General features: G+C 46.4%; 1 protein-coding gene across 1 annotated transcript; it reads right to left on the bottom strand.

The window, feature by feature from the left end:
• Window positions 1-20,400: 20,400 nt before the first annotated feature.
• Window positions 20,401-29,052, bottom strand: STMND1 (stathmin domain containing 1). Its single transcript, XM_065398487.1, has 3 exons — window positions 28,903-29,052; window positions 21,126-21,251; window positions 20,401-20,676 (listed from the first exon to the last, which is right to left on the bottom strand). Exons 1-3 carry the CDS (start codon window positions 29,050-29,052, stop codon window positions 20,401-20,403), a joined length of 552 nt encoding a protein of 183 aa, XP_065254559.1.
• Window positions 29,053-72,089: the final 43,037 nt, after the last annotated feature.

Below are 72,089 nucleotides of genomic sequence, written 5' to 3'. Positions count from 1 at the left end.
AATCAGGATCTTCATCCCTTTCTTAGGATGCACTGATCACTTTGTATACAAGTTTTTTTCCTTAATTGCTTGTCCAGCAAATGTTCCCTCCTCCCCCCCATGTGATGTGTTTATATTACCTGTTTTGCTTTTTTCCCCCTGCTGATACATGGGAGGTTTGTGCTCCAGTTTTGTTATTACATGATACCTGTCTAATAGTTTCTGACTATGAGACAGAATGTAAACCTTTTCTACGTGTATTATTAGAACTATTTATTTATTCCCATCAACAAGTCATACCCGATTACATTATCAATCTCCTGGGCTTCCGAGAACCTTCCATGTAATAGCTTATACTGTATCTGAGCTTGATGAAGTGCTAGCTAGAGCTATTCCTACTGCTACACCAATTACTCAAATAAGAGGAATATATGGATTACTATGACAGCTCTACCCTGTAGGATTTAGATTGCTTATTATCTGTTCTCACATGTACTAATCAATCAAGTGAAATAATGCATTGCTAAATTAGTGCGTAGCTTTGTCACCCAAGAATCATTAGCGCATTGTTCTCAATGTAAAAAAAAGAGTGAGTGGGAAAAAAAGTCTTTTCACGAATCGGAGCAATCACCATTTAAAATAGCTGCACACTAAAACAATATTTATCATGTTAGGCAGATGCAGAATTTGGTGTGTGTGGTCAGTGCACTGGCTTAGGTCTATTTTTAACTGGCTCTGTAAAACTGTAGAGAAAGCGGATCAAAGTATGCAGCATTTGTCTTCTAAATAGCCAGTTGGAGAAAGTGCTAGGTAAAGTGTTTCTTTTAAAATGGGATGGGATAGACAGCATTGTGAAGTGAGTGTAATACTTGTGTATGTGCCATGAAGATTATTTAATTTATGTCTGTAGAGGAATTTAAGACTTTTGAGCTACTGCTGAACATAAATCTTCTTCTTACAGCCTTAGTCCCGTCTGCATGGGGCCGGCACTTTGAGTCCTTCTCTATTCCAGTCTGTCTTGAGGCAGTTTCTCGCAAACTTCACTGCCAATCAAATCCTTTGTATAGCACTCATCCATGTAGTTCTGGGTCTTCCAACCCTTCTCTTACCCTCCACTTCTAAATTTAATAGTCTGTTTCCTATATATTTGTCTGATCTTCTTTTCGTATGCCCAAACTACCTAAGCATGGATTTCCTCAGCCTTTCTATAATTGGTACCAACTTCACACTTGACGTAATTCATTCATTCCAAGTATGGTCCATCCTTGTAACGCCAACCATCCATCTTAACATTTTCATTTCCACTGCATTCAAGATCTGCTCCTGTCTCTTCCTCAGTGCTTAGCATTTGGATTCAGACAAAAGTGCAGGCCTAATTTCTGTCTTGTAGATCTTACTTTTCAGTTTGATAGGCATTCTCCTAACACGGGTCACTCCACTCGCTTCTCTCCATTTAGTCCATGCCTTTCCTGTTCTGCTAAGTACGTTGCTGAGTTCACCAATTTCCTGTACTATCAAACCTATGTACTTGATCTTCTCTACCTTTGGTAATGGCTGGCCTACTGGATTTGTTGTCCCCAGTCTCACTGTCTTCCTGCAAGGTGGTATCAAATCTACAGACCGTATACTCTGTGTTACTTCTGCTGATTTTCATGCCATTTCTTTCAAGTACACACCTCTATCTCTCTAAACCTTCATCCGCTTCCTCTTTGCTCTCCCGCAGAAACACTGCATCATCTGCAAAAAGCGTGCACCATGGTGCCACTCTCTGGATATTTTCTGTAAGCGCATTGAGCACTAACGTGAACGACTGGATATAAAGGTAAGGTCTGATTCTCCACAAATTACTTTTGGGCCCATGGTGCTGTGCATCACTCGGTGGCTACTGATGTGTTGGTCAAGTACACAACTTGGATTTTGTTAACTTTATTCCTTTATCTCTGTGTTTATACACCGCATTTGTTTTTTTAACACAAAGTGCAATTGAGGGCTCATGGACCTCAGACCCAGGTCCGCAAGTCTCCAGGCAGTCCTCAGTCTGCAGCCACCAACTGGCAGCTTACTGGTATCAGTGAGGAGTGTGGGCTGGGGGACCCCAGCTTGTCATAGGCACCACCCATGAAATGCCTGATTGGTGGAGATATCTGGCTTCTCCAATGAGCTCAGACTAGCTATTTAAGCCAGAAGGAAGCACGGGAAGTTGTCTGAGCAACCTGGTGAATCTCTGCCTGCCTGTTGTATTGGATCCTGCCTTCTCATCTGACTCCTGGGTTCTGGCTTCCTCCCTTGTTCCTGGTCCCTGCCTTCCTGTCATGTTCCTGCTTTCTTCCAGATCCCTGCTTCTACCCACACTACCAGCTCTGACTCCAGTTCCGACTCTTGGCTTCATTCCTGACTTTGACACCAGCTCTGACGTTTGCCTTGACTATGGCTCTGAACCCTGGCTCTTGACTCCTGCTCCAACCACTAGGCCTGACCCCCGCTGCCCTCACCACTAGGTCTGACTGCCTACATCATGGGCCCCAACTGCTGGTGTGCTAGGAGCTCATATTAGAGTTGCTCTTTTGAGCCTTGTCTAGACTAGGATTTAAAGTGTGGTGTTAGCATGTAAGAGACCAAGAGACCCCTGAGCTTTGAGAAAGGACTTAGCTGGAACTCAGTTTTGTGTCTCAGGTCCCAGCCATACTATCTAAAAACTGCAATGGTCCATTATGAATAATGAAAAAATAAAGACATTTGCCCACTGCTCCACCTAGTGTTATGTTAAGTAAACTACATGATCATTTACTATTATTTTTCCTTTTTAGTATATTAATATCCCAAGGTAGTCATGGGCATGTAGAGTGGCAGACAACACCTCTGATCGGCAGGTTTCCTTGCTAGTGAGAGCGATCTGTTAGTAAACACCCTCTCTCACTGGCTTCCTTTCACCTGTCACACTGCTTTAGTGAGCCAGCATTTCCAGAAAGGTTAAATAGCCCATGAAGGGAGCTAGTGCTTCCATGAATGGCTAGGGGAGGAGGGAAAAAAGGCAAGAGACATGGGTAAGTAGCTGGTCATGGAGCAATCATGTTTTTGGCTAGCTCTCCTGTGTCAAGAGACAGACGTCTCTGGGGCTAGAAGGGGGTACAGTCAGGGCCTGCGCTTCCCCTAGGCGACCCTAGGCAGTCGCCTAGGGCGGCAGGATTTGGGGGGCAGCATTTTGCCGCCCTCGGCGGAAATTCAGCGGCGGAGGGTCCTTCTGCTCCGGGTCTTCAGCGGAAATTCGGCAGCGGGTCCTTCACTCGCTCCGGGATCCGCCGCCGAAGTGCCCCGCCGCCGAATGCTCAGAGGAGGAGTGCTGCCGCCTAGGGCGGCAAAAACCCTGGCGCTGCTCCTGGGTACAGTACCAATGTGGGGAGGAGAAAATTGTTTTCAGCCAGTGTAACCCACGGTTACCTATTTCCCTCTGTGCCAATCCATAGAGGAGGTGAGTTGGTTACCACTCAGCTGGAGAGCACTGGCTCTTTAGCTCAAGCTCTAGCTGCCCATGCTTTTAGTCTGAAGGGCCCTGGTGCCTCAGCCAAGATGGTGGCTGTCGCACCAGGATGAAAGAGGCTTTAATGTCTAAAATGACTTCTGATAAAAAAAAATACTGTAGTCAAGCACAGCCAAGATTTTAATCAGAAGCCCTAGAGAATAGACTAAGGCCTTGTCTACACTAGAAAGGGTTTGCCTTTATAACTATACCGGCAAACCCTCCTAGTGCAGACACAAGCCAGCAAAAGAGGGCTTTGGCAGGTGTGCCTTTATTCCAGTTCCCTGAGTGAAATAAGCTGGTGTAACTGCATCTACGCTATGACTTTTGCCAGTACATAAATATTGTAAAAAACTCAGACCCCTCACTGACATTACTATATTGGCAAAGGTTTCTGGTGTAGACCTGGCATAAAGCTATTGTTTTGCAGTCCTACAGACTGATCCAGAACTGGAGGGCAGGGCCGGCTCCAGGCACCAGCGTAGGAAGCTGGTGCTTAGGGCGGCCAGTTCAAAGGGGCGGCACTCCGTCCGGTGTTGGAACAGCACGACTGGGTCTTCGGTGGGAATTCGGCTGCGGGTCCCTCATTCCCTGTCTTCCCCTTTGAGCTGCCGCCGAAGAAGCGGTGAGATTGAGCTGCCGCCGAAGTGCCGCCGCTCGTCTATTTTTTTTTTTTTTTTTGCCGCTTGGGACGGCTGAAAAGCTGGAGCCAGCCCTGCTGGAGGGTCAACCTCAGCCTAGTTCAAGTATGACTTAGGCTAACCTTGCTAAAGCATCTCCAGGAGATGATACAAGTGATCTCTCTTCCTGAACCTCCATAGTTCTAGGTACTTCCAAGGTACAAACAGAACCCCAGATAAGGGAAGCAGTCACTTCAGCACAGCTGAATCACAGGACAGGAAAAGTTTGTTACGCTGTAAAGATTTTGACTTGGAGCAGAGTCTAACTGTTCCACCTGACTATTTTTATAAGAAAATATTTAATTGGGTTTTGCTACGTTTACTGATTCGTATTTATCTCTTATCCCTGCCACACTTTAGTGTAGCACCAATTTATCCAAAGCTTCTGGAGAAGAAGAATGGAACTAAAAGCTACAACGGGTGTTCAGGCATTAAAAAGTTTTAAAATCACTCATTAAAAAGTAAATAGAATCCAGAAGGAATAAGAGAAAATAAAATATCTTCATCATTGGCTAGGTCTACACTACAGCGGGGGGTCGACCTAAGATACGCAACTTCAGCTACGTGAATAGCGTAGCTGAAGTGGCGTATTTTAGGTCGACTTACCTGGCTGTGAGGACGGCGGCAAGTCGACCGCTGCCGCGCCGCCGTCGACTCCGCTACCGCCTCTTGCCGCGGTGGATTTCCGGAGTTGTCGGCAGAGCCATCGGGGATCGATTTTATCGCGTCTTCACTAGACGCGATAAGTCGATCCCCGATAGACCGATTGCTACCCGCCGATCCGGCGGGTAGTGAAGACGTGCCCATTGTGTGGGGATGTAGGGGATAATGAGTAAACTGTTTCACTATTTATATATCAGTAGGATCTTTATTTCAGAGTAATTCCACAAGGGCAAAATTCCCTTTATATAATGAAACTCTAGGTAAGAGTGCTAGTGTTAACTGGATAAAAAACTAATTGTGGTTAAGTGGATTTGCAGGTACACTAGGGTAAGTTATGCTGACCTCCTCTGTTCTCTAGGATAAATTGTTCATAAAACCCCCCTACAATACATAAATAACCATCCCAGAATTCGCACAACAGCTCTGTTGGCTTGTGTATGGAATAACGCTCCAAGAGTTAACTAAAGGTTGGTCACAACATGGAGAGTAGTAAGGAAAGGTTGAGATTGAACCCAGATATAGTATCTTCAAAAGAACTACACTGATGTCCGGAGCAAGACTTCCTTTTGCTGGTGCCTTTCTAATCAAAAGGAAAAAGAGAGGGAAATCAGTGAGCCAAAGTCAGTCCTAGCACAACTGGTTACTACTGTTGATTTTAGTAAAACTTTACCTTTTTTTATATGCAATAGGTTTTAAAACAAAGGAAAAGGAGAGAAATGTTTTCTTTTAATTCTTATTTTTGGGGTGCAATAGGGATTTTTCTGTGCTAAAACATTACTGTGTTTAACCCTCCCTTACCAATCTTATCCTTCCCCCAATCTTTTCCAACCTAAAGGTTGGCCTTTTAAGTTAAAACCTGAGTCTTAAATCAATTTGGATTTCCTGAGTAGCTATACTTAAGTGTCCAAGCCCCTTCTCACCTTGTGCTAGGAGGAGAAGTGCTGGTTTCTCTTTGAAGTATACCCAGAGGAGAGACAACATCAGCTCTTCAGAAGGAAAACCACCAGTTCCCAGCAGAAGCATCCAAGTTGTATTAAAAAATAAAATTAATGTAGAAACCCAGATTGGTTTAAGGTTCTCAATTCAGATTTTTAATGTTGGGTCTGTCTGTACCAGTAGTGTCATGTCAAGGCACATTATTCTATTACACAATATTGCCCTGGTCATGTTATAAGTTTGGTCTTGCATGCATAGACAGAACCACACACAGAATAAAAACTATTACAGGTGTGCTCTATAAATGATATGCCTATATAAATGTAAATAGTTAACAAGTAAGGTGCCAGTAGATGGCACTGAAGAATAAGTAGCATAGTTCCTGCTTTCTGTAGATCAATAAAGCTTGTCATTGTGTACTGCAAATTACTTCTATGCAGCTCTTGACATGGAATTCTTAACAAAAACCATGTTATGAAACCACTTCATCCCTGGGACCAGATTCAGTAGTGCTTCATTCCTGGGTTAGCTTTGTTCTTTAATTCTAGACAGTGTTAGGGGTCTGCTCAGTTCTTGGCATAATTCAGAGCAGCCGCAGGGCTGCTGTAATGTGCCCTTGCTTTTAGCAGTCCTTGATAGGCTATTACATCAACCCAGAATAGCCAGAGTGCATTGACTTCAGTGGGACTACTCATGTGAGTAAGGTTATATACTTGCTTAAATTGGGAATAATTCATATTTTCAATACCATATGTTTCCAATAGGAAATGTTAGTTGAAAAATGGGCTGTTAGGCCACAAAGCACTACTGAAAAGGCAGCCAGGCTCATGGAGATATAGAAAGAGGGGGAAGAGGTCCCACTAATCCAGAGAAACTAAAAGGAGAAAAATTAATTCTATCAATTTTACAATTAATATAATGAGAATTGTAGTGAGAGGGTTGTTATATCCTTTCTCTTGCTATTTTATCTCATACTTCTATATGAACTACACTTCATAGTGGAAGGATACATGGTCTGAAATTGTTTTTAAACTCTTACATTTAAAACCAAAGAGCTCTGCGCTAGTAGCAATAAGCTACACAGGTGCTTATTATTGGTGCATGTCTTGGGTGGCTGAAGGCATGAGAGGTAATGCACCAACAGCTATTAATGCACACCCTCTTGTTGCTTATTGATGTAGCCCAGATTCTGCCACTCTTCCATACCCACAAGTAGTCACATTTTCTCCCATGGGACTACACACAGAAAAAGGCATGGCTCAGCCCAAGCAAGGCTGGCAGAATCTGGTCCCCAGTGTTGCAATGATATGCTCATTCTGTTCTGAATGGGAGCAGGTAAATCTGAGAGGAAGTCTCTGTGATCACTGATGGGTTCAAATACAAATGAAGCTAAAGAAGTTTATTTTCACTCCCCATTAATGAAAGTTTAGAAGGATGGCATTTATATTTCACCATACAAAATAAGATTACATATAGTTCGCTTGGAGTAGGTTAGAGGATGGTGCAGCATTGCAGGTGGAAAGTGAATCACAATGGACGTAATCACTCTAGAAAGTAATATGACTGATTTGGGGACTGTGATGGGGTATATAATCTATCCCACACTGGACAACAAGGGGTTAAGAAGCTGCTCTGGGCTCAGCCACCTGCAAGCATTCAAAGGCTGGAGGAGGAGCTTAAAAGTGGAGCAGGACAGGTGGCTTGTTGGCAGACCAGGGAAGAGAACAGACCTGCAACCCTCAGCTCCTGAGGAAAGGGCTAACTGATGGCAGGAGCTTCCCCGACAACCACTGCCTGAGGGCCGCTCCCTCTCTTTCCTCAGGATCAGACTAGGGTGACCAGATGACAAGAATAAAATATTGGGACACATGGGGGGGGGGGTCAGTCACAGGCTCACAGCCCCCACCCCACTGGAGCCATGGGGGAAGGAGGATACACAGCCTGAGGAAGCTGCGGACTGGGGGCACATGGCCCCGGTTCCGGGAGCAGCCCCACCACAGGTTGGAAGTGCATGGCCCTGGCTCTGGCCACAGCCCTGCTGCGGATCGGGGGTGCACAGCCCCTGCTCCCGCCGCAGGTCGGGGGCTCATGGCCCCTGCTCCAGCCCTGCTGAAAGCCACGGGTTGGGGGTGCATGGCCCCGGCCCCCACCACAAGCACACGGCCCCTGCTCCCGCGTGCAGCCCCGCCGCGGGCGCAGGGCCCCAGCCGCAGCCCTGCCGCTTACCTGGAGGACGGTTCCCACCAACTGGGAAGCACCTGGCAGGTTCCTCTGGCTCCTAGGGTCAGCAGCAGCCAGCGGGGTCTCCATTCCACGTGGTGCGCCTGCCACAAGCACTGGCTCCAGCTGCCATTGGCTGGAAGCTGTGGGAGTGGGACTTACTTGGGGGCGTGAGTAGCACGCAGCGCCCCAAGGTCAGGGGCAGCCCGGGAGGGTGTGTGTGTCTGCACCCTGTCCACGCCTGCCACTTCCATTGGCCACGATGGAGCCAGTGCTTGTGATAGGTGCAGCACGCAGCGGCCGCCCCTGTGCCTAGGGGCCGCAGGGTCCTGCTGCCCGCTGTTTCCTGGGAGCCGCCCCAAATAAGCACCGCCGGGACCCCAGGTGAGCGCTCACCAGTGTACTCCTCCAGTCCCAAGCCAAAATATCGGGACAAATGGCCAGAGCCGGCTCTAGCGTTTTTGCCGCCCCAAGCAGCAAAAAAAAAAAAAAAGCCATGATCGCAAGCGGCGGCAGCTCTACTGCCGCTTCATTCTATGGCGGCAATTTGGCGGCAGGTCCTTTGCTCTGAGAGGGAGTGACGGCCCCGCCGCCGAATTGCCGCCGAACGGCCGGACGTGCCGCCACCCCCTTCATTGGCCGCCCCAGGCACCTGCTTGCTACCCTGGTGCCTGGAGCCGGTCCTGAAAATTGCGTCCCGAACGTACATCTGTCGGGACACGGGGCAAACAACTAAATATTGGGACAGTGCCGATTTTATTGGGATGTCTGGTCACCCTAGACCAGACCCTGATACCCCCTGAGAGGGAGGCATTTCCCTCTCTCTCTTACTAACTCAGTTTGTTCTAATTTCCCTTGTTTTGTTGTTAACAGACTACTCTGGAAGAGTAGAGACCTGGAAATGATCTGGCCAGAGGGCCAACTCACAAGTAAGAAGTAGGCCTCCGCAGAGGTGGAGCAGCCCCCAGCAGGAGACCCCAGTGGAAGGAGAGCTGCTATGCCAGGGGTGGGCAAACCTTTTGTCCTGAGGGCCGTTTCGTAAATTGTATAGAGGGCCGGTTAGGGGAGGGGGTTGTGTCCCGGCCCCCACCTCCTATCTGCCCCCCCGCCCCGGGACTCCTGCCCCATCCACCCCCCCGTTCCCTAACGGCCCTGCCGGGACCCCTGCCCCATCCACACACCCCTGTCCCCTGACCGCCCCCGGATCCCCGCTGCCCTATCCAACCCCTCCTCTCATTCCTGACGGCCCCCCCCGGGACCCTTGCCCCATCCAACCACCATTTCTCCCTGTCCCCTGACTGCCCCCCACCACCCTCATTCCTGACTGCCCCCCCGGGACCCTTGCCCCCATTCAATCCCATTCCCCCCCCCGACCGCCCCGACCCCTATCCACACCCCTGAACTCCCCTGCTCTATCCAACCCCCCGCTCCGTGCCTCCTTACCATGCTGCCTGGAGCACCAGTGGCTGGCAGCACTACATCCGTGCCGCCCGGCTGGAGCCAGCCACGCCGCCGCCGCCACCACGCAGCACAGAGCACCGGGTCAAGCCGAGCTCTGCAGCTACGCTGCCCCAGGAGCTCACAGCTCCGCCGCCCAGAACATTGCGCCAGCAGCGGAGCGAGCGAGCTGAGGCTGCGGGGGAGGGGAAACAGCAGGGGAGGGGCCGGGACTAGCCTCTCAGGCCAGGAGCTCGGGGGCCGGGCAGGACGGTCCTGTGGGCCGGATGTGGCCCGCAGGCCATAGTTTGCCCACCTCTGTGCTATGCCATGCCCAACCACGAGGAGGCACCAGATGTGAGTTGACCCCTTCACAGGGACTCAGCCGCTTGGCCCTTAAATCTGCTTATAAAGGAGAGATGGGCTCAAGTTTCAGAATTTTGGATCTAGATTTTGGACACCCCAAAGTCTGAGGGAGTTCAGGTCCTAGTGGGTTTGTTCTTGCCATTATGAAGTTGGAGGTTGCCAAATTCACATCCTGATCTAGGTACATATTTTAACCCACCCCCAAGGTGCTTGGATCTGGTTCTTTGGTGCAGCATTATGCAAGTGCTCTGCAAATTCATTTACACGTCCACAAGTGAAATAGAAGTTTCAGATTGGAACAGCCAAAAAGGAATGGAGTTTAAAACAAGACATGTTTTCCCTCAGCGTGGTCGTAATTGAGACATGCAAGGATAAGATAAAGAATAATAAATCACTCACATTCTGAAGAGAAAAAGAACTAGGTCAGACAGAAGTACAACACGAGATGAGTAACTGAACAAAGTGAGGAACGTGGGAGAAAAATCCCAAAACAGGCATGCATATACTTTGCAGAAGAGGAAGAATATTAGTGTAAAGGGAACAACTCTGGCCAAGTCCAGAAAAGAGCTACCATTGTCATCTGCCTAGAAATGAACTTGCCAGTCAACCAAAGCTGTTGGCCTGAAAATTTCAAACAATGGGGGCCAGATTCTGCTCTGTTACACCGGTGTAAATCTCAGAAAATCCCCACTGAGAGCAATGTGTACATTAGATTTACACTGATGTAACTGAGGGCAGAACCTAGCCCAGGAACTTTGTTTTCTTCCCCCATCCTGAACTAAAACAACAAGGAGTCTGGTGGCACCTTAAAGACTAACAGATGCCACCAGACTCCTTGTTGTTTTTGTAGATACAGACTAACACGGCTACCCCCTGATACTTGACATCCTGAACTAGTCACCTTAACAGCACATACAATACTGCCTTTTAATAGATGTGCTTGTTGTAGGCAAAATATAGCCAAATGGTAGGAAATTGCCTATTGGAGGGCTAAGGCTAGAAATAGTAATTCAATAACTTAAGTGCAATTTTCATTTAATTTTCATTCTTCTTTCTATATTCCTGGGACTCTGTTGCCTTTGTCTGGTGGCAAGTAGCAAAAATAATGTTCATGAATTTCTTTAGCTAAGTATCCTTGAAGAATGTGATTTGTGCTGGAGGACAAATTTTGTGTGTGTGTGTATTTGGTTTTCTCCAATTAAAGTTTTGAGCAATACCCTCCCTTCCTGTGCAAAAACACATGAAAATGATACATTTAATGCCAAATATCCATGCTGGTGATGGTATAGCAACTATGCTGCATTCTTTCCTTGAGAGAGAGGGGTTAGCGGTGGTATAGCCAGGGTCAGAAAACCTCAAACCTGTGCAAATCCCAAGGATCTAAAGAATCCTGACCCTCGCCCAGCAGAATTTGGGTCACCTGTGCTGAATGCTTACCCACTCTATGTGCTGTCTTCTGCATCCCCTCCCATGGCAGTCACTGAGCTGCCATTGGTCTCTGGTCTGCAACTACACACTACTCTCAATAAGGGAGGTAGAAACAATGGATCAGAAGCTAATGCTGCAGGAGTCTCTGTGAAATTCCAGAAGGAAAGTTGTCAGGGGAGATTATTCCTATTCTGGATAGGAATAATTTGTCAAAAGGAGACAGGGGATGCTTTGCAATGGGCTGTTGCTGGCCAGAATAAAGGCCAAAACCAAACTTTTGCAGCGCTAGTACATGTCCAAATGGTGCTGTCCCATGATTTGGTCCTAAATTTTTATTACTATTCAAAAAAGGAGGAAACTCACGATATAAAACGATCCCAGTGCTTTCTAAGTGTGTTTGCTAAAATACTTACAAACTAGTCAGTATAATTTCTCTGGAACAGAGTGACACCTGCTGGGGAGTGAGAGAGCTAATTGATTCCAATCAGCTTTAGAACTGCAAACCAGTGCAGAGCTTGCTGCTCATTGGATGGAAGCAGCTACAGTCCTGGTGGCAATCTCTGTGATATTTAGTGTCTGTCTTTTAGTGAGAAAAAGAGGAAATAATATAGATTTCCTGAAGTATTATTCATGTCACATACTGTGTGATTTACAGTGTACCTCACAATGAATCATACCAGAGATGCCGTGTTGAGGAGGTGGTTAGCTGAGAGAATTAGCTCAGAGCGTGATAGGAAGTAGCTATAGCCACTCAGTGCTGCTAATCCAATCTCTCTGTGTATTTTGAGTGTTGGTTTGCAGTATGGCTGCTCTTGCTCGAGCTAGGCTAACAAGAGGAGTTAACTTGAGCTAATGGTTGCTTGCAGTGAAGACAAGCCTGTAATCTTGCTATGTATTTGTGGGGAGGTGAGTAAGTGCTGGGCTGAGGAGAACACTCTTTCTCCACAGTTGTTCTGGGGTAAGAGGACAAGGGCATCTATGCTCCAGTGGACTCTGTCTGTCTCCCAGCTGACAGCTAGCACTAACAGACAAGAACGCTGGGTAAGGGGAGACCCATGCCCTGATTGCAAAGCTGGTACGGTACTGCACATGCGCACTTGCTCACCTGATGTCATTCCCAAGGCTTCAGGAGGCAAGGTTTAGCAGAAGCATAGAGGCAACATAAACTCTGCCCTTTGACCTGAACTACTGGGTCTGGTTCATGGTTATTGCTGAATTGTGCAGTGCATTGTTATCTTTGGCAATGGGCACTCCAATTACTTAAACAGATGAATAATTTTAAAAGCTTAGACCTATGGCAATGAGACAGTGTTAATATGCTCTGTGGTGACACCTACTGGTAGATTTCTCCTACATAGATAAGGGGGCGGGGGGAAAGAGTTGCTGTTATTGTTCCCCCTTTGGCCTGAGCAGTTAGCCAATATTCAGGGCCTTGCAAGGTTGTTTTCATTAGGATGAGAAATTTATGATATGAATCAGGTATATTCTTGGTGTAAACTTGTTAATTTTCAAAATACGTATACAGCATCCTGTTTCCCTGAACATGGTAGAAACAAATAACAGCAGGCAGTTTCCTTGCTCAGAAATACCCATGTCTGCCACTCCAGCGAGCATTGTGCCCAAGAAGCCCTGGGCTTGGTCTTCCTCTCAGGGTCGCACTCACAGCTCCTTCTCCTCCCTTTCTGTCTCCAATCCATGCAGGCTGCAACCAATATCCTAGTCCCTGTGTCTAGAAGCGGCAGAAGTCGCCCCGCCCCGCCCCTTCCCCCCGAGGCCCCGCCCCTGCGCTGCCCCTTCCCCCCGAGGCCTTACCCCTCCACTACCCCTTACCCCCAAAGGGTAGGGACCCCTCCACCAGCCCTTGCCCCTGAGGCCCCATCCCTCCTCTGCCCCTTCCCTCTGAGGCCCCGCCCCTCCACTGCCCCTTCTCCCGAGGCCCCGTTCTCGTACTGCCCCTGCCCTGCCCCTTCTCCCCGTGCCCTGTCTTCATGCCTCCTCTTCCTCCCAAGACCCTGCACCCCGCTCACTCCTCTCTGCTCCTTCCCCCCATTGCTCACCCTTATGGATGGTAAAAAAAAAAAGGGAGGGCATATTAACAGAATACACTTTAACACTAAACAGGGAATAAAATGAGTTTGAAGCAGACTCAAGGAATATGTATAGAGTGACCAGATAGCAAGTGTAAAAAATCAGGATGGGGGTGGGGGGTAATAGGTACCTATATAAGAAAAAGCCCCCAAAATCGGGACTGTTCCTATAAAATCGGGATATCTGGTCACCCTAAATATGTATATGTTCCTGTCTAAGTTAAATCTTCCTATTTCAAAGGGACACTATCAAGGGCCCAAAAGCAAGCTATTCCGCTGGTTAGGAAAGATAGAAAATGTGGCAAAAGACCACCTTGGCTTAACCACGAGATCTTGCATGATCTAAAAAATAAAAAGGAGTCATATAAAAAATGGAAACTAGGACAGATTACAAAGGATGAATATAGGCAAACAACACAGGAATGCAGGGGCAAGATTAGAAAGGCAAAGGCACAAAATGAGCTCAAACTAGCTACAGGAATAAAGGGAAACAAGAAGACTTTTTATCAATACATTAGAAGCAAGAGGAAGACCAAAGACAGGGTAGGCCCACTGCTTAGTGAAGAGGGAGAAACAGTAACAGGAAACTTGGAAATGGCAGAGATGCTTAATGACTTCTTTGTTTCGGTCTTCACCGAGAAGTCTGAAGGAATGCCTAACATAGTGAACGCTAATGGGAAGGGGGTAGGTTTAGCAGATAAAATAAAAAAAGAACAAGTTAAAAATCACTTAGAAAAGTTAGATGCCTGCAAGTCACCAGGGCCTGATGAAATGCATCCTAGAATACTCAAGGAACTAATAGAGGAGGTATCTGAGCCTCTAGCTATTATCTTTGGAAAATCATGGGAGATGGGAGAGATTCCAGAAGACTGGAAAAGGGCAAATATAGTGCCCATCTATAAAAAGGGAAATAAAAACAACCCAGGAAACTGCAGACCAGTTAGTTTAACTTCTGTGCCAGGGAAGATAATGGAGCAAGTAATTAAGGAAATCATCTGCAAACACTTGGAAGGTGGTAAGGTGATAGGGAACAGCCAGCATGGATTTGTAAAGAACAAATCATGTCAAACCAATCTGATAGCTTTCTTTGATAGGATAATGAGCCTTGTGGATAAGGGTGAAGCTGTGGATGTGGTATACCTAGACTTTAGTAAGGCATTTGATACGGTCTCGCATGATATTCTTATCGATAAACTAGGCAAATACAATTTAGATGGGGCTACTATAAGGTGGGTGCATAACTGGCTGGATAACCGTACTCAGAGAGTTGTTATTAATGGTTCCCAATCCTGCTGGAAAGGCATAACGAGTGGGGTACCGCAGGGGTCTGTTTTGGGACCGGCTCTGTTCAATATCTTCATCAACGACTTAGATATTGGCATAGAAAGTACGCTTATTAAGTTTGCGGATGATACCAAACTGGGAGGGATTGCAACTGCTTTGGAGGACAGGGTCATAATTCAAAATGATCTGGACAAATTGGAGAAATGGTCTGAGTTAAACAGGATGAAGTTTAACAAAGACAAATGCAAAGTGCTCCACTTAGGAAGAAAAAATCAGTTTCACACATACAGAATGGGAAGAGACTGTCTAGGAAGGAGTACGGCAGAAAGGGATCTAGGGGTTATAGTGGACCACAAGCTAAATATGAGTCAACAGTGTGATGCTGTTGCAAAAAAAGCAAACATGATTCTGGGATGTATTAACAGGTGTGTTGTGAGCAAGACATGAGAAGTCATTCTTCTGCTCTACTCTGCTCTGGTTAGGCCTCAGCTGGAGTATTGTGTCCAGTTCTGGGCACCGCATTTCAAAAAAGATGTGGAGAAATTGGAAAGGGTCCAGAGAAGAGCAACAAGAATGATTAAAGGTCTTGAGAACATGACCTATGAAGGAAGGCTGAAAGAATTGGGTTTGTTTAGTTTGGAAAAGAGAAGACTGAGAGGGGACATGATAGCAGTTTTCAGGTATTTAAAAGGGTGTCATAAGGAGGAGGAAGAAAACTTGTTCACCTTAGCCTCTAAGGATAGAACAAGAAGCAATGGGTTTAAACTGCAGCAAGGGAGGTCTAGGTTGGACATTAGGAAAAAGTTCCTAACTGTCAGGGTGGTTAAACACTGGAATAAATTGCCTAGGGAGGTTGTGGAATCTCCATCTCTGGAGATATTTAAGAGTAGGTTAGATAAATGTCTATCAGGGATGGTCTAGACAGTATTTGGTCCTGCCATGCGGGCAGGGGACTGGACTCGATGACCTCTCGAGGTCCCTTCCAGTCCTAGAATCTATGAATCTATGAATTAAGCAGATGACCCCTACAACTGTCAACTGTGGTCACTGAAGAGGAGGTAAACATCTTGCCTATAGAGACACTGATTTGCTTGCAGTCCATTCTAGAGCAGGTTATCTTTCCTTTGGGGTTTGTATTTGTGTTTGAACATAGTGAAAAATGAACCTTTCAAGATGTAAGGCCAATTTTCTGCCTAGCCTTACTTGGTTTTCATTCCTGTGATCTCAATATTGCACCCACAAATCAGGGACCAAGATAGGAAATTGCAGACACACATAAGTGTGGATACAAATTTGCTCAAAAATACTGAGGCTAAATTCTGAAGATCTGGCCTTTAATGTGCAATTTTGACAACACTGAATGTTGGCGTCTAATTTATAGCAGTTGTTTAAGAACTCTTCTGAATTCCAAAGAAACATCTATGATGTAAATAAATATTTACAGAGCGAGTTGATGAATGATTTCTTCAAAAGTTATGTTCCATTCTCTACACTTACCAGGGCAGAAGTAAGAAGGAAAGAGGTGGCAGTATTACATAACCATTTACTGTTAAGCCCCAAAGCAAACTAGCTTCATCCTCTTTGTAACCATTCTTTTGTGTATCAAGGGCCCAATCCACCTTCCACTGAAGTAAATGGAAAGATTCAGGTTGACTTCAGTGGGAATTAGATCAGGTTTCAAATAATCATTTACATAATTCAATAAATAAATAAATGCATAGCATTTTAAATCTTTATATATAAATATATGCACACACACATACACACATATTTTTCCAAGAGAGATATTTACACTTTATTTTGAAATGATTTCTAAGTTCAAATAAGTTTTAAAATGTGTTTCATACCTATGAATTTACTTGTGTTTTATTCACACCTGGTATATTTAAAGCATCTTCCATTTATAAGAAGGGTATAAAAAGCTCAGCAGTTTCTTATAAAAAAAAAAAAGAAACATTTTCCAAAACATGCATTATTAAATTGTGGCGTTGGATAGAACCTCCTGAGATGGATACCAGAAACAGGTGTCATAAATATTTATAAAGAAAATCTACGCATTGTTCTGAGTCTTCATTCTGATCATTTCATGAAGTGTTTGTATTCTGCTAGTAGGCTTTCTTGAAAGACTTTTTAGCATTGCATATGCTGCATTGTTACAATCGTTACAACTTTTCACTTTTACTGCCTTGTACTCAAATAGACTACTACTATAAGAACACACAAACATAACACCTGCCATACTGAGTCAGACCATGGTCTATGTTGCCCAGTATCATGTCTCCAACAGTTGCCCATACCACAGACTCAGAGGGGAATGTACAGAACAAGGCAATTATGGAGTGTCTCCAGAATCTCCTGGATTCTGATAGTCAGAGGTTAGGGTTGCCTCGAACATGATATTGCATCCCTGACCATCTTGGCTAAGACCATTGATGACCCATCCATGAACATATCCAGTTCTTTTTTTGAGCCCAGTTATACTTTTGGCCATCACAACATTGCATGGCAATGAGCTCTCTGGGTTAGATGTGTGTTTGTGTGAAAACTTACTTCCTCTCATTAGTATTAAACCTGCTGTCTGTTCATTCCATCGGGTGACCCCTGGGCTTTGTATTGTGTGAAAGGGTCAATAACACGTCTCTGTTCACTTTCTCCATTCATGATTTTATAGACCTCTATCACATTCCCCTTTAGTCATCTCTTTTCTAGGTTGACCAGCCCTAATCTTTTTAGTTTCTCCTCAATGGAAGTAGTTCCATCCTCTTGATCATATTTGTTGCTCTTTTCTGAACCTTTTCCATTATATCCTTTTTGAAATGGGGCGACCAGAATTGGACAGAGTATTCAAGGTGTGGACACACCATGGATTTATATAGTGGTATGATATTTTCTGTCCCTTTCCTAGTAGTTCCTAACATTCGGTTAGCCTTTTTGGCTGCTGGTTTTGTTTTGTTTTGTTTTGTGTTTTAAATGTGTGGGTGAAGCAATTTGGTTAATTAAAACTAGTGTTCTAAGTGAGGATTGAATTCACTACCTCAGCCGGTCTCTAGTCAGCACTGCTCTATAAGTACCATGCGCTAACCCATTGTGTGACAGGAGCACCCACTGAGCAGAAGTTTTCAGAGAACTATTTATGGTGACTCCAAGATCTCTTTCTTGGATCCCAACAGCTAATTTAGACCCCTTTGTTTTGTATGTATAGCTTGAATTATTTTTTCCAATGTGCATTACTTTGCACTTGTCAGCACTGAATTTAATTTGCCATTTTGTTGCCCAGTGACCCCGTTTTGTGGGATCCCTTTGTAATGCCTTGCAGTCTGCTTTGGACTTAACTATCTTGAATAATTTTGTATTGTCTGGAAACTTTGCCACTTCACTGTTCACCCCCTTTTTCCAGATCATTAATGTATATGTTGAACAGCACAGGTCCCAGTACAGATTAATACTATTCATAGTTGTCACTTTATGTAGTACTTTGTTTGGCTCTCTCCTCCTCCCTTGGCTCCTTCAGGGTATGTCTTTCCTGAAGAGTTTAATTCAGGTGATTGGGCATCTGTGTCTGAGCACCCAGGTTAGCCTAGCCTGGTAGTGAGCAGCCACACTGCACAGCCCTGCTTGAGTTACTGTGTCCTCACTGGTGCTGTGCTTTCCCATGTGTATGTCATTAGGACTTCTGGCAGCATAGCCAATGATTTTTAGCACTGTCTTCGGGAGTCCCCGAAGGTTCTGTCCTTGGCTCCCTCTAGACATAGTTCTTAGGTGACCTCATCTGCTCAAATCAGTCCAGTCATTGTCATTTTGCTAGGACTCTCCAGTGTATTTCTCCACACTGGAATTCTGTCTGTGTTCAGTCTTACCTTTTTGATTCTTTCTGCAGTTGCCATCTTGGATGGCTTGCTATCAACTGAAGATCAGCATTTCTGCCTCTGTATTGCTACTGTTCTCCATTGCTGAAAACTTTCATCCTTTTGGCAACCACATTCACATGACACTAGAGTAATCTTCTACCCTTCCCTCACATCCAGTCCATGACCAAATCTCGCACTTTCTCCCTCCACAATACAATAGTTGACATAGACCTGGTCAAGCTCCCCCTTGTTGGACACACACCAGGCTGCCGTGTTTGGATCCTTGTGCTTTTCAGCTCCCCTAGGTCTGGGTAGGCTCCAGGAACTATTTCTTTCTTTACAGCTGCAGCCATCCCATTGTTCTGCTTGGGCCACATAACTCAGTTGTTGATGGTCCTTAGTGATTGGCCCATTTATAGGCAGACCCCCAGGCACCAGTCCCTCACTCCTTGCCACAAGAAGTATGATTCAAGAATACAGTAAAGACCATCACAAGGATTTTAAACATACAGAGATCATAATCTCAAACAGAATTCAGAGATAAGTCCCCCTGAACCCACACAATAGCACACAAAAATAGTCCTTCTGATCTCCTGATGGCTAAATTATGTACCCTAATTATCTTCAGCCCCAACCCCTTGGTTCTCGCTGGTGCTCTCCTGATACCCACATTGCCTCCCTCCAGTCAGCACAGAATGTTACCACTAAAACCATCGTCCTTTCCTGTTGTTCAGACCCCGGCATCCCACTATTAAAATCCTTTGCTGGCTCCCCATTGCCCTGCACATTAGGTTCAAACTTCTTGTTCTTACATGAGGGCCATACCCCACTCTGGCCTTGCCTACTGTCCCATTCCACCACCCCTGAGCTCTGCCAGTTACAACCCCTTCCCCTTAATTTGCCTCTCTTTATTTACACATCGGCCCTGGGATGCAATCCCCACCCAATCCATATTTGCTAACCTGCCACTCTCTCCTCACTCCCGTCCTCCCTAAACAAAGAAATCTCCCACATGCCTTCTTGATAAATTAAAAATTTTAATAGAAGCATCAAGGTGTGCAATGCCAAGACGGAGTAACCGGGTCACTACTTTAACCCGAGTGCTTCCTTGCCCCTCCCTCCTCGTTTTTTTTCCTGTTACTTTCAATTGTTGTCACACCTACAATTAGATTGTAAACTTGTTGTCACAGGGTAGGATGCCCCCTCTAGGGAGGTGGACTTAGCCCCCACCTGTGACTAATTAGCTGCTTCTTAGCTGGTGAGAGGAAAGGCCAGTACACAGCTGACTAAGAGGGAGAGCTCTTGAGCGGCTCCTGTAGGAGACCCTGGGTCAGGGAAAGGATCTGGAAGGGGGTTTGCCACACACCAGCTAGGTGAAAGAGCTGGCTGGGGATACCTGCTGCATAGGCAGCAGCAGCAACAACAACTCTGAGGCCAAGTGGCAGGACCTGGTTTACCTGTCGTGATTGATGTTGAACTATGATTGTATTTGAACCATGGATGCATCCTTCAGAACAAGGAAGGAAATACTGACCCTGGTGGGAGCTTCATTGACACACCGGACACCAAGGTGGCCCACTCTCTAACGTGAGTGGGGAAACTGAGGCAGGGCAGATTCTGACACTGGGTTTGGGGAGACCCTGTTATATTTGTCTTTTATTTTTATTGTACAGTGTCAGCACAATTGAGGGGCTGGAGCAAAATCTTCTACTTCCTGGTTGCAGTCCTCTTCTTCTGCACAAACTCCGTACCTGTGTAACCCAGCAAATTTCAATTCATGCTCTTAACTTTAGGAGGGGAAAATGCAACCAACCCTCAATGCAAAATGGGAGAAAGTCTTATTGTTTTTTTCATTAAACATAGATGAAAATCCAGGCAATGATTGGAACAAATGAGTTTTGAATAGGACCTCTACGTTTCAAAGGCTGAATGTGTTTGAGAGAGATTTTTGCTTGTCAGAATGCTTCATTTAAACTGGTGTTATAAATTGTATCAGACTCCACAGCACCAAAGTGTTCTGAATTGCTGTTTACAATTTCGACAGCTATTTCCTCCTTCTCCAGCAGAGTCTCTGTCTCCAGGTCGAATGATAAAGGCTGAACAATGTTTGTACCTTCTTGACCTTCTGAAGTTGAATAGCCTTCCTCATTCAGCTCAGCAATATTTTGATGGGCAATTGCTGGAAAAAGTCTGCCACTCTGAAATCTTTCTTTCGGTTGCTCTTCTTTAGTCTGAAAAATACATTGCTTTGTAACAGGGGGAGGGGGGGAGCAGGAATAAACTGTATTTGAACACTCACTTTAACAGTTGCTTTTACCTTTCCATCTGAGTTTAACTGGAATTTTACTCCAACTGATTCAGAATTTGGCCAGTTTGCACAAAAGAAATGTCTCTCAAAACCACTGGGTTTTATGTATTTTGCTGCAGAAAATGGAAAATGCTATTCTAGAATTCTCCTTTTTTGTCCCTATCTTCAGCACAATTGTCATACTCTGAAAACCAGAAAGCTTAACAGCCCAGTCCTGCAAACATCTGTTGTTGAGAGGGATGCTCCTTCCTGTGACATTGATGTCCATGTTTTACTAGCATTTTTCAGAGATGCAGCCTCCACTAGCTCAGATTTTAAATGGGGGGTGTTTTTTAGAAGACAAAACAATCCTATGTAGCAAAATTAAATTACCTTTCTTCTTTCTTCGGCAGAATTTTTAATGTCCTTCATTGTTAAAGCATTCACTTCCTTCTTTTCGATCTTAAGCTTTTCCAGCTTGGCTGGTGGTTTCTTTAGTGGCTTTTCCAGGGCTTCGCTCTGTGGAAAGACATTTTAAAAAATGACAATATCGTGAGTGTAGTGGGAACTGGCGCTGGAAGGAGCTGAATCTCATTCCACTTGTGCTGTGTCCCTTCCTGCCTCTTTGTGCAATAATTAAGTGGTTAACTTGGACATAAAAAAGGCTGGAAGCAGTAACATATTAAAAAAACTAAAGACCCAATTATGCAGCTTACTCCTGTTGGTGATCACTTACTGAAGTAAGTAGTTTCACTGTCGCATCCATATTAGTAAGGACTGTACAATCAGTCCCCACGTATTGGGAAGATTAAGCAACTGACACTGAAGAGGCTTATAAAAGATTTTGTTGTAACTTTATAATCACTTTAAAAAATGGTTTTCAGTATGTGCAAATTAGCAGCCCAATCTTGTAGCTATCTATTGCCGAGTGTAGTGGTTGCTGCTGTGACATCGAAGTCGTGTTTGACAACCTCAGAGACTGAATTCTGCTGTTTATCCCTATAGGAGGCAGTTGTGCAACCCACATTGCCCTGTCGATCTGTCTCAACCCTCACCTGGTGTGGGCTACCTCCAGGATGAAAGTTCATTCTCCCATGCCTGTTCTCTCTGTGACCTCCCCATTGTCAATAACAGTGGGGTTACTTTGTGATGGGAAAACTGGATGGGGACCAGTTATCCATTTTCCAAACAGATATCAAATGGCAACAAGTTTCTGTCACTATTGAATTCAAACTAATAACCTCTGATGAAAAGCTCTGTATTCTGATACTAGTCCCCTGAGTCATCCAGTCACCAGATTCCATCACAAATAACTCTGCAAGTCAGGCCTCCATGCCAGAAGAATCAAGAATCAATTAGTATGGAGGATAACTCACTTAATGTGACTGAGGTGGATGAGGAAATCAGTAGGTGACTATAATGGAAGAAATTTGATCTACTGAAGACGTGTTGCATGCAAACGATGCACCAAAAACTCATGAATAATGACATGTTCAGTTGTCATAAAAACCTAAAATGGGACAAAATGAAGCTCTGAAAATGGTCTTCTTATCATTAATGAAGAAGGCCATTCTAACAGTGTCCAAAAGTGGAAACACTAGAGTACCTGGGACAGAGGCTGGGTCTGATACTGGGTTTGTGGAGGCCCTGTTATACTTGTCTCTTATTTGTACTGTCAAGTGCCAGCACAACTGAGAGGCTGGGGCAAAAAATTGCACTTCCTGTTTGCAGTCCTTCTCCTCCCCACAAACTCCATGCCTGTATACCGCAGCAAGTTTCAATTCCTGCTCTTAGCTCCAGGAGGGGAAAATGTAACCACCCCTCAATGCAAAATGAGGAAAAGTCTTATAGTTGTTTCATTAAACATAGGTGAAAATCCAGGCAATGATTGGAATAAATGAGATTTGAATAGGGCCCCTACATTTCAAAGGCTGAAAGTGGTTGAGAGAGATTTCTGCTTGTCAGAATGCTTTATTTAAACTGGTGTTATAAGTTGTATCAGACTCCACAGCACCAAAGTGTTCAGAATTGCTGTTTACAATTTGGATAGCTATTTCTTCTATCCAAACTTAAGCGTGGAGACCATAAAAATGATGAATGTGGAATACATACTCTAACTAAACAGGAAATTCTGACAGCAGAACACTTCCCAAATCAGGAGAAAAAAAAATTATCTCCCAGCTGGATTCCTCAGTATGGGGATATCATAATGGGTTTCAAGGAGTCCACAAGTGAATGATACCAATAATGGACAAAGAGGAAATATTAACATGATTGAGGTGCACAGTGTATTGACAATTAGGAACTTATGATAAGTGGATCAAATACATGCAATTTGCCCTACTTGAAATCCATAGCTTTCCGGTTAATTTCTTCTAGCCTCTCTCTTAATGAGATAGTGTTTATTCCTAAAACAGATTTGGAAAGTGGGTATTTTGCTATTAGTGATTTAGTTATAATAATTTTTTAAGTGTTCAGCCTTCCTGTATAAATGGCAAGGGTTGGGGGGGAAAGAGGAGTATGAGTTTTGGACAAAAGTTTAATGCGACTCTTCCTGAAAGAGGAAGAAACCTCTTCATAGATAAATTCAGCTAAACTCCGTCAAAGCACAGGGAGGAAAAACTGTTCTCTCTTAACTCGAGTATTGATTATGGTTATGTTTTTGTGTTGAAATGCTGAAACACCATCACCTGGGGGATATATCAATGCAATGCAACTTGGTTATCAGAATTTTAAGTGGCTCTCTTGGTGCTATGATTCCTGTTAGAATTCAATTGACTAATTTATATTGTAGCAGAGAGTGGCTCTCTCTGACCTTGTCTACTCTAGATTTATTGCCATAAAATTTCTCACTGTCTCTGTCAATGGTGTAGCTCCACTGGTGGCAGCAATGCTTAGAATACAGGGCTATCTAGTCAGTGGGTATTTTAACCACAGGGTCACCTAGACCTGCTCTGTGCAGGGTAAGACAAGGTGGTGATTAAAACATTGATGACTCCCAATATTGCTACCCCACAGCGGAGCTGCATCAATACGAGCAATATGGGAAATGCTATAAAACAGGGGTGACCAAACTTACTGACCCCCCGAGCCACATACGACTGTCTTCAGAAGTTCAAAAGCTGGGAGGAGCCTGCCAGGCCTCAGGGCCTCAGCCCCCCAGGGAAGGGGGTCTCGCGGCCTCAGCCCTGTGGGAGGCACCTGCTGGGGCTCGGGGTGCCCCACAGGGATGAAGACCTGAGCCCCGGCAGGCGCGCCTGGCAGGGCTGAAGCCCGGAGACCCTCCTCCCCGCTGGGCAGGCAAAGGCAATGCATGGGGGGACACATGGGGATTTTTGCCAGGGTTTGCTGTCCCCGCTCGCTCACATGATGCCACCAGGCCCCCTCCCTGCATGGTAGCTGCTGGAACTGGCAAGCTGGGAGTTGCGGTTGTGGGGAGAGGCATTGGCAAACAGCTGGGAGCAGCAGGGAGAACCACTGCTTTTGCTGCTGCCTCTCCCCACGGAGCTAAAGCAGTGGCCCCAACTTGCAGCTGTTTGCTTCACAGGGAGCTAACATCTGGGAGCTGCAGGGAGGGGCCATTGAAGGTAAGACGGGTATGCTGGGGAAGGGGGGGATGTGACTCCAGCTGTTTAGGGGGTAACTTTAAATTGTCCCCCCCCCCCACACTCTAAGCAGGCACCAGTCATCTCTGTTAGCCCCGCCATCCCACTGCAGGGCAGAAGCCCCGAGCTTCCTCCCTGGTAGGCAGAGAATGGGGGGTGGGGCGGAAGGAGGGGCTCTGAGAGCCACACTTTAACTGCAAAACAGATGCAGTTTGGCCACCCCTGCTGTAAAAGAAAGAAAGCATAGAGATGGCCTAGGATGTGTAAACTGTTGCGACTAGTCATGTAAGCACAGAAGTGATGGGTTGCTGCTGGGATGGCTCAGTCTTCAATATTTCTGTGCAAAATATTCTTGAAACCAACTGTGCAAGTCTCTCACAGTGGTGTCTTGTGCATGTGTGTGGTGCACCTCTTTCCTCTCCTTCCATGATACTAGTGCTGAATCCAGATTTTGCAAGTGCCCCTTGCATTTGTGCCAGGGCAGGCCAAAACTTCATATCTGAATACCCCCAAATGTTGAGTGATCAAAATCCAGTTTTAAATCATAGAAATGTAGTGCTGGAAGGCACTCTGACAGGTCAACTAGTCCATCCCCACCGCACTGAGGTAGGACCAAGTATACCTAGACCATCCCTGACTTTGGTTAGCCTGTGCTTCAAAACCTCCAATGGTGGGGATTCCACAGCCTCCCTTAGAAGCCTATTCCAGATCTTAACTATCTTTGTAGTTAGAACATTTTTTCCTAATATCTAACCTAAATCTCCCCTGCTATAGATTAAGCCCATGACTTCTTGTCCCGCCTTCAGTGGACATGGAGGACAATTGATCACTGTCTTCTTTACAACAACCTGTAAGATATTTGAAGACTATTATCAGATTATGGGTTTGTTACAGAAGTGGGTGGGTGAGGTTCTGTGGCCTGTGATATGTAGGAGGTCAGACTAGATGATCACAATGGTCCCTTCTGGCCTTAAAGTCTTTGGGTATGTCTACACTACCCACTGGATCGGCGGGCAGCAATCGATCCAGCGGGGGTCGATTTATCGCATCTAGTCTAGACGCGATAAATCGATCCCCGAGCGCTCTCCCGTCGACTCCTGTACTCCACCGCCGCGAGAGGCGCAAGCGGAGTCGACGGGGGAGCAGCAGCAGTCTACTCACCGCGGTGAAGACACCACGGTAAGTCGATCTAGGTACGTCGACTTCAGCTATGTTATTCACATAGCTGAAGTTGCGAAACTTAGATCGATTTCCCTCCCCGCCCCACCTGTGTAGACAAGGCCTTAGAGTCTAGGTCTCTCCTCAGTCTTCTTCTTTTCTCAAGACTCAACCTTTCCTTATTGGTCAGGTTTTCTAAACCTTTTATTATATATGTTGCTCTTCTCCAGGCTCTATCCAGTTTGTCCACAGCTTTTCTTTAAAGTGGGATGTCCAAAACTGGACACATTACTCCAGCTGAGGCCTCACCAGTGCTGAGTACAGCAGGACAGTTACCTCCTGTGTCTTATATATGACACTCCTATTACTAAACCCCAAAATGATACTAGCCTTTTTCACAAATGTATCACATTATTAACTCATATTCAATTTGTAATCCACTATAAAATCCAGATCCTTTTCAGGAGTACTACCACCTAGCCAGTTATTCCCCATTTTGTAGCTAGGCATTCAATATTTCCTTCCTAAGTGTAGTGCTTTGTACTTGTCTTTATTGAATTCCATCATGCTGAATTCAGACCAATTCTCCAATTTATCAAGGTCATTTTGAATTCGAATCCTGCCCTTCAATCAAAGTGCTTCCAGTGTCTCCCAGCTTGGTGCCATCCATAAATTTTATATACATACTATCCACTTAATTATCCAACTCATTAATAAAAATATTAAATGGTATTAGACCCAGGACAGATCCCTGTGGTACCCCGCTAGATACATCTTCCCAGTTTGACAGCAAACCATTAATAACTGCTTTTTCAGTATGTTTTTTTTAACCAGTTGCGCATCCATCCTGTAGTAATTTAATCTATACCACATTTCCCTAGTTTGATTATGAGACTGTCATGTGAGACTGTGTCTAAAATTGTACTAAAATCAAGATATATAACATCTTCTGCTTCCCCTCTCCCCCATCCATTAGGCCAGTAACCCTTCTTAAAGAAGGAAATTAATTTGGCTTGGCATGCTTTGTTCTTGACAAATCCGTGTTGGCTATTACATATTACCTTATCATCCTCTAGGTGCTTACAAATTGGTCGTTTAATAATTTTTCCCAATTTCTTTCCAGGTATCGAAGCTAGGCTGACTGGTCTATAATTCCTTGGGTGGTCTTTGTTCCCCTTTTTAAAAGATAGGTACTATATTTGCCCTTCTCCTGCCCTCTGGGATCTCACCTGTCCTCCACGAGTTCTCAGAGATAATCCCCAACGGTTCTGAGATTTTCAGCTAGTTTCTTAAGTACCCTACGGTGAACTTCATCAGGTCCTGCTGACTTAACATCTAACTTATCTAAATATTCTTTAACATGTTCTTTCCTTATTCTGGCTTGTGCTCCTTCCTCCAAGTCGTTAATATTAATTGTGTTAAGTGTCTGGTCACAGTTAACCTTTTTAGTGAAGACTGAAGCAAAATAGGCATTAAACACCTCAGCCTTCTTGATGTCATCTGTTATTAGCTCTCCTTTCCCACTAAGCAGTGGACCTACACTTTCCTTCATCTTTCTCTTGTTCCTAATGTATTTATAGAATCTGTTCTTATTGCCTTTCATGTCTCCTGCTAGGTGTAACTTATTTTGTCCCTTAGCTTTTCTGATTTTGTCCCTACATGCTTGTGCTATTTCTTTGTATTCATCCTTAGCAATTTGTCCATATTTTTTGTAGGATTCATTTTTTATTTGCAGGTAATTAAAGAGCCCCTGATGCAGCCATATTGGCTTCTTACTCTTCTTTCTCTCTTTCCTTCACAACAGGATAGTTTGCTGCTGTGGTATGATGTTGTGGTTTGGAACCTTCTCTGGTAATACCCCTTTGGGATTATGTTCCCAGTCAGCTACTTTACAGCTACGATGGAGTCGTAGTCTCGGAGTAGATTGCTCTTACAGGATGTAGTGGAGGCCAAGTTCTCTAATGCGACTGAGGAATATTTGATAGTTAACACCCTGGTGACAAATCTGTGTTCCTGCTGTCAGGCTGCTCAGGAAGGAAGCAGACCCAGCTCCAATTTAAAATATTAAGTGATAAGATGGCTAGAAATGAAACCTGCTCCCTCCAATAAAAAAATATTGATTTAAAAAATATATCCTTGAGGGAAACAAACAAACCTCAAAGGAGAACAGATAAAGGTTAGCTGAAGTCAATAAAATGGTACATGTAATCTGAATGCTTGAGTAGTTATTAGTATGAAAAAAACAATAGAGCAGACAGCACTCACTTGGGTTATGAACAAAAAATGCAACCAACTTTAGCCAGAGAGGGGATAAGAGGAATGCAAACCCCATTCAGATATACAAAAACCTGCTGGGGGGGGGGGGGCGGGGGGCTAGGCAAACCTAATCCTTCAAACTCCACAGAAACCCTAAACACAGATTGTAGGGCTGTAGCCGTCCACTCCCCAGCTGCTTGCCGGGGGGAAGAGATGTTGCACAGAGCATTCCCTCCTTCCGTGCCCAAACTTGCAATCTGGATAAGCAAGTACCCAAGTACTTTTTCTTGTAGAAAGCTCTAGTTCTTTAATTACACAAGTAGTCAAGACTAGAGCTGTGTGAATGGTTTGCCTCAAACCACAAAACTATCCTTGGTTTGGGTTTGAGCTGTGTCCATGAACCAGCAGTGGTTTGATCACAATTTGTTTGAATCCACAAACTGTCCATGAGCTTCTTGTGAACTTCTCCTCCCTTACATGTGGATATCCATGAACTTATCTTGAATCTAGTCCCTAGACTAATGTTTGACAGGAAAAAGAAATTTTGCAGGTACAGGGGGGGAAAGCAGCACCGTATTTTACTAAAATAAATAGTGATACAGATTTTGTTCAAATCTGGGTTTCATAAAAATGAATTTCATTTTTTAAATAAATTTTGGATGTGGGATCTGACATGAATTGTGGATTACTCAGAGACTCAGATATTGATTCCCAAAATCTTGATTTAGCTGTAATTGTCAACCCCAAATAGTAAAAGACTGAAAGTAGATTATGTCAATTAACTTCTGCCACGTATTTGCTGATTTGAAAAACAATTCAGCGATATTCAATTTCCAGGGAGCATTTCTAACAATGGGCAAGCAGCACAACTCCCCACCTAAGGCCAGCATGGGGGTGTGCAAACAAATTAACAAAAGTTGTGGTCAGCGTCCTCTGCATTAAAATAAGCTTCTTAATAGTATATTTCTCTGTCATCCAACTTCTTATTTCTAAATCACGTAGGTCCCTCTCTTGAAAGGAGTTATGTATAGAGCTGCACTAATTGTAGTGGGCTCTGTGTGGGTGCAGTGGTGGATCAGTAGAGAGCTCATTGCATGATCAGGCCTTTAGTAATCGTCTAAGGTTTTGAATGGCATTGATAAGATACTTGCCTTGGCATCTGCTTCTCCATTTCTAAAAGTTGTACTTTGGCTCTTGATTATTCCCTGCATCATTAGCTCCTCAAGGATATCTGATGACTCTTGTCTCTCCCGTTCCTGTAAGTGCATCGGTTTATTGACAAATCCACCACTGAGTAACATGATGTCTTTAAAAAGAAAATGTTTAAAATTATTACTCACACAGAGCTGAGATCAATTCACCAATTTAATTTCAATGTCACTTCCAATCCTGTAACTTCTCCATGTATTTATTTACTGAGGGTGCCCAATGCACACCCTATGCATCACTTAAACTCTGCATTAAGGTTTTAAGTGGTCTTAACTGATGCACTGGCTTTGTGCTGGCCGTCTGCATGGGATGAATCCCACACTGCGGCCTCTTAGGCCAACATTCAGGAAAGCACTTGCACTTGAGGATATGCTGAGGTCCCATGGAAGTCAATATTTACATGCTGTCCTGAACTGGGCCTTAGTGAGCCTTTGTAATTCAGATTTTAAAAGATTCATTGAGCCAGTTAGAGAACTCTACCATTTTTGAATGATATTAGGTTATCCATTAACAATGAGCTTTCTATAGACCAGTGGTTCCCAAACTTGTTCTGCCGCTTGTGCAGGGAAAGCCCAGTACGTCCCTCGGCCCGCGCCGCTTCCAGCAGCTCCCATTGGCCTGGAGCAGCGAACCGCGGCCACTGGGAGCCGCGATTGGCTGAACCTGCGGACACGGCAGGTAAACAAACCAGCCCGGCCCGCCAGGGGCTTTCCCTGCACAAGCGGCGGAACAAGTTTGGGAACCACTGCATAGACCATTTCACTCTATGAAATGGAAACAAAAACCTTTCATATGCTTCCATGACCTATAGTTGGTTGTAAGAAAGTGTATACCCTTGCGTTTGATTACATTTGTTTTCTGCACTAATTACATATTTATAAACAGCAATTAAGAATAAAAAATTATTTTGATAACCCTTCTAAGCTGCCATTAGGTTTCCACACATTAGACATGAACAATAATCAAGGGACACTTTGTTGCCAAGATAGATCAGGTTTGCAGCTCTTGGTTTGCAATTACACCATCTACATTAGCAAAAGTGAGGGCTTGTGTGAGATGATGACTTGGACCACATCAGAATGACAGTTATTTGACATCTGTCACTTTTTCATGAGTGGTGTGAAAATCCGATTGATGTATTTTATTGTGAGAAAACAAGAACAGTAAGCCTGGATAGGGTTAGTTTTTCAGAATATTGAGATCATACCTGCCCAAAGATGACTTTACTAGTCATCTGTAGCTGTCACCCAAAAATCATAGGGGGCCAGCCTTCCAACCAGCATCCAAAAATGTGCCAGCAAAAACAGGCTTATGTGCTCACAGACTAAGTGTGCTAAAAGGATATGTACTCTTTCAAGTTAAGGAAGGGCCATATTGGGTAATACCCATTTAAAATTAACATTTTCCCAGCAATGAGTTAGTCACTCCCAACTTCCTTTTGAAGACCCTTTGTGAATTGTAATCTCAAAAGTATCATTGGTCTTTTAGTCTCTTTTACTTTATATTTCTACATGAGTGACACTCTATGAATAGCTTAGCAATTTTTGGTCGGTAAGTTTGCAGGCACACATGTGCAGGTAAGAAAAATCCTTTACCTGCTTGCTGTTGTATATATGTGAGCATACTCAATAGTGTGTGTGAAAAACAAGCATGCATTTGTATGTTCAGCAAACTTTCTGGAATGCAGGACCTTAATGTCTTGGGAACATAGATTATATTTTGCTTTTCTGTAACAAAAAATTAGGAAATGTGTATAATGCTCATTATAATAGGCCCCATAAAAGTATTTTAAATATAGCAAGAAAAATGACAAAAGATGTAATCACACTGACATTTTCTCAACATATTTCACTTACTACTGTGATCAAAACTATGATTCATTATGTAAAATATAAAGCAATGTTTAATTGTATGATTTCAGCAGAGTGGAGAGAGGGACAAATATGAAGTTAAACATAACCAAAAAATGATGTTTATCACAAAATATGACTTAAAATTATTAGTACTACAATCCATATTTATAAAGCACTCATCCCTCAGAGTATGAATGCTATTGCTAGTAATAATCCTTTGTGCTTACATAGTATTTTTCTATTGAGTATTTTCAGTGAGGGCAAATAAAGTTTGCTGTACCGACTTTGACTTACATATTTCCTTAACTCCGTGTGTGTGTGTGTGTGTGTGTGTGTGTGTGTGTGTAAAAAACATGTTACCCCAAAACACAATTTTACCCATCTAGATTTATCAATCTAGCTCTATCAGAATGTTCTCAGGCAAATACAGCTGTTTAATTTTAATGTAGAGGAAATCCAGGAGACATGGGAATGGAATTTAAGATGTTTTTAAAAAGCAGCAAACTCTAGTATTTATTCCTTTAATGTTCACTTGGAAACACTGTTTTATTACAGACCTTGCTTATAACAAAGAACAGTTACTTTAGACTTTCAGTTTGACTAAGTATGTTTATGAAATTCAAACCATTCTTAGTACACCTCTACCCCGATATAACGCGATCCGATCTAACATGATTTCGGCTATAACAAGGTAAAGCAGTGCTCCGGGGGGGCGGGGCTGCGCACTCCGGTGGAACTCAAAGCAAGTTCGATATAATGCGGTTTCACCTATAATGCGGTAAGATTTTTTGGCTCCTGAGGACAGCGTTATATCAAGGTAGAGGTGTACTTAGAAGACAGGCAAATACGGGATTTAAATAGCAAGATAAGTGTTTTAATGTGTACCAATGTCTGCTGTTAGTTTAGCAACTCTTACCACTGCTAAAGTATCTTAAACTTATACAAGGGTCAAAGCTGAATGTTCCCTTTTGCACTTACACAGTCTGGGGTAGATCCTTAGCTGGTGTAAAAATTTACGTAGCTTTATTGCCTTCGCTGGAGCTATGACAGTTTTCACCAGCAGAGGACCTGCCCCTAAATATTTATTTCCATTTTGTTCCTTAATTTTAATGTGAATTTAGTGCATGTGAAAGGCCAAATTACTCCCCTGTTTAGCCACAAAACAAACTGGCAGGGTCAATGCCAATATGTCACAACCCTGATTGGGAGGGCGGGACCTTTTGTAGGAGCGACGTGGGAGTTCATTCTCCACGATCCATTCAACAAGCCTGCCAACAAGGGTGAAAATTACTGTCTATTACGATCATGAGAATTGAGTCACACAGAGTTAAAACCAGTAATTGGATATTACTGACTTGGGCCAAATTTGAACAACTGATTAGGGAGCGCAGCCCTGCAAATACTTGGAGTCAATGGGACATTACATTGCACTGGGTAGTAACTGTTTGCAGCACTGGGCTCAAAGGGGTGAATGGCTCTGTATCTTCTTCCTTTTGGTTGCTATGAGGTTTTCGGTTGTTTACCTGTGTTTTGCCCGTTATTTTTTTCTCTAGGAGAAGGTGACCTTTCTGGACCTTCTCCAGGTGAATTTCCCCCACTGAGTTCATCTTCAAGTTTTACTCCACTGCCTTTTGACCCAGTGGACCCATCCCGAAGGGTGGAGCCAGCTGCTCTCTGAGATGGGTCATTATTAGCCTGCGAGAAAAAGAAATAAATACATGAGAAAGACACTTGGGAAAATTTAATCCCATTTATAAGCAGACAATTTCTAAAATAGCTCCATAAAAGTGTCAGGCTTAGAGCGGAGCAGAACACAGCTTTGCACATCTGTGCTGCTCCCGAAATGTCCTGACAGTGAGCCACATTTTCTCATAGATTATCGGCTATGGTAACGAAATGAAGAAGAATTTCAAGAACGGAAGCAATGACCTCACACTTGGCTGTGTCCTTGATCACATTAAAAGGTAAAGTCTTGAAACCATTCTAAATGAAGCTTTGTTTGGAACTATGTAGGAAAATGTGACCATAATAAACATTCAGGAGTCTTAAATTATTACTTACTAAGGATCCCATCCTACATGCCTTCCTCATTCTAAACTCAGTGGCAGCTTTGGGTGCCCAAGGAATGCAGGATTGGCCCTAAATGTATTTTATGTTTTATGCTTTTGGTTGTAAGTCTCCATGAGCCTTAACTCTGCAATAGTAAGAAAGGCAACAATAGTGTGCTCCATTTTATGCCAATTAAGCATGATCCTTATGCTCCCAGCAAATGGCTAAGGCAGCCCTTGGTTGGGCAGAATTTCTGAGCCCCTCTGTTATGCTGTGTCCATGACAGTGTGCAGTTGGTACTGACAAGGCTGGTGACAGGGCAATGCCTGCATCTGGACTCTCCCCATTACATGCTGCTTAGAGTTCCACTCTCCTCCACTCGTGCCCTTTCTCTTTTCTAACAAGAGGATCACACAAGACACATTTGCAACTTCCTTCAATGATCGGACACAAACCCTGTAAAGAAAATTGCACACCTGCTGCATAAATAATACACCATTGAACCCACTGAAACATGACGTCAGCTAAAAAAATTTGCCTGCACGTGGTGGCGAATCCATTGTCCACTCCCATAGCACAACATAACCTCTCAAAGCAGATGGGCAAATATGCAACATACCGTCTTCATGAGCATGTGCCACTCCAGAGTGCCCTCAGGCATTGTAATATATAACCTCCTGGGTCAGACTTACCTATACACACGTGATCATTCATCACTGATGTGGAAGGTGCAACTAGAGGGATCTAGCACCCTTAATTAGAGGAGTGAGGGAGAGCATTACAAAAAACCTTCCAGTCTCCATAAAGAATTGTTAAAATCAATAAACCCGTATCCACAGACATACTGTGAGCCTGCCTTGTCTGTGCCCCTGCAGTGCCAGGCTTGTACCACCTTGGGTGAGCTCTGTGTTAAGGGCTGATATAAAGAGTTGCCCAAAGGGAGCTGTTTCTTTCTACCTACTTACCGACCTACGCACCCACTCAGGCTTCTCTTGTAACATCCTGTTCCCCATCTGCTTGGGAAAAGTTGTTACCTGGGTCTTGGCTCCCCAGCCATTTGGCAGCTCCTTGACTGATGGCTGCAGCACCTCTACCCTGCTGGAACTGCCGCAGCCCATGGCAAGACCATGACCACCTCCTTCTCTTGCTTTGACGGTCCAGGAGGAGCTCGGCTGTGCACGGTCACTAGGGACTCAGGCAGTTGCCTGGGCCTGTTGCTACAATAAATGACAACACAAAAGGTTTCCTCCTAGAGTTTGGAAGATTGCAGTACACACACATCACCTATGTCCAGGTGATCTCACCTTATGGTGAGAGGGAACCTGGCTTCCCTGTGCCAGCTGCGGGCACTGGAGTGACAGCAGCAAGTTTCTGCAGGTCACACAAGGGGGCAGGATGCCTCCAGGCTTTTTAAAGGGAAAAAAAGAGAGACGTTTTCATGTAACTTTTTCCCATCCTGCAATTTCTGCCCAGATTCCTCCCATCACCTGTGATTGTCTATCGTTTTTAGTAATGGCAAAGGATGCAGAAAATAAATGCCACCCAACCTAGAATTCCAAGGGTCATACTGTGGGTTATGTTACTGTAACTTGTTGGCAAAACTTCTGCATTTCAGGGAGAGGTAGTGTAGTCCAACAGAAAAGGAGATTAGTGAACACCAAGGATAGAGCTTTCAAATGTATATTGGAAATGCCAAAGAGCCTAATGATTGTTGTTTGTTTCTGTTACCATCCACAGGGTTAAGTGAGTTTCCAAACGTAAAAGAATACACAGTTCTCGCCTCAAAAAGCTTATATGAGAAAAGGTAACAGAGAAGTGGTACGGAAGAGAAGTACAACGTACAAGTAAAGTGATGAAGGTGATACCTGCTATGTCTTGGTAAAGCAATATTTTGATAACTCATTGTTTTGTTTGTAAAACAAGTGTATTATCTTCCAATACCCATAAAGCTGCTATAATCAGCCATTTAGTTTCTTGTGATCACCGAGAATTTGCTCTTTGTTTTTAAAATGTCCTCTCTCTCTCTCTCTCTGGCATATTTTGATCTCTTACTGAGAGCCAGTGAGGAGATTTTCACTTCTAGAGACCTGGATCACAAAATTAAAAAGGGTCTGTGGGCTTTTTCAGGGTCATATCACAAAACCCACTACAAAGATTTCCATAATTATCTCCTTTAGAACTGAAGTAGCAGGGGCATTCTGGGTAGATGGAACTGCATGGAGATGTTTACATGACACATGCATATGTATTTTGCGCCAGTCAGTGGGGTTAGTCCATATGTGAGGATCAGGTGAACCCCAGAAGTAAAAGAGAATGCCTGCAAACTAAAGTTGCCAATAACTGTGAATCCAGAGACCCCTGAGATGCAATCCCATTTCAAGGACGTTCTCTCTCTTCTGATGGCAAATTCTGTTCTCCTTTTATATCAATGTAACTCCATTGGAGATTGGACTTTTGGGGTAGCTTTTGGTTCACAGGGAGTGCAGGCTTAGCCCAATAAAAATATTACTTTTAGTTTTTCCAGCAAATGTTTATAGAATGTATGTGATCATAATATAATATGATTGCAATGTTATTTAGGGTTACCATATTTTGAGTGTCCAAAAAGAGGACACTCCATGGGGCCCCGCCCCCCAGCCCCGCCCACGCCCCAACTCCACCCCTTCCCCAAAGTCCCCGCCCCAACTCCGCCCCCTCCCCTGCTTCCCGCGAACATTTGATTCGCGGGAAGCCTGAAGCAGGCAGCAGGTAAGCTGGGGGGCGTGGGGGAAGGAGGCGCGGCCCAGTCTGGCCCCCCCAACCGAGTGGCTCCCTCCGGCGGCCGGCCCCGGCCCCAGCGTCTCCAGCCTGGCTCGGCTCGGGCCCTGGGGTGCCGGCCCCGGGCCAGCCCCCGGCCGAGCACCCCCAGGCCAGCACCGCCGGCCCCCGGCCCAGCACCCCCGGCCCTGGCCCGGGCCCCGGCCCAGCACCCCCGGCCCTGGCCCCCGGCCCAGCACTGCCGGCCCCGGCCCGGCCCCGGCCCAGCCCCGACCCCTGGCCCCCGGCCCAGCACTGCCGGCCCCGGCCCGGCCCCGGCCCCCGGCCCAGCACCGCCGGCCACCGGCCCGGCCCCAGCCCCCGGCCCAGCACCCCCGGCCCCGGCCCCCGGCCCAGCACCCCCGGCCCTGGCCCCTCCCTATTTTCCTGGACATGTTCGGCTTTTTGGGATTTCCCCCCGGACGGGGATTTGAGGCCCAAAAAGCCGGACATGTCCGGGAAAATCCGGACGTATGGTAACCCTATGTTAATTTTTATTAGTATATTAATTAGCATGAATCACAGGGTGCTATGCAGATCTGGTTGCTTGTTTGCTTTTGTGATTAGGCACTTGCAATGATAACAACGCAGTATCAAAAGATTTTTAAAAAATCCATAAACAATTATTTACTTAATCTTAGCAATAAGCCACAGATCTTTATATTTGCTCTTTCAACAACAAAATAGTAAAGTTTGAGAATAGAAATTGAATGTAAATAACTAAACACAGAAAGCTGATTAAACATAAGTTTAAAATCTCAGGTTATTATATAATCAAAATCAGGAATGCTTTATGAATCATGCTTCTGCATTTTGTAGATCAAGTTATGCTTGATAGTGGTATGTAAAGAGAAAGCGAGATAAATGACAATAGAGAAGAAACAGTGAGTATTTTATATAGGCTGAAACAAATTGTGTTGCAGTTTGCATACGGTCATATTTATGAAGTGAAAAGAACCTTGCTCATTAGTATGTGGACACTTAAAACCTGATCCTGGAAAGACTTAGGGTTTGTCTTCACTACCGGGATAAATTGACCTAAGCTACGTGAATAATCTAGCTGGAGTCAACGTATCTTAGGTCGACTTACCCCAGTGTCTTCACTGTGCTGTGTCGATGGGAGATGCTCTCCGGTCAACTTACCTTACTCTTCTCAGAGAGGTGGAGTACTGGGGTCGAGTGGAAGGCGCTCTGCTGTTGATTTAGCAGGTCTTCACTAGACCCGCTAAATCGACACCTGTTGCATCGATTGCTGCAGCATGGATCTCCCCCATAGTGAAGACAAGCCTGTACACACATACTTAATGCACTCTACTTTGAAGTCAGTATGAGCTGTAGGCTTTCACTAGGGATTGTGCAAACGGTCTTTACATGGTTTGATCCTACACTTATTGAAGTCGATACCAAAGTTCCCATTAATTGTCCTGCTCGACTCAGCATTGGTGAAGCCTCAGCTGGAGTACTGTATCCAGTTCTGAGCATCACACTTTAGGAAAGGTGTGGACAAACGGGAGAGGGTCTAAAGGAAAGCAAAATAAAAAAAGACAAAAAGTTTAGAAAACCTGACCTATAAGGAAAGGTTAAAAATACTGTGCACATTCAGTTTTGAGCAAAGAAGACCAAAGGGGGACCTGATGAAAGTCCTCAAATATATTAAGGCCTGTTAATTTGCTAGGACGGTGATCAGTTGTTCTACTTGCCCACTGAAGGTAGGACAAAAAGTAATGGGCTTAATCTGCAGCAAGGGAGATTTAGGAAAGTCTTTCTAACCATGAGGGTAGTTAAGCTCTGGAATGGGCTTCCAAAGGAAGCTGTTGAATCCCCATCATTGGAGGTTTTTAGGAACAGGTTGGACAAACACCTGTTAAGGACAGTCTAGGTATACTTGGTCCTGCCTCAGCACAGGGGACTGGACTTGATGACTTGTCAAGGTCTCTTCCAGTCTTACATTTCTATAATTCTGTAATTAATTAGGCTGGATCACAGTGTATAAATTTAAGCACATGCATAAGTCTTTGCAGGATCAGGGCCTTAAAGCATTCTGTAGAGGTGGCTGAAAAATGTGTGTGCATATCGGGATGGAGGGAACGGGAGTTTTCCATAAGGATAAATACAGGATGCCTTCTTTTAAGAAGGTAAGTCCACAGAACAGGAGGGCTCGTGTGAGGTACAGAAGTTGAAACAGAAGAGAGAAAAGAAGAGCAAGGCCAATATTTAGCAGTGAGAGGGGAAAAAATGCAAACCACTTCTTTTTTAAAAATCAAAAGCCTTTTTATGGCTTGTCTTGTGAAAATGAAAACAGAAGCCAAATCTGTGGGATGTGAATGTTGGAAAAAGATCACTGCAAAATCAAAAGCAACTTTTAAAGAAATTGCTGGGGTTGAGTGGAGGAAACTGAAATACAGTAGAACGTCAGAGTTACGAACACCTTGAGAATGGAGGTTGTTTGTAACTCTGAAATGTTCGTAACTCTGAACAAAATGTGATGGTTGTTCTTTCAAAAGTTTACAGCTGAACATTGACTTAATACAGCTTTGAAACGTTACCATGCAGAAGAAAAAGGCTGCTTTCCCTTAATTTTTTAAGTAGTTTACAGTTAACACAGTACTATACTGTATTTGGGGTTTTATTTTTATCTCTGCTGCTGCCTGATTGTGTACTTCTGGTTCCAAATGAGGTGTGTGGTTGACTGGTCCGTTCGTAACTCTGTGGTTCGTAACTCTGAGGTTTTACTGTATATACTTTATAAACAGTAAACACAATTCCCCAAGCAGTTTAGTGGCTTGCAAGCTGGTTGGACATATTGGACAGGAGCAGGGCCGGCTCTAGGATTTTTGCCGCCCAAGGCAAAAACAATTTTGGCCGCCCCCCCCGTTTTTTAATTACCCCACCCCCGGCCCCGCCTCAACTCCGCCCCTTCCCCAAATCCCCAGCCCTGCCTCCTCCCCCCAGGCTCTCAAGCCTGGGAGGGAGAGCAGCGGCGCGCGAAAGGGCTGTTTTGCGCGCCGCGGCCGCTCGGGATCTCCCCCTCCCTCCCAGGTTTGAGAGCCTGGGAGGGAGGGGGAGACTCCGAGTGGCCGCGGCACGGGCGCCGCTTCTCCCCCTCCCTCCCAGGCTCTCAAGTCTGGGAGGGAGGGAGGGAGGGGGAGCAGCGGCGCGCGAGCGGCAGCGGAGGTGAGCTAGGGCGGCCAGGGCACATTTTTAGGGGCGGCATTCTGGAGCCGGCCATGCCGCCCCTAAAAATGTGCTGCCCCAAGCACCAGCTTGTTTAGCTGGTGCCTAGAGCCGGCCCTGGACAGGAGTCATGACTTCTCAAATGTATATGACTTTCGCCACCTCTCTCCTCCCATGTGCCCCACAAAGTCCCAAACCATACGGGAGAAAAATGGGTGGTGTTAAGAGGTGATGCAAAGATTTGTACATGGGGAACCCTTTGCAGTACACAACAAGTTTTATTGGTCCTGTAAGACCCAAGCACTTTGCTACATGTTCTTCAGCATGTGGCATGTTACCTATTAACTGATTTATGGCGGGGTAGTCTGCCTTCTTATGAGCAGTGGTGCCTAGGGGTCAGCACAACCCTGTCATGTGGCGTGGCCCTTTACAATGCTGGGAGGTGTGATATATACAAGGACCTAGGACATATTGGTAGAGAGGAAGTGGTCCTGAGTGTGTGTGGAAATCCCACTATTGTTTCTTTAAGGGCCCGGGACCAGGAGCCTTGCAGAGTGAGCAGAGCAAGGCTCCCCTCTCTCCCAGCCAGATGGGATGAGCTACAGGAAGGGGCCCATCAGATATGCTGCCTCCTTTTTTAAAGGCTTATAACTTGGCCAAATTTGAGTGGATTTTCATGGGCACCAAAAAGCACATCTCTCACAGAAAGGTCATCGTTCTGCTAAATTTCAAAGTGCTAAAGCTTCTTAAAGGAAAGGTCACCAGAATTTTTAAACATTGAGAAAAACATGTATTTTCCCCATTCTTGGTCTTGGAAACAACTGGAACGTTTTGGCTGAATCTTTTAAAAAAACATTACCATAGGCAGACATCTCGTGTGGAAAATTTCAGCCCAAAGGGTTAAAGCTGGGAAAAGTTACACACAACTTAAAACAGGGTTTTACAATGGGAAGTGTCTGGCAACCTCACTACTAGGCAGTACTACTGGCCCTGCCTATAATATGCCTGGTTTAAATAGAGTTAAGAGCATCCACACTGTGTTTTTTGCCCTAATTTGACTAAATCCGTTTTTAAGCGCAGTGCAACATTGAAAATAGACAAGGCCTCAGTCAGCAAGAATGGGGCTCCCTCCCCAACCTCACTTTCTTGGGGGCTCTGAGTCCTATGATCTCTGGGGCCCTCTCACTTACCCTTCCTCTGCCACATATATAGGAGGCTCGGGAGGGGTTACTGCTAACCTCAGTCATCTGTATCCATGGGATCTAGGGGTTGCCAATTTTGGTTGCACATAGTCCTGGAGGTTTCATCACATGGCATAATCTTTAATTAAAGATTAATCTTTAATTCCAGGAGACTCCCAGACAATCCTGGAGGGTTGGCAACCCTCATGGGATCACTGTGGAGGCAGTGGAAAGGACCTAGAGAGACCTTGTCAGCGGCCTGGGGCAGCTCATGAATCCATCTTATTGAGTTGCCAGGTTAAGTCATGCTGCGGCCGAGCTCCCCTCCAGGGCAGTAAGAGCCTCACATCTTTAAGGATTTGGCCCAGTGGGCATTAAAGGAATTCTGAACCACCCCAGAGATGCTGAACACCTAACAGGGGTGAGTCCTAAAGAAGGGTCTGGCCCCACGTTTGACCTTTGAGAGAGCTCAGTTGCAGCTTTACTGGGTGGCTGCAGTGTGTGCAGAGCTGATTGCTGTCAGTGCAGCTGAAATCCGTTCCCTGGCTAGCACTGGCAGTGTGTGTACGTATTGTATATCAGTGCTGTATTTGATCCCAATGCTGTGTGTAATCTCTCCATGGTGACTGCATAGCATTCCTGGCTATTTAAGGAGTGGGGGGGAAGGGAGTTTGGGTTTTCTGCCAGAATTCCCACTCAGGTAATTACATTTCTGCCTGCAGACTTTCCCTGTAGCTTCAACTGGAGAAATCATTTTTCCTCACTCCCACTCCCAAAAGCTCCTGGCATGGAATTGCTGCTGTGTATCTAAAACCTAGCAGTAGTCACACTGCTGTGGCGGATGAAGTGGTCCTTGCCTGTACGTTATTTATTATAGACTTGTCCCTAGCGAGGAGTGCTGTATCAAATCAACACACTCCACCACTCTCATCCTCCAGTGTCTGACTGTAGCATAACAAGTTGGTCCTGCCAGTTACCCTGCTAGATGTTATTCAAGCAGCCAGTTGGAAGCTGGTGAAGAGATGATCGAGAGCCAAGACAAAACCATAAGGGGAAAGAGGGATTTCCCATTGTACAGATATTAAGTAAAAGTGTTTATATGTCTTTGAAACCGACCAACTAGGTTTTTTTTCTTCTCTGCATAAGCAATATTGGTGAGAGGTAGTAATAGGTGATTAATTGGATACCAACTTCTTCCACCTTGCTTTAGCTCACCACAGTGTTGTAAACACTATATATCTGAGACATCTGTGTCTTAATACTAAAAACCAGCAGAGGGCAACGATATCTCAGTGATAACAATAGCAAGTACATGACAGCAATTATGCTAATATTAACTGCACTTATGTTAATATAATGGTAGTATCATACTGTAGTATTTTCTAGCATAGTATCAATATAGAAATAATATTAAAGAGACAGTGTCAGGTAGCTTTGGTCCCAAATTTAGATTTAGTAAATAAATTTGTAAAAAGTAGTAATTTTCTGCAGTTAGTGTCCATTTCAGCAAAGCATGTGCTTATGTTCCTCTTTATTCAGCAAAACACTTAAGCACTTGCTTAACTCCCTTCGAAGTCAAGTTAAGCATGTGCTTTGCTGAATCATAGATTTACAGATTCCAAGGCCAGAAGGGAGCATTGTGATCATCTAATCTGACCCACATAACACAGGCCCTAGGCTTTTCCTGAATTAATTCCTGTTTGGACTAAAGCATATCAGAGCCTTACATAGAAATGTAAATCCAAGGATAGCTGGCAGTTTCCTGACATTAATGAGATAAGACTCTCAGCACCCAGGAGGTAGATAGTAAGCAGAGCCAAGCACATTTGCAGCAAATTATTTACTCATGGATTTAGCCTCTCTCTGTCTACTTAACAAATGGTCACGTGCAGATTGTGATGTTCCCAAATGCACTTGTTCAGGTTAACTAAATGAATGTTGTGGTCTGTGGAGGGGAGGGTTTAAATACTCTGTGGATTGGTCTTGAATAGTTTGCTGGGAGCTACTGATCCTCAAAACTCAAGATGTTTTAGTTAACTGTAATTGGTCACATAAGTCATGTGCTATTGTTTCTGTTTCCCTGATTGGTTGAGCATAACACTTATAATCAGTAGGGATGCATGAAGGAGCCACTGGGGCTTTGAGTCCATCATAGAGACATAGCGGTATAGGGAGAGGCAGCACATAAGCAGGATTTGAGAATCTTAGAAATGTTCAGTGTTTCCCTTCTGGGCCACAGTGACCTTGCCCAAGGCATCAAAAACAAGTTATTATTTTTAGAAAAAGCAGGCTACTGTACTATTTATTGGTCGGGGCCGAGTTTAAAAGTAATTTTTTCTCATTCTAGTCACATGAAGTAACAGTGTGTATGTGGTGCTAGTTTAAAGAGTGAGCTTGGATCCCTGTCCATCTCATTTAATTGCCATGTAGCAGGACTCTGAGGAGGGGCTGTTGGGAGCTAAGTGTAAGTTAGGGCAGCCATCAGGTTGCTCTAAATTATTCTGAGGGCCAGATTGGTCCCTGCCTGGCCATAGGATTGAGTTATGATAAATGTGGCATAAAGCTACCTTTGCCTCTGCCTCCACTGCTGTGCTGAGAACAGCTTGGCCATACTAAAGTATGGGCCACAATATCCAGGCCCTGTTTGTATCCAGCTAAAAGAAGCCCCAAAAGTTACTAAATGATGCTTATCTGAAGCTTGCCCCTCCAACCCTGTCTGCCTCCAGTTCAATTTCTTTCTCCCAGTTCAAACTGACCCTTGACCCTCTCCCTAGTGATGCTGCCTGACTCCCAGGCTCTCTCAATTCCCAACCCAGATGCTTCTTTTATCTCCCCAATCACAACAGGACCTTTCACCTTTGTTGAAATTCCCCAAGCTAGCTCTCAGTGTGTCTGTCAGTCTCTACTGGGCTTGAGCTGCCAACAGTCTTCAAATTGTGGATGCTCTGGGTCTCCACAGGAACACTCTGCTTCTGACCCTGCAGCGTCCCCACAGACCACGAGATATGAAGGCAGCATCTGGCTTAGCGGAGACATTCACCAGGGATTTTTTTGGAATATCAACATAGGCAAAGCTGGCGAGGGGCAAAACATCCTTGCATCAGATATGTGGAGGGTTTAAAAGGCCTCCGTTCAGTTTGTTGTTAGGGTCAGTATTTTTCCTCCCCAAAATGAGAGGATTACATCATTCTAATAGCGATACAGGTAGCCAGGTTTCCTGGAAGGTTGCGCTTATTTGATTCTGGCAGTGCGGAAACATGCAGAGTGAGTGTTCCAGCACCAATGCTGAAGTGCCCAAAGATGAAGTGGAAGCTGCAGCAGGATCTGCTTACTAGTTCTTGGCCCAAATGAAACACCCCTATGATGTGGGGAGTGCAGGGGATATCAGAATCTGAAACCAGACCTGCATCTCATGGCTGGCCATATCCTTGTAATGGGGCATACCAAAGCCCCACATTTGAACAGATAGGGTGTTCGATATCGGGATCCAAATTTTGCAATTATGTTACATTTCTCCTCCTTTGGGGCCAGATGGAGCCCAGCTGTTCTGTAGGTGAGTGGGGTGGGGAGGAGAGAGGATACAAGGAACCACACCTTGTACCCCTGCCCAGCACTGGGGTACAGCTGCAGCCTCCCCATGTGCCCTTAGGGTGAATGACGCCTCAAAGGGGGCGAACCATGGCCATGGCCCCAGTCTCTCCTTCACAGGCATATGGTGAGAGTATGATGCACCCAGGGCCATCCTTAGGCATACGCAGCATACAAGGCTGCATAGGGCACCTGAAAATTTGGGGCACCCCTGGGTCTTAGTGTCCTCCCTCCTGCCTCTTCCTATCCCTGTTCTGACTCTTCCTGTAGGCTCCCACCACAGCTGGCTGCTGCAGCCTGGTGAGTCTTCCTCCAGAGGTTTCAGAGCAGTAGCCGTGTTAGTCTGTATCAGCAAAAAGAATGAGGAGTACTTGTTGCACCTTAGAGACTAACAAATTTATTTGGGCATAATCTTTCGTGGGCTAAAGTGGGTTTTAGCCCATGAAAGCTTATGCCCAAATAAATTTGTTAGTCTCTAAGGTGCCACAAGTACTCCTCATTCTTTTTCCTCCAGAGGGGATCTAGTACTTAAAAGTGAAAAAGCTTCCAGCCTGCCAGACCTATTAGCACAACACTGAAACTGTTAAAGAGCCATTCAAGTGGTAATGAAGCCATTTAACAGGCATTTGCCAACCCCCAGGTATATAGTGTCAGTTTCTGAATTTACTGACAAAAACAGTTGTGCATTGCTGTAATATTTACTCAGAACATGTTAGTCTACAGGCCCTTAGTTTAAAATTTGTTTTAAAAATAATATTCATTAGTGTGTTGCTCAAGATGATAAAATCAAATCTCTAAAAAAAATCCTTGCATAGATTTTTAGATGCACAATCTGAGTATTCATCTTTAGCCTTAAATGCTTGGATCTTCAGACATATCGTTTTTTAAATAAATCCTTCAAAAGGCCACCCTTATGTAAAATACACATGCGAGCCCGGGCTGCCGCGGGCATAGGGGCACCAGTTTCATAATACTGCATAGGTCCCCATAAATCCTACGGATGGCCCTGGTTGCACCCCATGAGTGGCCATGGCAGTAGGCTTGCTCCCCATTGAGCAGTGCAGCTCCACACTACCCCTGAAATGGGGCAAGGCCGAACTGGCAGGATAGAGCCCTATCCTTGCTGCATCAGCTGGGTCAGAAATGTCATAGAAGTATGGATCTTCCTTCATTCTGGATCATCATAGAGTCATTCTTTTTTAACCTGGTGCCATCTGTTTGTTTCTGTCTATCTTTTGTGCTTGATGGAGGGAACCAAGAGTTATCTGAGATAGAGGTCTCATTGTGCTAGGTACTGTACAAATACACAGTAACAGACTGTCTCTGCCCCAAAGAGCTTACACTCCAGAGAGACAAGACAGGTATAACATGGGAGAAAGGAAGTGTCATTCTCAATTTTATAGATGGGGAACTGAGGTAAAGAGTGTAAGTGACTTGCCCAAGGTCACACAGGGAAGCTGTGATAGAGCTGGGAACTGAACTCAGATCTACAATGGCATATAGCTGATCTGCAACTGCTAGCAGCAAATATCTAGATGAGGAGGGGTCTGAGTTACAACAGAGAATTCTTTCCCAGGTGTCTGGCTGGTGGGTCTTGCCCACATGCTCAGGGTCTAACTGATCACCATATTTGGGGTTAGGAAGAAATTTTCTCCCAGGCCAGATTGGCAGAGATGCCGTGCATTTTTCACCTTCCTCTGCAGCATGGGGTCACTTGCAGGTTTAAACTAGTGTAAATGGTGGATTCTCTGTAACTTGAAGTCTATAAATCATGATTTGAGGACTTCAGTAACTTAGTCAGAGGTTAGGGGTCTATTACAAGAGTGGATGGGCAAAGTTCTGTGACCTGCAATGTGCAGGAGATCAGACTAGATAATCATGATGGTCCCTTCTGGCCTTAGAGTCTATTAGGCTAGGTCTACACTACGGGTGGTTCGACCTAAGATACGCAACTTCAGCTATGTGAATAGTGTAGCTGAAGTTGCGTATTTTAGGTCGACTTACCTGGCTGTGAGGACGGCGGCGAGTTGACCGCTGCCGTGCCGCCGTCGACTCCGCTTCTGCCTCTTGCCGCGGTGGATTTCCGGAGTTGACGGCAGAGCCATCGGGATCGATTTTATCGCGTCTTCACTAAACGCGATAAGTCGATCCCCAATAGATCGATTGCTACCCACCAATCCGGCGTTTGGTGAAATGCACCAATCTTGCATTTCAGTGCAGTGACAACCAGGAAACCATCCTGCCTCACCTTGCATATACTAGAAGAAGCATGGACTGGCAGCTTTCTAAGGGCTTGTTTACACTGGGAAATGTATCAGCATTACTATACCGGTGTAATTATACTGCTACAGTTATACCAGTAGAACTCCCATGTGGACATATTCTGGAAGAGAAGTGTCCGCATGGGGAGTTATACTTGTATAACTATAGTGGTGCAGTAATGCTGGTAGGTTTCCTCCTGTAGATAAGCCCTAAGAAGGACAAAGTATTGTCTTTATTGTTCTATACAAGCTACTGTTCCTAGTTGGGATAGGAGCTTTCCTGAGAATGTTTAAGTGTGTTAAGGACTGAACTGAAAATCTCTCAGGAAAGAAGGGACACAACCAAATGCAGCTGGAGAGGGGCCAAAGCTGGGTCTATGTATCTGAACCTCTTTCCCAGAACTTTGTGATCCAGAGCCAACTCACCTTGTCTTTGGTTTTATGGGACAAAAAGGCCCTAAGGCTTGGCAGAGCAACAGCCACCTTGCTTTAACCTACAGGTGACTTTCCCATGGTTTTCAAGTGTTGAGAGCCATGGCTTTGGCTTGACCCATTATAGAGGTGAAGGTAGAATCCAGATGGAAACTTTGCCAAAGTTTGTGGGTGTTTGAATCTAGCATTCTGCTTTGGGCCCATCTCCAAATACAGCTGCTATATACTGGATTTAAGATGTTACTGAAGATGAAAAATTGAGCACGTAATATAGCTGCTTTCTAGGGACTTGTGTTAAGTTAGATGGAATAAAGGGGCCCAAAAAGTCAAAGGTGTAAACATAACCCAATCACTGTCCAGCATTGAACAAGGTTGGAGGTGTGGTATACAGAGACCTCAAGCTGCTTAGTATCATGGCAAACACATCATTAAACATCCTTTTAACCTTTTATTAAAGATACAGAAAAGAAGGAAAAACAGTTAAAGCCTTTGAAATGTGAAGTATTATGTAAGGCTTTCATTTTATCAACATCCCTTGTTCCCTTTTCCTTTAGCTAGAGAGAGCTTTTAGAAAGAAAGAAAGAAAAACCTCGTTTGACAGTTGTTTAGCTGGTAATAATTGTCCTTTTGGGGAAAAGAGAAGAAATTAATAGAGTTGGGCTGGAGCTGTCATTGTTAAAGTCTGATCCCATTTCCTAGAAGACAAAACAAAACTCTCACACAGAAGGGGGAGAGAAAAGAATAGCAAAGATAGAAAATGCAGCTTCTGTCTCTGGCGGTGATTTTCACTTGCAACCTTACTGTTGGAGAAAAACAGGCACAGTACATGGTCTGATTAGCCATTCCGAGACCTGGCAAACTCATACCAGCATCTTGCTGTTTAGGTCACTGCTTGTATTTGCTTCTCTCTAGTCTCAGGCTTACAGCAGTGTTGCAAAATATATAGTCTTGGCTGGCTAAGCCAGACTCTTATTAGACATAAAGAAAAAGGAGAGGGATGGGAAAGAAAAAAGGAACACTGTGTGTGTATGTGCGCAAGAGGGAGAGACAAAGTCTCACATCCCAAGCGGTATTGAGGATTTAGCTGGAGCCACTGGAGGTGGTGATGCTATCTGGCTCCCTCTCTCTGGCCTCATTTGGTCAGGACATCTTTCAGGATCAGCATGAAGAAGGTCCGGGGGGGGGGGGGTGCCCCAGGAGGTGGTGGGAGTGGCAGACATGCTGGTGAAGCTCAATCTAGTAGAGAATTTTTCTCCCCCAAATCTCTGTCTTTAAGGACCCCAAAAACGATTGATGGGGGGAATAGCCCCTCTCTTCGTTATTTTGTCCACCAATAGTCCTAATTTCTGACACACCAATTTTGGTTCATTTATTTTTGCTCTCACACTGTTCTTGTTTACCGGGAATGATCTTAGCACCATCCTTGAATTATATCGGGTCGGGCTTTTTGTTAGCACTAATTTAGATTTTTTTTGTTTCCATTTGTGCCTTTTCCCATCAACATTTGTTGGGAGAGGTGATTGTGACATATTATGAACTTACACTCACTTTTTACAGTTGAGCTCACAATTAGGGTAAATATATAGGGCCAAATATCACAACAGACTGTCTGGTCGGAGTCTGAATTTAGTTGCTTTCCCTCATGTATTAAACTCAGTACAGTCATTTATTTTTTTTTAAAACAGTTGCTGAAATGAAGTCTTTGCAGTTAAATAGAGTTCTGCTGTTGTTCACAAAAGAGATTTTTTAAAGGGCCTGGAATACAAAACCCTTCAAGTATAATTTTCCTAAATATATACAGTCATAGGCGTGCGCACGGGGTGTGCCGGGTGTGCCTGGGCACACCCTAATGCCCTCTCAGAAGCGGCCGGCAGGGCACCATGTCCCTGGAGCTGGGGGGGGTTTGCGGCCAATGGGAGCTTCGGGGGAGGTACCTGGAGGCGTGGCAAGGGTAGCGTGCAGAGCCCTATGTCGCCCCCCCCCTCCCCTGGGGCTGCGCAGGGACGTGGTGAGCGACGCAGCGTGGGGCCAGGGCAGGCAGGCAGGCAGGGAGCGCGCCTCTGCGGGTAAGCGGCGCCGGGGGAGCCCGAACCGCTCCTGCATCCCGCCCCCCCCCCCCCCCGCACCCTGTTGAACCGGGCTCTCCTTCCCCAGGGCTGGGCCCGGCTGCTTTAACAGCCCCATGTGCTCGCTGGCAGCCTCCCACCCGGCAGCACCAACACAGCCGTTTAAGGTGGCCTGTGGGGCTCGCGGGGGCGCTGCCGCAGCCCCCCTGCCCCCAAGGCAGCTGCCCCCCTCCAGCGCCCGGGGCCCCAAACCCACCTGCGCTCCCAGGGGGGGTCAGGCCACCCCCAAGCCCAGCCCACCTTAAGTGGGGCCCGGGAGCCAGCGGGCCCGGAGCAGGGGGCAAGCCTAGCCCACAGGCCTCCCCGGAGCCCGGCTGCGAGCTCAGCTCCCCGGCGCTGTTCGGGGGCTACGGCCCGGCTCCCTCGGCCTTGAGTCCAGCTCTGGGAGCAGCCCGGCCCCGCTGCGATCCACCCCGGCTGCCTCTGCCCGGCCTGGCACCAAGTGCCCATCCCAGCCCCCTCGGCCCGGCCCCCGAGCCTGCCCGCCGGGACGGGGGAGCCCAGATCCCCAGCCCGGGGCCCGCCTGCAAACAGCCTACCCTCCTGCACCCCAACTCCTTGCCCCCTGCCCCCCTAACTCCCTGCCCTGAGCCCCCTCCTGCCCCCTGCCACCCCAACCCCCTGCCCTGAGCACCCCTCCTGCCCCCAACCCCCTGCCCTGAGCCCCCTGCCTGCACCCCTCCTGCCCCCCAACTCCCTGCCCTGAGCCCCCTGCCTGCCCCCCAGCCCCCTGCCCTGAGCCCCCTGCCTGCACCTTGCCCCCCAACCCCCTGCCCTGAGCCCCCTGCTGCACCCTGCACCCCAACCCCCTTCCCTGAGCCCCCTCATACACCCCGCACCCCTCCTTTGTCCCAATCCCTTGCCCTGAGCCCCTTTCCGCACACCGCACCCCCTACCACACCACACACTCCCTCCCACACCCCAACCTTTATGATGTTCGCCTTAAAAAAAAAAAAATTCCCTGGGTGCACACCCTAATGAAATGTGCTGCACACACCTATGTGTACAGTCAAAATAAAAAAAACCTGGACCTTCATATACTCTTTGCTGCAGGTAGAAGCAGTAGCATGTTAATTGTTTTCTGTAATTGCTATTTATTTATTTGCTAGTGGATTAGGGGAAGAGCCATGCAAATGACACAGAGCAGTTACTGTGCCTCTCCTGACTTTCTTCCTATCTTGGGAATCATTTTTTCAGTGCCTTATGTGGTAGGCCCTCCTCCTCTCCTCTCCCTCTTTCAGTGGGTGTCCCTCTGGGGTGTATCCTCTTCTCCCTATCTCTGGGTCATCTCATTCACAGACATGGCTCAGAATCAGGCACAGCATATTATTTTTGTTACTCCTTCTTTCCCACCCCCTGAACCTTTTGTTTCATCCACCTTTATGTCTTGTTTTTTATATTGTAAGCTTTTTGGGACAGGGAGTGTAATCTTCTCTTTGTACGGTGACTAGCTCAAGGTAGGGTTGCCAACTTTCTAGTCACACAAAACCAAACACCCTAGCCCCACCCCTTCCCTGAGGCCCCGCCCCCGCTCACTACATTCCCCCTCCCTTGGTGGCTCGCTCTCCCCCACCCTCACTCACTTTCACTGGGCTGGGGCAGGGGGTTGGGGGGGGGGAGGGGGGGAGGGTTCTAACGGGGGGTGTGGCCTCCAGGGTAGGGCCAGAAATGAGGGGGCTTCGGGCTGGGGCTCCGGGCTGGAGCAGAGAGTTGGGGTGCAGGAGGGGGTGAGGGCTCCAGCTGGGGGTGCTGGCTCTGGGGTGGGGCTGGGGATGAGGCAGGGCGTTGGGGTGCAGGGGTTTGGAGTATAGGAGGGGGCTCCAGGCTAGGGGGTGGGGCCGATGGATTTGGAGTACAGGAGGGGGGCTGAGGGTTGAGGCAGGGCGTTGGGGTGCAGGAGGGGGTGAGGGCTTTGGGGTGGATCCAGGGATGAGGGGTTCAGGGTGTGGGAAGGAGCTCTGGGCTGGGGTAGGGGGTTGGGGCGTGGGCTTACCTTGGGCAGCTCACAGTGAGCATTGCGGCGGGCGGAGCTAAGGCAGGCTGCCTGCCTTTCCTGGCACCGCACTACGTGTGCCCCAGAAGCAGCCAGCAGGTCTGGCTCCTAGGCCGGTGGGTGGGGATGGGGGGGGAAATGAGGCTCCACACGCCGCTCTCACCCGCAGGCACCACCCCCTCCAGCTCCCAGTGTGAAGCTGGTGCTTGGGGCGGGGGCAGCGTGCGGAGTCCCATGCCTCCCCCCCGCCTAGGAGCCGGACCTGCTGGCCAATTTTGGGGTGCATGCAGCACGGTGCCAGCCAGGACAGGTAGGGACTAGCCTGCCTTAGTGCTGACCGGAGCCGCCAGGGTCTCTTTTCGACTGGGTGTTCCAGTAAAAAAACAGACACCTGGTCACCCTAGCTCAAGGAGGCCCTGAACTGATTGGCCTCTAGATGCTACTGCAATATAAGAAGGTTAAATACTACTACTACTGCAGAGGAGTGAAATTCATCCCTAGGCAAAGAGCCTACACAGTTTACGCACCACTTCAAAAATAGAGTTTAAGTGGGATTTAAGGAGCGTGTATGTCTTTTGCTGTCTCTCTGCACAGAGGTGAATTTCAACCCCTGTGCAAAAGCAGTTCAGAAACACAAGGCCTGATTCTGCTCTCTCACTGATTTTACCCTGGCGCAACTTCATTGACATAATTGGGGGGGTTCTCCAGATTTACATCAGGTAAACTGAGATTAGAATTTCATTGTTTAAATATAGTTTTGTTAAGAGTGCACTTGATACCTCCAAAATGTTCTGCACTATTTAATACAGGAACTTAGATCTTATCAGCAATATAGAAGTATGTAGACTGTTATGGAACCAACAAAAGAGAAACACTCCAAAGAAGAAGAGTTAAAAACAGCTGTGTAGAGTAAAAGCGGGACAAGCAATGTTTAAGTGGGACATAAGCTTTGTGTTGGCCCTCTGCCCAAGGGTGAATTTCAGGCTGCGTGAGTAGGACGGTAGAATATTTCAAGGCTGTTATACACGCAAAGTACAAAAATCATTTCACTTGTCTTCAAAAAGCAGCCATTCTGGAGTTGAAGGCGGCAGCTATTTTTAGTAGCACACTGCAGTACTACACAGGAGAATACAAGATGCTGCAGCCTCATAGCTTATTTTCACAGATGACTCGGCCAATTTGTTAAGGCAAGATCAGGTGACAAACCATTACAGGAAGCTGAGTATGGGCACTTGACATCTGAATGAAGCCAAAGGCGCTCTGCTGGATAATGGTTTAAAAAAAAAAATCACATTGGCCAGACCTAGTTTGAACCATGTACTGGGTGGAGAGACAAGAGCAGCTGAACCACACAGCTTTATAAATAAGCTTCTGAGAGCAGGGCTCATCTTTTTCTTCTGTTTGTACCATACCCAGTACAATGAGTTGGAGCCTCTAGACACTACTGCATGACAAATAAATAGTAATAAGGACTCGTCAGTACATTTCTAAGAAGGACAATGTTCCTAGTTTTTCCCCAGAGTTGTAGAAAATGAAGTGTTGTAATTAAACAGTTTGCAGTACCACTGTGTGCTCAGAAAGCAGGTTTGGGAAGAGTCTTGCAAGGCTGTTGAGTTTCTGAATTAACATTTTGTTTGGGCAATAATGATGTGACCATCACATTTTATCTGCTGTTGGCAGCCCCTCTGTTGATTTCTCTCTGCAAATGACACTTGTTTTGCAAGTATACTGGTGAAGAGCCATGTGAGCGAGACAGAACAGTCTGTTACTGTTGTAAATGAAAAAGAAAAATGCAAACACACAGTCATAATATGGGAAGCTCTGGTCTCTTGTATTTTAATTGCTCACTTTTAAAACTAATATCGTTGATGTTCACTGGGGTTATTTTATGCTGTCTTGTAGTGTCGCACCTCCCCCGCCCCCACACAATGACTAATATTTATGTAAAAGAAGAAATGTGTCTGAGCCTCAATTGTTGATAATACAGCCAAGGGGTATACACAGAATTAGGTGACGTGGTTAATAGAGGAATACATTGCTATGAATATGATGATCAGCAAAGCAACAGAATCCTAGTGAGAAGAGCATAAGTAGAGTGTGACACCACTATACATGTCAGGCTAGAACAAAGAGGTTAGGCACTGAATGTGGTGGGAAGCATGTGCAGGGCCGGCTCTGGCTTTTTTGCCGCCCCAAGCAACAACAACAACAAAAATCGGGGTGGCCAGAACGGCAAAGTGGAAAAAAAAAAAAAAAAAGCGTCCGTGCCACCCTAGGATTGGGCGGAATGCCGCCCCATAGAATCTGCCGCCCCATAGAATCTGCCGCCCCAAGCACGAGCTTGCTTGGCTGGTGCCTGGAGCCGGCCCTGAGCATGTGGTATTGCCTATCCTTAGTAATGCCTGCTCTTCCCCTCACTGTCATAGTAGCAGGGGATGGTAGATGCCCTGCTGGGAAGGCAGTGAAGTGAACCCCTCAATCCCTTGAGACGGGGATTTGCACCTCCACCAAAAAGTCAGCCAGCGTTGTAGCTGAGCCTGGCCTGTGAGAGGCTGCTGCCTGAGTGGTGGCATCTGGTGCAAGGGCTAGAGGCCTGTGAGAACAGACTAGAGCAGGGGTTCTCAGGACAAATTATTTGATGGCCTCAGTGTGCAGCCACCAACTCTTGCTGGTGGCCGCTCTCACACTTTTTCCTAAAATAGTTAGTTACCTTTTAGGAAAAACAAATAAATACGGACACATACACGTCCAAATCATTGTCATTTATTTATTGCTAGCTAGTAAGTCTGTTGTGAAAAGTGATATTAACAAACATATAAGTATCACTTTTCACAACAGACTTAGCCCCAGCAAGTCTGGGGACAAATTAAGCCCTGGGTGGGAGATTGGGGGAGGCAGCAGGGGTGATGGGGAGGGGGAGGCTGGCTGGGGAGGCAGCAGGTGGCCGGAGCTTGAAGCCCCATGGCTAGGGGACGGAACCCAAAGCCACACGGCCAGAGCCTGGGGCTGGAGCCCATAGCCCCGCGGCCAGAGCCTGCCTTCCATGGCACCCCTGGGCTGAAGCCCAAAGCCCTGAGCCCCACCACCCCTGGGAAGGTGGGGAACTCACCAGCTGCCTGCCCCAGGTGTCTCCAGAGGCGGGCAGGGCCCAACTGGAAGCCCAGCAACCAACATCAAGACAGTGCATCCAGGAGCACCAGGGAGGGAGAGGGGCCACTGCCTCCCCTGCCCCAATCACAGCCCAGGAGGCTGTGGCTGCAAGAAAATCCCATGGTGGTCGCATGCAGCCACAGTGGCGGCATTTGAGAAATGCTGGACTGGAGCACAATTAAGTTAAATTAAAATGGGAGGGGAGCATTCAGAGAGAGGAATCTCAAATACAATTTGAGGCTTGTCCTTTTAAAGGAAGGGAAAGAGAGGGCCATTAGAATCAGGGCATGAGGAAAGAGGGGGGCAGTATTACGACGATAGGACACAACCAGGGCAATACCTTCCCCAGGGTGTCACAATCTGGCATTTCATTGTGTGTGTACAGTGCCTAGCACAATGGGGCCTGATCCTTGATTGGGCCTCCAGGTGCTATTGAAATACAAGTACTAATAATCAACTGTCACTGTCTGCTTAATGTTCAGCCATATTACGCCTCCTTCCAACATGCAAGAGTTCAATGAACATTGACAAAAACAACCTTTTTCTGATATAAAGAGATAGGAACAAGTATATTTATTCTTTAAAAAAAAAAAAAAAAACAGCTACCAAAACACGTGACAGATGTCTTGTCACATTGCTTGAGCACCTTCCAATAGTGATGTAGACACAGGAGCGCAGTATAAAAACATACATAGAATAGAAGCCATCAAGGAGCAGAAGTTTCTCCAGAGCCATGCATGATACTATGTAGGTTTATACTGTATGCAACAGGGTCAGTCACTTCTCAAGTATCCTTTTGCAGCCTGAGGTCATTCTGCAGACATCCTGCCTCAGTTTCCCTTCTTCCAGGCTCCTTGTTCAAACACCCCTCCTTAGGGTCTGCGTTTATTAACATAAAAGTTCAGAACACAATTCAAAGCCCCCCGCAAAAAAGGCCACAATGTCCAACTCAATTTCCTGCTTTTAGCAGGCCATTCCCAGCCGTACCTGGCTAGAATCTTGTAACCCTGGTGTATCAAACTCACCTGCAGGAGACCTCTAACTCTGTCTCAGCTTCCTCTTTAATAAGGCACAGGTGCCTTCCATTATGCCCAATTTGGGAGCTAGTACAGTCACAAGTGCACTGGACCCCGCTTCCTTTTAAAGGTGTGGTGCTTGTCATCTTAGTGCTACATACAGCTGAATGTAGTATAGTGGCCAGATATAGGATATGCTGGTTCTTGGAGTAAATTAAACAAATGTGCAGCCTTTTTAATACCAGTAATAGTTTCACATGCTCAATAATTAAAAACCGTCACCCCCATTAAAGAATAATGTGTGGTTTATTGATATAATGGCAGCTACTGAAAGATATTTCACCCAGATGCCTGTTCCTGAGTTGAAGTGCCTCTGACATGCACTCAGGAGCACCAAGACAGAGAGAAGGAATATCTATAAATGTTTAGGAACTGTTCCCAGGTGAGAGCATCAAAGCAATAAGGAGCAGAAAGTGCCCTCTGGCCTGCAACCATCAATTACGCTGCTCCTCTCCCCCCCCCCCCCCCTCCGCCACCCATATATAAACTCATAGTTAGTTCCTTTTCAAGGGCATTTGTAGCCCTTTGGTTGTAGTTCCTGTGGTTCTGTGATCGTCATTCTTCACTGTTGTTTTTAATCTTTAAAGAGAAATTTCTCACCTGGTTTTGGATGCTGGGCAGGGCCGGGAGAGAAGCCGCTCTGGTTTGTCTTCAGGGCTGATCGGCTTCTCAGTGAGGTCACTCTAGTTATTAACAGAATTTTATTATTCATTTTTTGTTTCTGGATTAATTACTGTTTTTGGACTCTGGACACGATCCTGCTCTTACACAATGAAAAGTAACTGCACTGCAGTACAATGCTGGTGCAAGTGAGGTCAGAATCAGGGTCATAAAATCCATGTAAGTGGTGCTGATTAGACATAGATGAGGAAAAATGTCCCAATGGCTTTAAATACTGAGCTGTGAAGATTATTTTTTTACTAGGGTTGGGAAGAGGGAGAGACTGGGGACAAGGGAGAGGATCAGTTGCTTTTTTAGACATTCCTGCTTTGAATTATGTTGTTTCATGTAATAGCATCTGTAACAATGCTGCCTCTGGCGGGACACAACTGAGAGTACCAATTCAGGACAAATTGCTTAGAGCAGGGTAGTTACAGCCCATGGCTGGGGTTTCTCCACTTCTAAGGCACACCAAACCAGCCAGAGAGAGAAGACTTTGGTTTTACCCCACTGGCTAACCATAAGTCATACAAGCAATTTCCTTAGACACTCCAGTTTCCCAGTATCACCACCAGTGCCACTCCTTATGGGGATGAATGGTTATGAAAACCAATACCCCAGTAAAAGAAAAAAGGTTCTCCTGATCCCAAAGGACCAAGCCCCAGACCCAGGTCAATATACAAGTCAGATCTTACCTACAAATCACGCTGTTGCCAGTCCTTTAGAATCTAAAATCTAAAGGTTTGTTCATAAAAAGAAAGAAATATAGATGAGAGCTAAAATTGGTTAAATGGAATCAATTACATACATTAATGGCAAAGTTCTTGGTTCAGGCTTGTAGCAGTGGTGGAATAAACTTCAGATTCAAAGTAAGTCTCTAGAGTTCATCCACCGCTGGGATGGGTCATTCAGTCCTTTTTTCAGAGCTTCAGTTTGTAGCAAAGTCCCTCCAGAGGTCAGAAGCTGGACTGAAGACAAAATGGAGGGGTTTTCAGGGCCTTTTATATTCTCTGCCCGTGGAAGGACCCCTCTTTGTTCTTACTGTGGAAAATCACAGCAGCAAGATGGAGCTTGGAGTCACATGAGCAAGTCACATGTCCATGCATGACTCAGTTTGCAGGCCGACACCATTGTTTACATGTTAGTTTGAACGTTCCCAGGAAAGCTCAGATGTGGATTGGCGTCTCCCAAAGTCCATTGCCAGTTAAGTTTTTCTTGATTAGGCACTTACTGAGGGTATGTCTACACTATGAAATTAGGTCGAATTTATAGAAGTCGATTTTTAGGAAGCGATTTTATACAGTTGGTTGTGTGTGTCCCCACTAAGGGTAGGTCTACACTTACCCGGTAGTTCGGCGGCAAGCAAATCGAACTTCTGGGTTCGACTTATCGCGTCTTGTCTGGACGCGATAAGTCGAACCCGGAAGTGCTCGCCGTCGACTGCGGTACTCCGAAGTCGATGGTGGAGTACGCGAAGTCGATGGTGGAGCCTGCCTGCCGCGTCTGGACTGAGGTAAGTTCGAACTAAGGTACTTCGAACTTCAGCTACGTTATTCACTTAGCTGAAGTTGCGTACCTTAGTTCGAATTGGGGGGTTAGTGTAGACCTGCCCTAAGCGCATTAAGTCGGTGGAGTGCATCCACAGTACCGTGGCTAGCGTTGACTTTCGGAGTGTTGCACTGTGGGTAGCTATCCCACAGTTCCCACAGTCTCCGCTGCCCATTGGAATTCTGGGTTGAGCTCCCAATGCCTGATGGGGCAAAAACATTGTTGCGGGTGGTTTTGGGTACATGTCGTCAGTCGCCCCTCCCTCCGTGAAAGCAATGGCTGACAATCGTTTCGTGCCTTTTTTCCGTGCAGACGCCATACTGCTTTCAGCAGACGGTGCAATAGGACTGATAACTGTTGTCATCCAACCACCGCTTCCGCTGCAACTCTGCTCTCCTGGTGCCATGAATCCACCTCGCAGCTCCTCTCGTTGTTTGGTATAAATATCTATTCTCGTGGCATCCCGTCATCATCCACTGCTTCCACTGCAACTCTGCTCTCCTGCTTGTGTCTCGATAGCGAATTTCTCCATGTTGTCTGTCATGGGCTCCCGGGAACATGTGTTCTTCCTCAGGAAATGTGCTTGGTGCTAACCGTCGTCCTCCACTGCTTCCGCTGCAACTCTGCTCTCCTGGTGCCATGAATCCACCTCGCAGGTCCTCTCGTCGTTCAGTATAAATATCTATTCTTGTGGCATCCGTCGTCATCCACCGCTTCTGCTGCAACTCTGCTCTCCTGCAGATGCCATACCACAGCAAGCATGGAGCCTGCTCAGCTCACCGCTGCTGTTGTGAGCATTGTAAACACCTCGCGCATTATCCTGCAGTATATGCAGAACCAGAACCTGCAAAAGCAGGCGAGGAGGCAACGACAGCGCGATCACGATAGTGATGAGGACATGAACACAGACTTCTCTCAAAGCACAGGCCCTGGCAATTTGGACATCATGGTGGTAATGGGGCAGGTTCATGCCATGGAACGCCAATTCTGGGCCCGGGAAATAAGCACAGACTGGTGCGACCGCATAGTGTTGCAGGTCTGGGATAATTCTCAGTGACTGCGAAACTTTTGCATGTGTAAGGGCACTTTCATGGAACTTTGTGACTTGCTTTTCCCTGCCCTGAAGCGCAAGAATACCAAGATGAGAGCAGCCCTCACAGTTGAGAAGCGAGTGGCGATAGCCCTCTGGAAGCTTGCAACACCAGACAGCTACCCGTCAGTTGGGAATCAATTTGGAGTGGGTAAATCTACTGTGGGGGCTGCTGTGATCCAAATAGCCAGCGCAATCACTGAGCTGCTGCTATCAAGGGTAGTGACTCTGGGAAATGTGCAGGTCATAGTGGATGGCTTTGCTGCAATGGGATTCCCTAACTGTGGTGGGGCGATAGACGGAACACATATCCCTATCTTGGGACCGGACCACCTTCGCAGCCAGTACATAAACCACAAGGGATACTTTTCAATGGTGCTGCAAGCACTGGTGGATCACAAGGGACGTTTCACCGACATCAACGTGGGATGGCCGGGAAAGGTACATGACGCTCACATCTTCAGGAACTCTGGTCTGTTTGAACAACTGCAGAAAGGGACTTACTTCCCAGACCAGAAAATAACTGTTGGGGACGTTGAAATGCCTATAGTTATCCTTGGGGACCCAGCCTACCCCTTAATGCCATGGCTCATGAAGCCATACACAGGCACCCTGGACAGTAGTAAGGAGCTGTTCAACTATAGGCTGAGCAAGTGCAGAATGGTGGTAGAATGTCCAGTTGGATGTTTAAAAGTGCGCTGGCGCAGTTTACTGACTCGGATAGACCTCAGCGAAACCAATATTCCAATTGTTATTGCCGCTTGCTGTGTGCTCCACAATATCTGTGAAAGTAAGAGGGAGACATTTATGGCAGGGTGGGAGGTTGAGGCAAATCACCTGGCCGATGATTACATGCAGCCAGACACCAGGGCGATTAGAAGAGCACAGCAGGGCGTGCTGCACATCAGAGAAGCTTTGAAAACCAGTTTCATAACTGGCCAGGCTACGGTGTGACAGTTCTATTTGTTTCTCCTTGATGAAAACCCACCCCCTTGGTTCACTCTACTTCCCTGTAAGCCAATTGCCCTCCCACCTTTGATCACCACTTGCAGAGGCAATAAAGTCATTATTGTTTGAAAATCATGCATTCTTTATTAATTCATCCCACAAATAGGGGGATAACTGCCAAGATAGCCTGGGAGGGGTGGGGGAGGAGGGAAGCACTGGGTGGGGTGGTGGATGAGGGGAGGAGAGAAGGACAAGGCCACACTGCACTTCAAAACATATTGAATGCCAGCCTTCTGTTGCTTGGGCAATCCTCTGGGGTGGAGTGGCTGGGTGCCCGTAGCCTCCCCGCCCCCGCGTTTTTGGGTGTCTGGGTGAGGAGGCTATGGAACTTGGGGAGGAGGGCGGGTGGTTACATAGGGGCAGCAGCAGCAGTCTGTGCTCCTGCTGCCTTTCCTGCAGCTCCACCAGACGCCTGAGCATGTCAGTTTGATCCTCCAGTAGCCTCAGCATTGCATTCTGCCTCCTCTCATCGCGCTGCTGCCATCCCTCATCTTGCTCCCACCACCTCTCATCTCGCTCGTCCCTCCTGTCCTTGCGTTCATTTTCTGCTTTCCTGGACCCTGACATTGTTTGCCTCCACGCATTCTGCTGAGCTTTTTCAGTGCGGGAGGACTGCATGAGCTCAGAGAACATTTCATCACGAGTACGTTTTTTTCACCTTCTTATCTGTGCTATCCTCTGGGACGGAGATGATAGGGGGAGCGTTGAAACATTTGCAGCTGCGAGAGGAAGAAAAGGGAGAGTAGTATTTAAAAAGACACATTTTAGAGAACAATGGGTAGACTCTTTCACGGGTGAACCAAGCTGTTAACATTACATAGCACATGTGCTTTTGGTACAAGGTCGCATTTTGCCTCTTGTATTGAGGGCCTGCTGGTTTGGTGTGAGGGATCTCACACGCAGGGCCAGGCAACAGAATTCGGCTTGCAGGCAGCCATGCTAAGCCACAGTCTTTCGGCTTCTTCAACCTTCATAACATGTGGGAATGGTTTCAAACAGCAGCTCCCTCCTTTCCCATACCAAGCACCCGTTGGGTTGGCCATTTAAAAAGAGGGGCTGTACTGTCCACAAATGCATCCCAAGTCTTCAGGGCAAATTAATCATTAAACACGCTTGCGTTTAAACCATGCATTATATTTACAGAGGTGCCTTCTCCGCCTTCAAGGTCTGGGAGCCCGGGTTGGGAGAGTATTGGCTCCAGGGTGATAAACAGTTCCTGGCTGTCAGGGAGAACGGTTTCTCCGCTTGCGTGCTGTGTGCTATCCTCCTCCTCCTCATCTTCCTCGTCCCCAAAATCCTCATCCCTTTTGCATGAGACTCCCCCCTTGCAGGTGTCCACGGACAGGGGTGGGGTAGTGGTAGGGCCCCCCCCACCCCAGAATTGCATGCAGCTCATCATAGAAACGGCATGTCTGGGGCTCTGACCCAGAGTGGCCGTTTGCCTCTTTGAGCTCCTTAATTTTCACGCAGCACTGCTGCGGGTCCCTGTTGTAGCCTCGGTCCATCATGCCCTTGGAGATTTTTTCAAATATTTTGGCATTTTGTCTTTTGGAACAGAGTTCTGATAGCACAGATTCATCTCCCCAAACAGCGATCAGATCCAGTACCTCCCGTGTGTGAAACTTCATGGCCTGTGAAATAGAGGCTGGATTAGGGGATCTAATGGCCTAAAAATCTATGAATCTATGAAAAACTCAGTGTGGGATGAGGAACAGACTCTGCTGTTTTACTGTTTAGCCTGCTTGCTCCCCAGAATTAATAGTGAGCAAGTGGGGAGATTTGGGGGAGCAGCTGAGACATCCAAAGGGGCTGGCCAGGACAGACATCAGCCCTGCAAGGGAGAGGTGGGTGTGGCAGTGACTTCACAAGGGCCGTTGGTAGGAACTCAGCCTATTGGGCAAAGGTGATGAGGAGGCTGTGACCTCACAGAGCTCCCTTGACATCAGACATGCAGTACAGAGGGGCAGGGCAGGGGGAACCTCAGAGACCCCTGTAGCCCTGCTGCAGCAAGCCTCCTTCTCACGGTCTCTCCTGGAGGATTTGTGTTCACACACCTGAGTGCTAAGGAAGAGCTTCTTCGGGAGTTTTCTCCTTTCTATCTTGATTTTGTAGAAAGCAGACATCCCCTGTGTAGAAGGTAAGATTCTCAGTGAGGTTTGGAACCTGGTCGGTCTGATCCAAACTCTGGGCTCAGAAAACCCATGTTAAGTTGGCAGAAAAATGTCCCACATAGGAATCCGCCCCTTAGTAACTAGCTAACTAATAGGTCTCAAAATGTAAAATGAAAAATCATTATCGGGCAGGTGTCTTTCTAGTATGGTCCTGCAGAGATTGGTTCTTGGCCCTATGTTATTTAACATTTTGATCAGTGACTTGGAAGCTAATATAAAATCATCGCTGTAAAGTCTGCAGATGACAGAAAGATTGGGGGAGTGGGAAATAATGAACAGGATATGTCACTGACACAGAGCCATCTGGACTGCTTGGTAAGCTGAGCACAAGCAACATAGTTTAGTATGTCCAAATGTAAAGTTATACTTCTAGGAACAAAAAATATAGGCTATATGTACAAGATGGGGGACTCTATCCTGGGAAGCAGTGATCCTGAAAAAGACTTGGGGTCATGTTTGCTGATCAGCTGAGCATGAGCTCCCAGTGGGACACTGTGGCCAAAGGGACAAATGCGATTCTTGGACCCATACATAGCGGAATCATAAGTAGAAGTAGAGAGATTATATATCTTTGTATCTGGCACTGGTGCAACCACTACTGGAATATTGGGTCCAGTTCTGGTGTCCACAATTGGAGACAGATACTTGTAAATTTGAGAAGGTTCAGAGAAGAGTCACTAGAATGCTTGAAGGATTAGGAAACATGCCTGATAATGATAGACTCAAGGAGCAAAATCTGTTTACCTTAACAAAGAGAAGGTTAAGGGATGAGCATAAGGGAACAAATATTTGCTAACGGGCTCTTCACTTTAGCAGACAAAAGCATAACAAGACCCAATAGCTGCAAGTTGAAGTTAGATAAATTCAGACTGGGAATAAGGCGAACATTTTAACAGTCAGGGTTTGAAACAATTTACTCAGGGTTGTGATGGATCCTCCATAACTGGCATTTTTAAAATCAAGATTGGTGTTTTTCTAAAAGATGTACTCTAATTCATATAGGAATTATTTTAAGGGAAGTTCTATGGCCCATGTTATATGGAAGGTCAGACTAGATGATCAAAGTGGTTCCTTCTGGCCTTGGAATTTATGAATCTGTGACTTGCTGGGGACGTTTGGAATTTGACCTTTTTTGCTTCCCTTTTCCTCCTTCCCTCTTGTCTCTTCTTCTTCTCTTTTTTCTTCTTCCATTTCTCTCTGCTGCTCTTCTTTCTGAGGAGGGTGGGGCTGTTCTCTAGCTGTCATTGTAAGAGGCCCTCACAAAGAGGTGGTGCTGGAATCGTGTGCTGACAGTGATCTCCACCAGAGTGACCTCCTGCGGTGACTAAAGCTGTCTTTTGCCCATCTGTTGAGAATGCTCAGCCTCCAGTCCCTGAAAATCTCCACACTGATTGGCTGAGTTTGGGATTATTGCTGAGCTAATAGGGAGGATACTCAGGTCATTACTGGCTGAGTGAAGTGAAGCCTTACACTGAGTTCAAAGGCATTTCTTTGTCTGGTTGTAACCCAATAATTTCTGAAGACTATGTCCAATTGATTCCAAAATTTCAGGGAATGTCTAGGCATCAGTGGGAAAACTGGTGTTGATTTTGGTGACAATTGGAAAACACAACACCAGAAAAGCTTGATTTCAACACCGTGCCCATTAAATTGGTGCTGGAAGCTGAAGGACATTGTGACTTCAGAGTTAATTTAGCCAGTCAGTGCTAACTCTCTGCAGGTGATTTGCATAATTCAACTCCATTGGTGAAAATAAGTCAGCAAATGAACCTGCAGGTTTCAATGGGAGAGATGACCAACGCAAGTGGCAGGGTTAGGTTTTAAGGTCAGGGTTATTGGAGGGAGTGAGTGATGGGTGGGATGCTGAGTTACCTCTGACGTCACAATGCTACTGCTCAGACTCCTCTGCCTGCAGTGCCACATGGGCAGTGACTATCAAGGGGAAGTTTTTGTTGATCTGAAACTTATAAAATAAGAAAAGAAGAGGGGAATGGCTTAGACAATTTGACAATAAAATTTAGGTTTTGTGGCAGTGTCCCGTGCAACTGCTACTTGTTCAGGAATGGAGACCGTATTCCTGCCCCTCCCACCACCTGTTAGCTGGGCCTACATAAACAAACAAGTGTCCAGCCCTCTAGTTTGTCTCCTTTAAGACTGAGCAAATAATGAACAACAAATTATTGATATGATTAATTTTTCTGCCTTCTCTCCTTTAATTGAATACGTGCAATTTATGATTCTCTTGAATGTAGTAGTTCTTCTAAAATCAAGGTAAATAAAAATCAATGCTTGTTTCAAAACCAAAACCCAAAAAAAGGACTTTTAAACATTTAAATTGTATTTTTCAAATTTAAATTAAAAACAGGTTTATTTTTTGAAAAACAAACCTATTGGGGATTAAATTTGAAACTATGACAACCAATATTAAGGCCTAAAGTTACTATAACCTATTAAACTAATTCAAATTAAGTAAAAATATTAAGAAGTCCACGTTTGCTGCCAAGTTTCAAAGGAAGTCAAACCACTGAACTATGGGAAGTCATTGGCTAAGCACCTGGAACCAGAGTTTGTTGAAATGCTCAGCAATAACCTCTTCTGCAGGTACAGAAAGAATGTTTTCTTCATTTCAGTTGATGTAGCTAGTTCAGTTCAATGACTAGTTCATTCAAATTTAAAAAACTGACTGGGAGTTGAAAAAGCAGGAAGCTTCTTTTCCTCTTCTAATCCATGAATAAACACTAGATATGAAGGGATGTGATCTACTAGTTCTAAAATCTTGAAGGACACATTATAACCAGGAACAATCAGTTCAATTCACTAACTAGAGGTACTTCCTTACATCAGTTAGTTTTAAATGAAAAATACGTTTCAATCAACTTTTGTTTTTATGTGTCCAGCTCATCCAGCAAGTCAACATGCTTTAATAATTACCTAGTAATGAGAACTAATCTTTTTTTTAGGAAAATAACTAAAAAGTACGAATGCAAAACCTTTTGAATTAAATCAATCCACGCTGATCTCTAGTTCTCCCTGATCTCCTTGATCAGTTCACCCTGATCTCTAGTTCTGGGCATAGGAGGCCAGACTGAGACCCTCATTGGCTAGGAACAGCCAGGGACCCAGTAACAAATTCCAGTTCTGTTAGCATCCAAGCCTCTAAATCCGAGGAACAATTGAAGACAGCAGGAGACAGAGGAGCGCTGAGGATTTCTAACGCATGATTGCAAACACAGAGGCCTTGGCTACACTTGCAAGTTACAGCGCTGTAAAGCCGCCCCCCAGCGCTGTAACTCACTCCCCGTCCACACTGGCAAGGCATTTGCAGTGCTGTATCTCCGTGGTTGCAGCGCTGCATGTACTCCACCTCCCCGAGAGGAATAGCGAGTATTGTGCTGCCGCTGCAGCGCTGCGGCGCCAGTGTGGCCGCCCAATGCGCTGTGAATGGCTTCCAGAATTATTCGGCAGTATCCCACAATGCCTGTTCTAGCCACTCTGGTCATCAGTTCAAACTCTACTGCCCTGGCCTCAGGTAACCAACCATGTGACCCACCCTTTACATTCCCAGGGAATTTTAAAAATCCTCTTCCTGTTTGCTCAGCCCGGCATGGCGTGGAGTGCTATCAGTGAATCTTGCCAGGTGACCATGCCTCCATGCGCCAAGCGAGCCCCAGCATGGAACAATGGCGAGTTGCTGGACCTCATCAGTGTTTGGGGGGAGGAAGCTGTCCAGTCCCAGCTGCGCTCCAGCCGTAGGAATTACGATACCTTCGGGAAGGTATCAAAGGACACGATGGAAAGCGGCCATGACCGGGACGCCCTGCAGTGCAGGATTAAAGTGAAGGAGCTGCGGAGTGCCTACTGCAAAGCCCGCGACGCAAACGGCCGCTCGGGTGCTCCCCCCCGCGACCTGCCGATTCTACAAAGAGCTGGATGTGATACTTGGGGTTAACCCCACCTCCACTCCGAGCACCACCATGGACACTTCAGAGCCAGTGTGGGGGGGGGGGAGGAGGAAGAGGAGGAGGAGGAGGAGGAAAACGGGAGTGATGGTGGTGGGCCGGATGGAGACACCCCGGAATCCCTGGAGCCATGCAGCCAGGAGCTCTTCTCGATCCAGGAGGAAGGTAGCCAGTCGCAGCGGCTGGTACTTGGTGGAGGACAAACAGAAGAGCAGGTTCCCGGTAAGCGTTTTTTTTTTTTCAGGAAGGAATTTTTTCGGTGCGGGCTCTTTGGGAGAGGAGGGTTAGGCATGCATGCCTAGATGCGGAATAGTGCATTGATGTGGTTTATCACATCGCGGTAATCGGCCTCGGTAATCTCCTCAAATGTCTCATCCAGAACGTGTGCAATGCGCTTGCGCAGGTTATCGGGAGAGCCACCGTGGTCCTTGTCCCAGCCAGGCTAACGGGGCGGGGGGACCATTGCTGCACACCGGCAAGCTGCATATGGGCCAGGGCGGAAGGCGCATTGCAGTTGAAGACCCTCCCTTGCTTCCCAAGTCACCCTCAGCAGCGAGATATCGTCCAGGACGAACTCCTGTGGAAAATGTTGGGACAGTGTTCAGTGTAGGTGCCCCCTGAAGCTGTTGGCTCTCCCCAAGGCACAGAAACCCAGAGGACAGTGCAGCCCTGAAACAATCAGTCCCCCTTACCATTTTGAAAACAACAAGGAGTCTTGTTGTGGCACCTACTGCACTTCACTCCCGTGCAGGGCACCAGATATCACTGCTAGTTTTCAGCCTCAAATTGCTCCCTCAAGGCATCCCTAATCCTTGCAGCCCCGCGCTGGGCCCCTGTAATACCCCTCCTCTCTGGCTGTGCAAATTCAGCCTCCAGGTGTTGAACCTCGGAGGTCCATGCCTGAGTGAAGCTTTCACCCTTCCCTTCACAAATATTATGGCGGGCACAGCACATGGATATAACCGCGGGGATGGTGTTTTCGGCCAAGTCCAGCTTCCCATACAGAGATCGCCAGCAGCCCTTTAAACGGCCAAAGGCACACTCCACAGTCATTCGGCACCAGCTCAGCCTGTAGTTGAACTGTTCCTTGCTGCTGTCAAGGCTCCCTGTGTAGGATTTCATGAGCCATGGCATTAACGGGTAAGCGGGATCTCCAAGGATCACAATGGGCATTTCAACTTCCCCTACCGTGATCTTCCGCTCTGGGAAAAAAGTCCCAGCCTGCATCTTCCTGAACAGCCAAGTGTTCCGAAAGATGCGTGCATCATGCACCTTTCCAGGCCAGCCTGTGTTAATGTCAATGAAACGCCCACGGTGATCCACAAGCGCCTGGAGAACCATAGAGAAATACCCCTTCCGATTAACGTACTCGGATCCTAGGTGGGGTGGTGCCAGAATAGGAATGTGCATCCCATCTATCGCCCCTCCACAGTTAGGGAACCCCATTTGTGCAAAGCCATCCACTATTTCCTGCACGTTACCCAGAGTCACGGTTCTTCTGAGTAGGATGCGATTAATGGCCTTGCAAACTTGCATCAACACGATTCCAACGGTCGACTTTCCCACTCCAAACTGGTTTGCGACCGACCGGTAGCTGTCTGGAGTTGCCAGCTTCCAGATTGCAATAGCCACCCGCTTCTCCACTGGCAGGGCAGCTCTCAATCTCGTGTCCTTGCGCCGCAGGGTGGGGGCAAGCTCCTCACACAGTCCCATGAAAGTGGCTTTTCTCATCCGAAAGTTCTGCAGCCACTGCTCGTCATCCCAGACTTCCATGACGATGTGATCCCACCACTCGGTGCTTGTTTCCCGAGTCCAAAAGCGGCGTTCCACGGTGCTGAGCATGTCCGTGAATGCCACAAGCAATTTCGTGTTGTACGCGTTACGCAGCTCGATAGCATCGTCGGACTCCTCACTCTCACTGTCACTTTGGATCTTAAGGAATAGTTTGACAACCAAACGTGACGTGCTGGCGAGATAAGTCAGCATACGCCTCAGCAGTTCGGGCTCCATTTCCCGCACACAGATTGCGCTGCACAGAAACCGTTGAAAGATGGCGCCAAAGGTGAACGGAAACAAAGGGATTTCTGGGATGCGAAGCGATGCATCACAGGGCGTTGGGACAGGACCCAGAATGCCCCGCACCCACGCCCCCTTCCCACAACCCACGGCACCAGAATGGGAAAAGGTGCTCTGTGGGATAGCTGCCCATAATGCACCGCTCCCAATAGCGCTGCAATTGCCGCAGATGTGGCCAGGACAGTGCGCTGGGCAGCTGTCAGTGTGGACAGACTGCAGCGCTTTCCCTACTCAGCTTCACGAACTCAGGTTTAACTCACAGCGCTGTACATCTGCAAGTGTAGCCAAGGCCAGAGATGTGTTATTGCTTTGGAAGGGAGCCAAGTAGGAAATCAGTAGGAATTCTTGCCCCAAACAACAAAAGGACATCACTTATTGTCCTTTTGAGCTCAAAGGCCTCTAACACTCCTGACCTACTCAAATCTCTCTACTGCCAGGAGTTAGAGTGCTGATCTACCCTACTGTGTTAGGTTGAATTTAGCCACGTTAGGTCGATTTAAAAATGACTGCGTCCACACAACCAAGCCCATTCCATCGACCTAAAGGGCTCTTAAAATCGACTTCTGTACTCCTCCCCAACGAGGGGAGTAGTGCTAAAATCGACTTTGCTGGGTCGAATTTGGGGTAGTGTGGATGCAAATCGTCGGTATTGGCCTCCAGGAGCTATCCCAGAGTGCTCCATTGTGATCGCTCTGGACAGCACTTTGAACTCCGATGCACTAGCCAGGTACACAGGAAAAGCCCCGGGAACTTTTGAATTTCATTTCCTGTTTGGTCAGCATGGCGAACTCAGCAGCACAGGTGACCATGCAGTCGACCCAGAATCGTAGAGCGTAGAATGTTTCTACGCTCCCCCTATCATCTCCATCCCTGAGGTTATCGCAGATTAGAAGGCGAAAAAAACGGACTCGCAATGACATGTTTTCCAAGCTCATGAATCGTAGAGCGTAGAATGTTTCTACGCTCCCCCTATCATCTCCGTCCCTGAGGTTATCGCAGATTAGAAGGCAAAAAAAATGCATTCGCAATGACATGTTTTCCAAGCTCATGCAGTCCTCCCGCACTGATAGGGCACAGCTTAATGCATGGAGGCATTCAGTGGCAGAGGCCAGGAAAGAATTAAGTGAGCGCGAAGAGCAGAGGAAGGACGCGATGCTGAGGCTACTGGGGGAGCTAACGGACATGATGAAGCGTCTGTTGGAGCTGCAGGAAAGCCAACAAGAGCACAGACCCCTGCTGCATCTACTGTATAACCACCTACCTTCCTCCCCATGTTCCATAGCCTCCTCACCTAGACGCCCAAGAACGCGGGGGAGAGGGGGAGGAGGCTCCAGGCACCCAGCCACTCCACTCCAGAGGATGGCCCAAGCAACAGAAAGCTGTCATTCAAACAGTTTGATTTTTAGTGTGGCTACAATAAGCAATGTGGCCTTGTCCTTCCCTCCTCCCCCACCCCATCTGGGCTACCTTGGTCCTTATCTCATTTTTTTTTAATTAATAAAGAAAGAATGTATGGTTTCAAAACAATAGTTACTTTATTTCGAAGGGGGGAGGGTGGTTGGCTTACAGGAAATTAAAATCAACAAAGGGGGCAGGTTTGCATCAAGGAGAAACACACACAACTGTCACACCGAAGCCTGGCCAGTCGTGAAACTGGTTTTCAAAGCCTCTCTGATGCGCAGCGTACCTTGCTGTGCTCTTCTAATCGCCCTGGTGTCTGGCTGCTCAAAATCGGATGCCAGGCAATTTGCCTCAACCTCCCACCCCGCCATAAACGTCTCCCCCTTACTCTGACAGATATTATGGAGCACACAGCAAGCAGCAATAACAATGGGAATGTTGGTTGCGCTGAGGTCTGACCAACAGCGCCAGCGAGCTTTTAAACGTCCAAAGGCACATTCTACCACCATTCTGCACTTGCTCAGCCTATAGTTGAACTGCTCCTTACTACTGTCCAGGCTTCATGAACGGATCCCCCGAGCAGGAGAGCAGAGTTGCAGCGGAAGCAGTGGATGAGGACGGTTAGCAGTCCTACTGCACCGTCTGCTGCCAGCAGCACCCAGGAGGACCAGAACGGATCCCCCGAGCTCGTCGCTGTGGAGCAGGAGAGCAGAGTTGCAGGAGAGCAGAGTTGCAGCGGAAGCGGTGGAGCCGTACACCATGCCCTGGAGGTTGCTAGGAGCCGGGCAGGGAAGACGTTCCCAGAACCCCCGGCCAAGCTACATGTCCGACGAGGACGGTTAGCAGTCCTATTGCACCGTCTGCTGCGAAGGCAAGGAGCTGCTGCAGGTGCTTCTGTGTCGAATGCTTGGAGGTCTGGGTAGGGCAAGGTACCCCGGCCAAGGCAAAAGAGCAATAGCCCTGGAGCTATTACATGTGTCAACCACAGAAGTGCTATGGGGCATTACAGCGCCGAGCGGACTGGGATGTATGGCTGCAAGACTTCTTCACTAGCGACAAAGGACAAGAATATGATGCACCTAGAATCTAAAAATGCCTGCACATTTCCCAGAGTCACTACCCTTGATAACAGAACGTCAATGATTGCATTGGCTACTTGGATCACAGCAGCCCCCACAGTAGACTTGCCCACAACAGTAGCGGTGACGGTGAGCTGAGCGGGCTCCATGCTTGCTGTGGTATGGCGTCTGCACGGGTAGCCCAGGAAAAAAGGCATGAAACAATTGTCTGCCGTTGCTTTCACGGAGGGAGGGGCGACTGACGACATGTACCCAAAACCACCCGTGACAATGTTTTTGTCCCATCAGGCATTGGGAGCTTAACCCAGAATTCCAATGGGCGGCGGAGACTGCAGGAACTGTGGGATAGCTACCCAAAGTGCACCGCTCCATAAGTTGATGCTAGCTACGGTAGTGAGGACGCACTCCGCCGACACAATGCGCTTAGTATGGACATACGCAATCGACTGTATAAAATCAATTTCTAAAAATCGACTTCTATAAAATCAACCTAATTTCGTAGTGTAGACATACCCAGAGAAGTGTCTGCATCCCCATTATATAGATGGGGAAACTGAGGTAAAGAGAAAGGAAGTGATTTATCCATAATCACACAGCAAGGCCATGGCATAGCTAGAAAGAGAAGCACAAGGGAAGCTTTATCAACAATGTTTTGCATTGAAAACTAACTGATTTATTAAACAAAGGAAATGTTATGTGTAGTTACTGAAGTGAAATGATACATTCTGGTCACCATGTCCTAGATTTATGAACTAGTAGATCTTTGCCAGCTCCCAATGGGTTTCTTAAATTTCAGTGAACTAGTCATTGAACGGAACTATTTGAATAATTTGAAAACAAGGAATTATTCTCTGCAACTTCTAACGAAGCTCCTGCTGTCCTAAGCTGTTTTAGCATTTCGGCTAACTTTGGTTCCAGAGGCTTAGCCATCACTTCAGTGGTTTGACTGTCTTTAAAACATGGCAGTAAACATGTTTTGTTTAATATAATTTTTTCAATTCTTTTAAAATCATTTGAAGATTTTGTAATAAATGTAGGCCTTAACATAGGTGGTCAATATCAAAGTTAATTTTAAGCAGATTATTTTTAATAAAGCTGTGATTAATTTAATTTAAAAATTCAGTTCATATTTTAAAAATAATCTATTTTTATCCACCCAGCGAGGGATGGAAAGGCCTCTTATCTCATTCCCAAACCCAGGAAGGGCTGAGCCTCCTCGATCCAACTCTAGGGTGGGCTCCTTTCCTCTTTACTGGGCTGAACAAGCCCAGATCCAAACACTCCTCACTCTAGGAATTTGGATCTGACCTTTGATGGTCCAATGCTGCATAGCACTTACAGAGCAGCTTTTTCTGGGTAAATCTCACAGCACTTTACAATCGTGGGTAAGCATTATATACCCATTTTACTGATGGGGACTGAAACATAGAGAGGGGGAATGGCTTGTCCAAGGTCAATAGGAAAAAAACCAATTGAAGCCAGGAGTCCTGACTCCCAATACCCTGCCTCATTCACTGCAGCAGGCCACACTCCCTCTCAAAGCCAGGGAGACTGGGAATAGGGTCCTGCTTGCAACTGCCAGCTCTGGAAGGGAGTGTTCCTCTAGTGGTTACTGCAGTGCCCGGGACACAGGACTCCTGGGCTCCATCCCTGGCTCTGTCACTGAATCCCAGTGCGACCCTGAGGCAGTGGCTTCCCCTGCCCAGGCCACAGTTTTCGGTCAGTGGAGTTGGGGTCCCTTCCCTATAGCCCAGAACTTGTCAGGCTTCAGGAATGTGTGTAAAGTGCTAGGAGACCTTGAGGTGAGAGGCGTCCTGCCTGCAGTAGGTCTGTGTTCTGGACCCCCAGCTGTTGGCCTGAGTTTATCCAACCATTGGCAATAAAACATCATCTTGTTTTCACAGCCACTGTTGGTCTCCCAGTTTCTACACCCTGCCCTGATGGCAGGGCATTGTACCCCCAGTGCAGCACCCTTTCCAGATCACATTGCTGTGGGAGAGCAAGGAAGAGGGCAAGGGAGAGGCCAACTCTGAGCATCTTCCACCCAGCTCTATGCCATCTAGAGCAAGTGAGTGGCACGTAGCTTGTCCTCAGAGGCTTCCCTGTTCTGCTTGGGGAGGGACAGAAATGGGGTGAATCTCCTCCCAATGAGACTAGATTTGCTAACACAGCACCCTGCAGCCCTTCACTCTGGGCCTGGGCAGCCCTTCCTTTGTAGGAGACAGTTCCCCAGGCTGTCTCTCTCTGCGGGAGCCAGATCCTGCCAGCTGCTGAACACCTACAACCCCAATCAATGAAATCAGTGGGAACTGGGGGGGGACTCATACCTCATATGATTGGGACCTTGTGAACTTTAGCTGGGGGTTGCCAGGGCAGGCTCAGACTCCTTCCCAGGTTCTGTTCTTTCTCTAGCCTAGCAGGGAGTGTGGCCTGGGGCGGGGTTGGCGGGGCGGGGAGG

Source organism: Emys orbicularis, chromosome 2 (genome assembly GCF_028017835.1).
Source record: "Emys orbicularis isolate rEmyOrb1 chromosome 2, rEmyOrb1.hap1, whole genome shotgun sequence".
Classification (NCBI taxonomy): domain Eukaryota; kingdom Metazoa; phylum Chordata; order Testudines; family Emydidae; genus Emys; species Emys orbicularis.
The sequence above is the reverse complement of the archived record's forward strand: the minus strand, read 5'-3'. Positions and strand labels throughout refer to the sequence as shown.

Coding starts and splice junctions, on each gene's coding strand:
- STMND1 (XM_065398487.1), bottom strand. CDS start 29,052: ATGTTACTCAGTGGTGGATTTGTCAATAAACCGATGCACTTACAGGAA. Junction 21,252..28,902: donor ATGGAGAAGCAGATGCCAAG/GCAAGTATCTTA, acceptor GTCTTTCCACAG/AGCGAAGCCCTGGAAAAGCC. Junction 20,677..21,125: donor CTGCCGAAGAAAGAAGAAAG/GTAATTTAATTT, acceptor TGTATTTTTCAG/ACTAAAGAAGAGCAACCGAA.